The 58,180-nt window shown below is 35.4% G+C and overlaps 1 protein-coding gene and 2 pseudogenes across 1 annotated transcript; 2 read left to right on the forward strand and 1 right to left on the reverse strand.

The window, feature by feature from the left end:
* Positions 1 to 11,737: 11,737 nt before the first annotated feature.
* LOC134239311 (uncharacterized) lies at positions 11,738 to 15,730 on the forward strand. Its single transcript, XM_062721483.1, has one exon. The coding sequence runs from the start codon at positions 11,738 to 11,740 to the stop codon at positions 15,728 to 15,730; it is 3,993 nt and encodes a 1,330-aa protein (XP_062577467.1).
* Positions 15,731 to 16,083: 353 nt separating this feature from the next.
* Positions 16,084 to 17,725, forward strand: LOC134239313 (uncharacterized; annotated as a pseudogene).
* A 20,947-nt stretch (positions 17,726 to 38,672) lies between these two features.
* On the reverse strand, positions 38,673 to 39,512 carry LOC134239312 (piggyBac transposable element-derived protein 4-like; annotated as a pseudogene).
* Between the last annotated feature and the right edge of the window lie 18,668 nt (positions 39,513 to 58,180).

The raw sequence follows: 58,180 nt of genomic DNA on the forward strand, positions 1-58,180 counted from the left end.
AACTAGATACAATCAGTCTTCAGCAAAACCTATGAAACTGCTTCATGTGCTCTAGTCAGTTATTGTTCTTATTCAGTTTTTGCCGTTTGTTTAATACCATCATTACTGGATCCATGTGTTATTTTAACATTCGTTAGTTCTAGAAAAAGTCCTCCAGTTGGTCTACATCATCAATTAGGTGGTCTTTGGAACATATTTTGAAACATTTTTCTGCTCAACTTTAACGGTAAGAGCTTCATTACAGCCGTAAAGTAGTTGAAAACAGAATTTATAGTTAATATTTTCAGTATAATATCACGAATTATATATTTAAATAGCATTTCACACAAAAATAAAATAAAAATCCTATTTCATTTAAAAGTTATTAAAACTCAGGTGACCTATAAGGCCCATGGGCCTCTAATTGTTTGATGTTGACGATTAACCAGGTGCGTTCAATAGCCAAAGTCTTTTCACCAACAACTGCACGGACTGACAATATATCGTGTGTTTATTTTGCTTTCGAACATGTCTACTCTTAATTTTTTGGAGTATAGTATTAATATTTTTTCATTAATACACAACAAGATTGTCACTTTTTTCTTCAAATTTAAAATAAAGATAACATTTGAAAGTGCAAAGATGTATCAATCACACCCCCCCCCCCAAAAAAAAATGTAAAGTTTTAATAACTTTTAAATGAAAAAAAATTAATAAATAAATGCTATTAAAATATACACAAGTCGTTATATAATAGAAAAAAATTCAAAATATGGTCATTTTTATTGCTTTTACGTGTCGTTTAACATAGTATTATATAAGGAAAATTGAGAATACCTTTTTTATTTGTGTATTTAAAAAAAATTAAAAACATAAGAAACTTTTTGAAATTTAAACAAAATCATCATTTAATATTCATCTTTAAAAAAAAAAAAACAAAAAAAATTGCATGGGAGTAATGGGCAAAATTTTCTTTTCATTCACAAAAAACTTTTACTGATTTTTCTGTTGTATTGATTTATAAGAAAATGCAAGTGTTGTATGAATTTAAAATAAAACTGCAGCATGAGTACCCATCAATTCTTCCATTTAATTGTCTTTAGTTTAAATCACCTATGTCATCACAATCATTTATGTTCAAGGTTATATTTATGAGGTCAAGGTTATGAAATAAAATAAACTAGAACTGTCCGAATAGGACTTATACCCCCTCTACTTTTTTAGTGATGGTGCTAATTTATATATTAATACTAGTATTCCTCAGTTTCTTGTTTTTACTGGTAATTGGTCATTCTAAATTCTTGAAACAAAGGTGTAGGCTAATTAAATATCAATACGAACAACGTCGACCAGAGAGAAATTATGAACATTTTCTGTCAGTGACCTTGGTTGAACTTGCAAAAATGACCTTTATCAAAGTCCTAGCATTTTAAATCTCACAGTAGAAGAAAATGAGGAAAATATATTTGAGAAAATTCCACATCTCATTTAGCAGCATTTTCGAGTTGAAACCTCATTTGAAAACATTCATAGAAAAAGGCTAAAAATTCGAGGGAAATCTCGAATTATTTCTGACAGATTTTCTAAATTTACTGATAAGGATTAAAATTCTCCAATGCAGCGACAACAGATAAAAAGAACGAGAAGAGTCTGTCCAGACCGCAAACCAAGGTGAATCCCCCCCAGTTTCCCACATTATAAATTTTTCCAAGTTCTGATGATATTGCTATCTGCTCATCACTATAGAAGAAAAAATTGGTGGGGAGTGAGTGTGTTTATGTGTCTTTTTTTCTTCATTTACGCTTACTGGTTGCCTTACAAAAGGGCGACCGTATGTAGCGACGACAGTTTTGCACGATGCGAAGGTAAATGTTCCTGCATTTTTAGATAGACATGGTGCTGTCCGAGGACACGATACATATTGAATTCGTTATTGGAACACATTAAATAGTATATAACAGTTCTAAACTGCGAATTGTGGACAAGGGGAATGACCACCCAGAAGAGGTGAGAGTCTTTCCCTCTCTTGTTTCAATATTATCTTGTTGTTTTTTTTTTTTGCTTCCACGACTAGTTATGCAACATGTAAACTTTTAAGTTTAAAAAAAAATTATTTTTTCTTTCTATAGTTTGTATTCCATTACTTCTACTGATTTCGTGACTTTTCTTTCTACGGATTCACCGCCATCATCTTCTACTGGTTATATTCCTGATTTTCTTACTACTACGGATTCCAGAAAATCTCTTTCTTTTATTTACTTTCTATCATCAACATAAAAAGAGCAGCATAATAATCTTTCATTTTTTCTTTTTAAATTAAGACCCCTCCCTGATCAAAGGCCCTAAGTGCCGAACATTGGCCTAAATTTGCAGCCCTTCACCGGCAATGGTGACGTCTCCATATCAGTGAAATATTCTGGAGGGAAGTTAAACAGAATATAAATAGTAGATAAGATAAAACAATAGGTAAACAGTATATATCAATCAATGAACTATTTTCATTCGTGTCCATTTTTGTAGTGGACCAATCACGCTCTACTGATTCCCCTCAGGATGATATGACTCGTTTAGCATTTTCATGTGCTGCATTACTTTTTTAAAAAATCCATAAATAGCCATATTTTTTTCATGACAGTTACACAGCAGAGATCACTTCCGTGAAGAGTTTTTAAAAAATTTACATTGCTTCTCATTCTTCCATATGTTTATCTATCTGTCACTTATATATAGTTCCTTTATTATTATTATTTATTAATTTTTTTTATTACATATGTAGTAATTCATTACCGGAAAATTATTTGACAGCTCCTAAAATCGCAGGGAGCAGAGTATTTGCCGATTTTAACTCTTTTAAACTTCTTACCTAAAGAGGACACCAAATACTCTTCATTTAGAGTAGCTATTGCTATTAAATCATGCGCTTTCATCTCTATTAAACTATATACTATTGACATGATATTTGATAAGTCCGAGCATATAACAAACAAAACAATACATTGAGTAAAAAATAATTTATTCTGTATTACGTGAAAAAATATGATATATGTCAGAGATCTGCCAATGCTGTAACATCAATAGCTCCCCACTGCAATGCAAGCCAGTAACGAATGATGTGTAAAACAAAACTTGTACGGGTGTGGTCAATTTCAAAGAGTCTGAAGATGGTTATAAACATGTTATTACTACTACAGATTTCTTTTCCGAATGGGTTGGGGCTGAAGATGTGCAAGACAAAACTGCCAACACCAGAGCTGCCTTCCTGATCAAGACACATTTTTACAACGCAATATCATCCCCAAGCCAATAGCCTTCATGAGAGGACCAACCAGATGCTGAAGCAGAGTCTGCGGAAAGAAGTCCATAACAATGAATACGACTGGCCGAACTACCTTGCCCACGTGGTTTCAGCAATCAACATGACAAGGCAGTCTTCCATCGGCTACCCTCCAATTTACCTAAGGAAGCTACGAACGGGGCTTCAAAACCAACTTGAACCCTATACAAACGTAAGCTCTAATGAGATTACTGAAAATCAAATTGAACAATCAATTGACTCCCAAAAAGAATTTTTCAGGAAACCGAGGACAACATTTCCTGTGCCCAGAAGCAGGAAACAAACTATGACAGACGCCACAACATAGTAAGGCACGATTTTCAGGTCACCGGCCAAGTTCTCCTTCAAAACCTGAAGCAGACGACAAAAAGAGAGACAAAGATAACGAGAAGTGGCTGGGTCCATCTCTAACAAAAAAAAACTATAGTAAACTTTGCAACTTTGATTTTCTATGGTTAAAACTTACCAACTTTCATTTGCTATAGTTATAAAATTTTTTGAACTTTGATTTACTTTAATGAAAAATTTGGAACATTGATCTAGTTAAAATAGTTAAAACTTTGGAAGTTTGATTTACTACAGTGAAAACTTTGGAACTTTAAATTACTATAGTGAAATCTTTGTAACTTTGATGTAATATGGTGAAAACATTGGAACTTTCATTTACTACGGTGAAAACTTTTGAACTCTGATAAAGTACTATAAACCTGTGGAATTATAGTTTTGCTTCTCATTCTGTTCATTGTATGAAATGTCATGAATAAGATTTATTAAAGCTTAAGGTCGGACGAGACGTTCCAAACAATCTATTTTGTATATATTGCCTATCATACAGCAATGGCGAAATTCACGAGGTCGATGGTCACCGCTAGTATCATGTGTTTGGGGGCAATTGGATGAGAGGAGGCATGTTCACTTGGAAGATGTAATTGGATTAGAGGGGGTATATAGTGGTTACATTGATTCTGCGTTTATATTCTTCAACTATTTCAATGACAGCGGTGTTCTCGGTCTTCCAACAACAGCTGTACGTATTGTGGAGATCGAGAACATCCCCACCACTGCGAAGATTTAGCTGCAATTATATTAAGATCTTGGTGATTCAGAGGCAAAATGTGTATGAAATGCATCATTTGGTTGATGACATTTCATCAATTGATTTTTATGCTCCATGTACCAAATTATGTTCTATGTGTCATTTTCTGAATAAACAAGATAGATCCATGGCAGTAAGCAACCCTCCCAAATTAAGTTCACAATAACAGATATTGCCTGATTTCATAATGCATTATATAACATCTATTCATTATAAGATATTATCATTATGATGTGAGCAGCATCATAAAGTAACTGGACAAAAACAGCAGCGAGTTCGAGAAGTTGAATACCAAATTTTCAACTTACCTTAGTACCCTGAGAACATCAAACAGTATACAAGATAATTCTAAGTGGAAAGCAGTTCTGGACTGTACAAAGACCAACGTGTGTGGTGTTATAAAGGGTTTAAAAGTTGTGAACAAGCCTTCATCTATCACGATGTCGGGCGTCTCGGACAGCGTTTAATGTTATCGTCCTTTCTCTCTCAGGAGGCACAGATCAGCTAGGGGAAGCTGTACTGAAACACTCTGAACCCCTCTCTGCAGCTAATGCTCTCCTCAAGTTTAGACCTTTTCTAGAAAAAGCCGCTCTCCTCAAACAGAAAGCACAACTTAATGCTTACAAGATCATTCTATGTACAAACATGAAGTTGAAAAAGCGAAATCCAACCTCGAGGCATGTCCGATCTGGGAGAGATCTATGAACAAGTCTAAAGAATCGTCAAGTGAAATGTTCCATACATTAGAAAACAAAATCAAAACACTTACAGATGAGAGGACCCATCTAGAAGCCCAGATTCAACTTGAAAAAAGTAACCCGACACTCAGAGAAAAGCAGCTAGAAACATTACTGGCAACAGAAAAAAAACTATTTTTCCAGGCAACGAGGGAACAACTTACAGTATCTATCTCAAATGAATGTGAAGAGCAGGAAGTGTTTTCAAGTCAATAAAAGTAAAAATAAGGAAATCTCCAGGCTAAATAACAGTGTTGATGCATTGACCATAAATTCAGAAAAAATCTGTACGAGCTACATGTAAGAAGACTCGATCGTTTCACATTGGTGAAAGAGAGACGATATGTGATTACCGTGGGGGAAAAGTGTCGTGGATCGACCGGTTAATTTCATGGAAACTAGGATCTGTCACATACCTAGCTGCAGATCTGTAGCTATCCGGAAAAATATATATTGATAGACCGGATAGCTACAGTGCCTCCCATTGAAAAAACTATATTTATTGCGCACAAAAAGTGCGCTCGGTTCTTGATTATATTTTCCTAATTCTTACCTCAATTGCAAGCAGAGAGGGAAGATTTTAAAAGTTTCTATTTCCTTTATCAACTAGAAAACTGACCAGTCAGCAAGGGCCCCGCCATGGGGTAGAATTAATAGGTCGCAGCTTACGGAATGATTAAAAAATTTACGAAGAATAAGCAACAAAAAATGTATTCTTAAAATTTCAAGATAATTCTTGAATATTAAAAAACCTGAAAATAATATCCTTGTATTTACATTAGACAGTAAAGAACAACTTAACATTGAATGCATATTTAAACAATTATGAGGCTTGTGTTATATAAAATGCCAGCCTTCAATGAATGCAGATATCATGAAGGCTTGACCTTATCTTCAAACAAACAGCAGTTGCAGACAAAGGTTTTCATTTATCTAAGACAGATAAAGAATAGCCTGTTAAATTTTCTGCAGCAGGCTAGATAATTAATCCCAAGGGATTAATTGACTACCTCTCTCATCATTTTTCTTCTAAAGTTACAATAAGAACTTTTTCAGTATTAATGACAGAATTGGTTTTTTATACAACTATCCTAAAAATTAATAATATTCTTAATAAACATAAAGTGAAAAAAGCAAATTAAAAAAAAATCTTCTTAAATCTATTTCTTGTTATTAGAATTCAATGAAATCATAAAGTTCTATTAAACAAAAATAAATTATAAAGATTTAAATCCACATTTCAGAGTGTTCATAGCATTCCAAATTGACTAAATTCAAAACAAACTTATTTGTAGACAGAGGTGGTAATTCATCTCAATTTGACAGATAAAGATAATGTTCTGGATTTTCTTCAGGAGGAAAGCTAATTAATCCCAAAGGACTCATAGCAGCTAGTATTCAATTTACAATGGGAACATCTTCAGCAGTTATCTCTCTTTGCCAATGCTTTGGTATATAAAATTAAGGAATCTACCCTACCACCCCAGCTCCAATCCAGGGGACATAGAGAACCAAACTAAGCATCAATATATGTATTTCTGCCTACTGAACTACCATACCAAATTTGTACTTGATTGGACAACAATAAAAAAAGTTGTCCATTCATTCTTATGCATAGTTAAGGAATCTACCCCACCACCCCAGCTCCAAACCAGAGGACATAGAGAACCAAACTAAGCATCAAAATATGTATTTCTGCCTACTGAACCACCATACCAAATTTGAACATGATTGGGCAACCATAAAAAAAGATATTAGAAAAAAACAGAAAATTTGTGGACGGAAGAGTGACAGACGAACAGACAGACAGACAGACAGACGGACGGACGGACGGACAGACAGAGTGATTACTATAGGGCACCCGCAAATTCTTGCGGGGCCCTAATTACATTCGTAGTTGACATCTGAACGAAGCATTTTGGACCGAATTATCTTTGAAACCAAAATGGCAGTATAAATAATCGAAACATTCGATGATTACACTATCAGGGTCAGGAGGACCATTAAAAATAATTATGATGAATGTTTTATTGTGGAAAGAAGCGAAGAATATGTTAGGAACACACGGTTAGTAATATTATGAGATTTCAGTTTTAGGATTTTGGAGAAATAAATCGAAAACCGGTCTATCAATATATATTTTTCCGGATAGCTACAGATCTGCAGCTATCACATACCGTGTGAATGTCAGAGGTATGCAGTGGAAACGACATCTCGACCAAATTCGTGAATTGAATGTTCAGTGCGCGTTAAACAACTCCGAACCATTGAAACGGAATTCGTTTGAGCCTGTTAGTGTATCATCTGACAATCGAGTTGAACCGTCAGAAAAACTGTCAACCGACTTCTAGGGATTCTGTGTCAAAGCCTCATGAACCAGAAATAATCTGCAATTCTACATCTCCTGTTGTCGCTGAGGATACAAATCACATTATACCGCGATATCCACGACGAGAACATCAAAGGCCACAGAGACTGATCAAACAGTGTTTAACAGGTCCAGTCCAAAGACTATTTCTACCTAAGTAGCTATTATTAGCTACCTAGGTATTTAAAGCTACCAAAAGTAGCTATTTTTACCTACTTTATATAATTTCTGCATTTTGCGACCAAAATACCAAACGGCGCAACATGGTGAATACCATATTTTTCGAGGTGACGTAAGTCACCCTCGGTAAGTCAGTGTCTAGAGTAATGGCGGACACCTCTAATCACCATCATTTACAAAATCATTTAGCTTTTCAGTGTAAGAAATGTTTCTCCTGATATGCTAATACATCGTAAAAGCTATCGCGATTTGCTTTGAAAATGATGTAGGATTCATATCTGTACATAATAAAGTTAGGAAGTTTATAGAGCGTTTATAAAATCTTAACTCTTAACCTTTCGATATAAAGCATAGTCCATAACTTTAAAGGAATTACAGACTGTTGTTTGGGTTCGTAAAGAATTTTACAACTATTTCTTATTCATTAATATATCACCCCAATATCTTTAAAAGAACAGAAATGGTCTTTCAGAAGAAAGTCACTGGTGTTGTATTCATTCGCAAGTTAATTACTTCAAAGACGAGCCAGGGGACCAGACGTGGGGGGGAAATCATCATCGAGGGGAATTATGGGAAGGCTCTGCCTTCGCTGTCTGAAAATTATGCTAATTAGGCGATTTACTAATTATCAAAAAATAGTTCATTTTTTTCTTCTATTAACCGCGCTTAAAACAGGTATATCTTTAAGCAATTTTGCATGACATATAATGACATGCCTAGTATGGGAAAAATAATATTTCTCAAGGAACAGTATCTGTGTATTTATAATTTTGACACTGAAGAGCGCACTATTTCTCTGTATTCATACGCGCCACGCTATCTTGTTTGTCAACACGGAGAAGATTGTCGAAGAACATTGTGCCTGAAACAGCTGATATAATCTGTCAACAAATCACTTCAAGGTAATTATTCACGATCTAATGCGTTCATTTTACACATTCGTTCTTAAGTATTCCTTTTTAGTGCAGTGATTTATGTATAAATAACGTAAGTGTATGTAAACAACAAGCCCATCGAATGGGTTGAGCGCCATATTGACAGATTAAAATAGTTATGTAAACATGCAGCAAGAAAATACTATGTAATGTATTTGTAAATGTTTAATTAAATCTAGCATATTCAAGAGGAAAACATACTTTTTGTGCAATTTGCAAATCAAGAATCCATTGTTTTAAAGCCAAACGTAAATTAACTCGAAAATATTGACATCTGAGCGAGGATTTCAAGACTGGAACTCGATTCATTAATATTTGGGAAAAAATATTTTTGGATATGAATAAGATTTCATTGCTTTGACACATGAATAATCTCAAGCGTGTGCATTCCAGAGTTAATATATTTAAAGGAAATTATGCATTTGTTTATTTGTTACTCTGTTCCTATAACTCAAGAGTAGAACTCTGTTGATATTTGGAATATTATTAATAAGATTCCATTGCTTTTATATATTTGAACTATGTCAAGAGTTGACATTCAAGAGTTGATATATTTTTTCAGAAATTTTTGAACAAGTATTTCTTAATATGTTACTATAAATCAAGAGTGGAACTCAATTGATATTTGGAAATCTCATTTTTTGATATCACGATTTTATTGCTGTGGCACAAGAACTATCTCAAGAGTTGACATTCAAGAGTAGATATATTTCAAGTGTGGAAATATTCTTGGAATGGTTTATCTTTGACGTGGAACATAAATCTTTTTTCCTGCTTGTTTTTTCAGCAAAATATTTATTTTGTAGTCTTATCTAAACTTACTTCAGTAATTAATTGAAAACATATTTTCTTTTAATTCATAAGTTAGAATATATTTTCATGAAAGGGGAACTTTGTAATGATCAGAAAATTGCAAAGAATTGCCATTATGATGGTCTCAAAATTAATTTAGGAATCAGAGATAAGAATTTAAATTTGAAATAAGATTAGAGGGGAAATGTAAGTATTTAATACATATAACAAACACTTTTTTGAAATGCTGTAATACTGTTTTCATGAGACATGAAGGGTAGCAAGAAAAGAAAATTACAAGATTCTGATAGTTATCAAACAGATAGGTTGAAATCTGTACAAAAAAGACAGAGACACAATGCAAGAAAATATCCTGTAATATTGAAATGTGTATCTGCTACTTTTCATCAGGGATCAGATTTCTTCTCAGAATATAGCAGAGGTAAACAATGTACTGCTAATTCTCTTGTTTGCATTGCTTATAATGCAATTAATGAAGAAAAATTTGAAAATTGGGATGCAAATAATGTTCAAGTTGTACTCAAGATAGGTGACATTTTGTACAAACATGCAAGAAAAACATGTCAACATGAATATCTTAACCCAGAGGACATACCAAAAAATGTTTGCATTCAAAATGAATTAGTTCATGTAACTGTTTCACCAGTTTATTCAGGGGAAATACAAGTCACTTTTAAAGATAATGGTCCCTTTCTCTCACTTGCTACTGCATTGAATTTGTGCTTTGCAAATACCAAAGATGGAGGTATACTTATATGCAGAGGCAGTTCTGTTGCTGTATTCTCCTCAGGCAGTTGTTTTCAGGTTTTTGACCCACATGCACGTGATGCTAATGGAAATGTTGATGCTGATGGTAACTCTGTAGTGTTGACAGTGAATGGTTTTTCAAATTTACAAGCTCTTTTGAGAAAGCTCTCTGGGTGTGAGGAAGGCGCATATGAATTGTATACAGTTTCTATTGCAAAAGTAGAAATGATGCCACTTTTACAAAGATATATCCACAGACAAGCAGAGGATAGATGTTGCTTAACAATGAACAATATTGAACCATTAAGTGTGTGTCAAACATGTTGTACAGAAATGTCTCAATCTCAGAACAGTATTTCTTCATCTCACAAACATGATGAAGTGATAAAGAAATTTCACTCATCTGTTAATACAGGTCCATCTTTTGTGTGTAAAAGTTGTTCTCAGATTTGGTTTAAACATTCGGTCAGGAAAGCAACAGGTATAAATGAATATTTCTTGCATCAGCATGGCATCGAAAAGCAAGATATTATATGTAACACCTGTCACACTTATTTGAAAGCAGAGAAAATTCCACCATGTTCTTTTATGAATGGTTTAAAATTTCCTGCCAAACCACCAGAGTTGGACATTACTCCTCTTGAAGAAAGGCTCATTGCACCAAGAATTCCATTTATACAGTTGAGGGAAAAGCCTCGGGGTGGCCAAATGAGCATTACAGGAAATGTTGTAAATGTTCCTGCTGACGTAACCTCAACAGTTAAAAAATTGCCTCGTCCTTTGAGTGAAAATGAGACTATACCTTTGAAATTCAAGCGAAGTTTGAGTTTTAAGCATTCTATGGCTTTTGAAAGAATACGCCCAAAGAAAGTCCTTGCAGCTACACAATGGTTGATACAAAATAGTACTTTATTCAAAGCAGAAGGTATAGAATTGAATGAATCCTGGGATTGCCAAGATACTGATTCAGATGGGGAAAATGATTTAAATGCAACACTGAACACAAATTCAGGAGAAAAAACCATCACAGACGCTTGGATAGAAGAAGGTAGTGTGGATGATAGGCCGACAGGCAATACGGACACTCTAATGCAAAGTATTGACTTCCGTGAATTTAATCAGGTTTTGAGTGTTGCCCCTGGTGAAAACTTTAGCCCCCTTAGTATATTTCAAGATAAAAATGCAGAATTCTTATCATTTCCAACCATCTATTGTGGTGAAGCACGACCAGACAACAAATCAAGAACAGTACCTCTGCATTACAGTACTATTTGCAAATGGGAGTTACGAAATGTAGATAGGAGATGTGCACAGTGTATACCAAATCTATTTTACAAGTTGAAAAGAATTCAAATCAAGCAAATCCAGGACAAGGTCATGTTGGCTATTCGAAAGTGCAAACTACAGGGTAAAAAATACACTGTCGCACAAATACTTGACTCACAGACAGCAGATTCTATTGTTCGTTTGAATGAAGGCTTTCATGTTCTTCGAAATCTGTGAGGATCACCTCCTTACTGGGAAAAAGCAAAAAAGGACATTTTCGCTATGATCAGGCAGCTGGGTTTACCCACTTGGTTCTGTTCATTTTCTGCAGCGGAAACAAAATGGACACCCTTACTTAAAACACTAGGAGAGCTTATTGATAATGTGACCTACACGGAAGAGGAAATCAAAGAAATGAGCTGGGAACACAAAAGTAAACTCATAAAGTCTGACCCAGTAACATGTACAAGATATTTTGACTTCAGATTCAACAAATTCTTTGCAGAAGTATTGAGTCACAAAACAAACCCTGTAGGCTTTATTGAAGACTTCTTCTACAGGATTGAGTTCCAGCAGAGAGGCTCTCCTCATGTGCATATGCTTCTGTGGATTAAAGATGCTCCATCTGTTCAAACCCACTCGTACAAAGAAGTAGCTCAATTCATTGACAAGTACGCAACTTGTGAAAAGCATGGGGCAGATGACTTCCTGATAAATTACCAGACACATCGTCATGCAAGGACTTGTATGAAAAAGAATAAACCAATATGTAGATTTCAGTTCCCCATACCCCCAATGTCTCAAACTGTTGTACTGACACCACTAGATGATGATGATGAACATTTCTCAACAGCTGCAATGTCTTACCAGAAAATTGTAGATTACCTCAATTCATCAAAGTTTAGAGAGTCTGAAATTGAAATGACTTTTCAAGACTTTTTATTAGAATTGCAAATGAATGAAGAGTGCTACATCAGGGCAGTCAGATCAACTTTGAAACAAGAAAAAGTTTTTTTGAAGCGAAAACCCAATGAAGTGAGAATTAATGCTTACAATACTGTTCTTCTTCAGAGCTGGCAAGCAAATATGGACATTCAGTTCATTTTAGATGCATATGCGTGTGCTACTTACATAGTGTCCTACATTTCTAAAGGTCAGAGAGGAATGTCCAACCTGCTGCGACATGCCTGTGAAGAAGCAAGACAGAATGACTCTGATATTCGCCAACAAGTGAGGCGTATAGGAAACAAGTTTCTTTCTCACGTTGAGATAGGTGCTCAAGAAGCAGTATATCTAGTACTTCAAATGCCATTGCGCCATACATCAAGGTCTGTGACTTTTATTAGTACTGCTCCGATAGATGAACGTGTTGTGTTATTGAAACCTAGACATGTTTTAGAAGAGCTGAAAGAGGGCAGTACAGATATTGAAGCTGGCAATATCACAAAACTGTATCAACAACGCCCAAAAGCTCTTGAAGGAATCTGTCTTGCTGATTTTGTCTCTTGGTTTCATGTAAAGTATCACAAGGAGAAAATCAAACAGAACACTTCAGAAGAATTGCCTGAAAATGAGCCAGATGAAGAGACTTCTGATGATGCAATATCTGTCACAATAGATTCATGTGTATTTGCTCAGAGTTACATGTTCAGAAATGGTACAGAAATTGTCAAAAGAAAAAAAACCATGGTTTTAAGATGGGTAAATTTTGATGTTGAAACAGACAGCGAGAAACATTATCGTGAACTTCTAATGTTATTTACTCCATGGAGAAATGAAGAAAAAGATTTGATCAGTAAATACGAGTCTTTTGAAGCAAGATACAGAGCTTGTGAAATTCAAATTCAACAGAAGCTTTCTGAGTATCAGCAAGGGGGAAAGGCTTTGAATGATATAGAAAAGGTGCTTTTAAATGTAGATGCAGAGGATTTGTGTACAGATTTTATTGCACCAGCAAAAGAACATGAGGAAGAAATGGATAGAGAAGAAGGATCAACACTTTCAAGTAAATGGGGTTGTTTTGATCCTGGAAAACATGCACCAGATTATGACATAGGCCTAGAGCTTGGAATTCAACGGAAAAATCTGGATGAGGAAATTTCCCAAATGGGGGAAATGGAGGACATACCATACAGGGAAATGTTAAGAAACCTTAATCAACAGCAAAGGGAATTCTTTTATCATGTGTTACACTGGCTGAAAACCAAGAAAGAGCCTTTGTACGCTTTTTTGTCTGGTGGAGCAGGAGTTGGAAAGAGCGTTCTAACACGAGCCCTTTATCAAGCCTTGCTAAAATTTTATTCTCACCAAGTTCATGAAAATCCAGACAATTTGCATGTTCTTCTCTGTGCACCAACTGGAAAGGCAGCTCATAACATAAATGGGTCTACAATTCATGCAGCATTCTGCATTCCAGTCGGTAGAGGATTTGCTTACAAACCATTAGACATGCAACAATTGAATACTATGCGTACTCGATACATGAACCTAAAGGTAATCTTCATAGATGAAATTTCCATGGTTGGTCATGGCATGTTTAACTTTGTAAACCTTAGACTGCAAGAAATTAAAGGATGCACATTGCCCTTTGGAGGACTAAGTGTTGTTGCAGTAGGCGACCTGTTTCAGCTGAAACCTGTCATGGATGGTTGGATTTTTTCTCAGCCTAATAAAGAGTATGGTCCATTGGCAGCAAATTTGTGGAGAGACAATTTCAAACTGTTTGAATTAACCATAATTATGCGCCAAAGGGATGACAGGATATTTGCTGAATTACTGAATAGATTGCGAGAAGGAAATCAAACAGAACAAGACATTACTGTACTATATCAATGTGTGAAGTCTGAGACTGCAGATACACAAAATATACCCCATTTGTTTACCACAAGAAATGAAGTACAGTCATACAATAACAAAATATATGACATGGCAGATGATTTGCAGAAAATCAGTGTAAATGCTATAGACTGGGTTATTGGAGCATCTGAAGAAGCTGTAAAATCCAAAGTGTTAGCAAGAGTTCCTGATGATTCTGCCAGAACACTGGGGTTATCATCTGTATTGTGTTTGGTTATTGGAGTTCCAGCTGAAATAACCAATAATGTTAATGTTCAAGATGGAATCACAAATGGTGCATCATGTACAGTTAAACTCTTTGATTATCGCGTGCAAGGATCAACAAGGTGTAGCATCGTTTGGGTGCAATTTGATGATGAAAACATTGGGAAGGAGTTGCGCAAGGAATATGCAAGACTATTCAAAGGTGAAATTGAAAAAACTTGGACACCGATATTAGAAATAACAAGGCAATTTCAAATTCAGATGAATGGTACATATCATGTTAAACGAAGACAGTTTCCTCTAAGGTTAGGGGCTGCCAAAACTATTCACAAAGCACAAGGCTCAACTATGAAGTCTGCAGTTATAAATTTTGGAACAAGAAAAAATGACCATATGCATTATGTGGGACTCAGTAGGGTTACACATATTGAGAACCTACACATCACAAATTTGAATGAAAAAAAGATTTCACTGTCACCAGCTGTGTTAGAAGAGATGAACAGGCTTAGATGTGAGGGAAAGATGGAAATGTGTATTGATAATTTGGGTAGAAAGGACCCTCAATCTACAGTTTTAACATCATTCAACATAAGATCACTTCATAAGCACAAGGATGATTTGGAGAAGGATTTCAACCTTATGAGTTCAGACGTATTAGCAATTTCTGAAACAAGACTTATCGAAACTGATGATGCTGACACACTTTCTTTGCCAGGATATACAATGTATAGGTTTGATTCTCCACAACATAGCAACCAACGACCATCATATGGTCTTGCTTTTTATGTGAAGGAATCATTAACTGTTCAAAAAATCACCAAAAGAGGAGAACAGAATATTCAAATCTTTTCCTTGCTTATTGAAATTCGCAGCGGAAAGTTATTGTTATTTATGTTTTTGTATATCCCACCAAAGGCCAATCTGAAAACTGTGAAAAACATGCTTCAAAATATGTTTCAAGACTGTTTGAAAGATTCCAACCATGTTGTATTGACTGGAGACTTCAATGCTGACAATCTTTCATCACAAGCAGGAAACATCATTGAATTCATGTCCCACTTCAATTTAAGATACCTACCTACAGGTTCCACAACTGACTATGAATCTGCACTTGATCACATATACACAAACATTCCTGAAACTCAAATTCAAAGTTGGGGGACACTTGAGGCTTACTTTTCAGATCATAAGCCCCTGTATATTGCACTGACATAAATTCACTCAGTTCTTAAATTCTAATCCTGGTCCTTAAAAAGAGGGACACTCGACTGACCCTAATTAGAATGAATAAACATAAATAATGTAGCAATACAAATGTATTATTGTGTATTTCACCTTCAACATCATACTGCCTGTATGATATACAAACTGTACCTAATAATTCACTTTTCTTGCTACTATTTCACACCCATCCAAATTTAAAGTGATTTGACAGCATTATTTAGGGTACTTATTTTTCTTAATTAATTGAATATTTGAAATTTTCATTTAAAAATAAAGAAATAATAATAAGCTGATAATTTCCTGTAACATAAAAAACAAATCATGTTTTTTTTCTTTTATTACAGATGCTAACAGTTGCTAAACTGAGAGAGAGAGCAAGGGAAATAAACCCTACTCGCAACCCCTTAAAGTGAAAGTGTGTGGAGTTGGTACTATTCAAAGGTATCAAACAGACAATGGAGAAAAAAAGGAATGTGCCACAGTTGGACTAGCTGATTCAACAGATGCCATGAAGGGCACTGTATATGACACCACGAAACTCAAATCCCTGACTGCAGACAACACCGTGATTCTGATGAATTACATCTACAAGAATGAAAATGAACCGACAGTCATTATTACCAAAAACACAAAAGTCATGAAAACAGGAGCCATGGAGGTTCCACATGCAACTATGGAGAAAGGTGCGAGGATTGCAAATCCACCACCTGCTATGACTCGTCCCATTAAGGACATCAAGACATCACCAGTAAAGTCCCTGGTCTCTGTCAAGGGCAGAATTGTGTCTGTAAGTACCCGTATTAACTTAAATAACTCTAATTTCATATGTACTACTCTTACAGATTTTAACATATAGTCAGTCATTTTAGCTTAATTCCTATGCAGAATAACTGTGAAATATTGGATACACATCCTTAATTAAACAAATTGTTTTATTATATTGTCAACTACCCTGCTTTTTAAATTAGCATATTCTTATGTCCTAATCTGATTTTTCTCATTTAAGGAGGATATGACCAAAACTGTGAAGGTGAAGGGAGTGGATGTCTCTGTAAAGAGTGTCTCTCTCAAAGACGACACTGACAGCATTAAAGTTTCCCTGTGGAGGGACTTGAGTGACTCATCCATTGTTGGGAAATACTTGTCTATAACCAATGTTGTTGTGACCAGCTTCAATGAAGAGATCTCTGTGTCAACGACTTCTAAGAGTGTTCTTGAAGTAAGATTGTACTCCCAATTTTAATTCATAAACTTGTTTCAAAGGCATTTATGTAATAAATCATATGATACAAAATGGTATCTATTTACAGTAAAACCATATTATTATAGCAAACGCGCCTATAATATTTAAGTCTTCCAGCTAAGTTATTTTCATTCCTATCATTTTAAAGAGGGGGTTGGGGGGTTAAATGAGCTAAATTGTTCCATCACTGGCACTTTGTGTCTTTATTTTATCCCTGTTTAATGTATTGCAACAATAAAAATACACTCTTTCTATTAATATACTATTATTCTATTATATAATGTACTGCTTTCAAAAATTACAAGCAATTCTTAAATAAAATAATGCTCATTGAGTCTATTAAATAAAATAATGCTCATTGAGTCTATTATTTTAAAGTATTCTTCTCTGTTCCAGGAATGTGAGCCGCCAGTAGTAAAGGTTCAGGGATCCGTCATCGGATTTCATAAAGCAGAACTACACATCTCCCTCCTCATGAATGTAAAGGATGACTACCTAACTTATGATGTACCTCTTGAAATGATGTCCAAAGCATTGGATTGCACTCTCGAAAACTTGGAGAGCGAGATGGAAAAGAAACTTCCACTCCAGTGCTCTTTTGTATTCAAAGACTCGACAGTGGAAAAGATCATCTCCGTCGGCAAATCCAAATAAATGTGCTCTCTGTCCTGTCAATATAGATCTTCCTTTCCAAAACCCTGTGAAGTTTCCTGACATTTCTGTATTCTTCCTTTTCATTTGTAACTTGTACTGCAGTTAACAAGGAAGTTCATTTGATTAGAATTGGGGTGGAGGTATTTACTAGACACATAACTTTCTTCAAAACAGTTTCCAGCCGAAGAATTGCTTTCAAGTGTAATTCATTTAGTTTTATAATGAAGTTGTTTACCCCATTATTCCCCTTGTATTTTTAACTGTTTTTATTTTACAACAGATTTATTAGTGATTTTTAAACTTGAGAAGAATTGGGATTTTTCATTGAACAATTCAAAATGCATGATGTACATGTATATAGACTGTTCACATTACAACCTAACTTGTATTAAATTATGCTTCTCTCAACATATCTGATTTGTAAATACCATTGATGTGTTCTTGTGTGGTTGTGTATTTGTTACCTTTTTATCTCGATATGCCATTTTAAGCAAATCAAACTGTTCTATATTGCCATCATTTAATTTATCCATCAACAATGTTTATTGCTAACTTTTCACAAAAGTACAAATTCTTCAGCCTTTATGTACCATATATTCATTGTTAAAATATTTCGTACAACAGATTTCTTGTATCTCCTATATGTCACTGACATCATGTGCTACAAACAGTACGCTAGGTCTTCCTTAAATGTTAAAACAACATTTCTTGATAAATAAACTTGTATGTTCTTATTTCCTGTGAAAAAATAAATAACAGGTATACCGTATTGTACATTACTTAAGTTTCATACTATATATAATCTTTGACATTTTCCATTTTAAATCCATTCATACAAGATTAGTACACTGTTTTTTGTTCCTATTCCTTTAACCACAGTTGTAACCTTCTTGCTGAATTAATGTGACAAGTCCATTGAGAAGATGTATATATTTAATGTATATAGAGCATTGTATCATCATGACTTGTTTACCTACTCAGGGTTTTTTTTTTACCTCAGTTTACATACATGTGATCTTAGCATTTTCCTTAGAGATGTTAGCCTGCATGCATACCGACTTGTTCATATCCTCTTCTTTATGTAATTTTGTTATTTTTTCACATGATGATACTCAAGGATATTTGTTGTTTTGTTTAGCTATGAAGTTTAACCATTATGGTTACTTAGTTTAGCTATTATTCAGCATAATGTATATATTTCCACCACATTCTATATGTTCAGTGTTCCTTTCCTTTTTTTAGATGTTAAATATATTACAACAACATTGATATAAAGGGATTCTAGTGCTTATGATAAGTACTGCTACTAATCAGGGACCATTTTACTCATTCATTTGTGATAACAATATCAGTTGTATACCCATGTTTCATTATTATTATTATTTTGTATTACTTGTATATTTCTGTACACTTGGACATGTTTGGATGATACTGATAAACATGTACATAGCTGTTTCAAATGTGGTTAATTTTATTTTGTGTACAGGTTACCTACTGTGTTCACCATCCAATCACTTTACACATTTGTTAAGTTAATGATAACATTGGAATGTATGTACAAATATTGCTATTTGTATAAGTTTCTCTTTACAATCTTCAGTACTAGTATATCTTTGCTTTGTGCTTGTAAACATAGGTTTGTTTAAATTCAAACTCTGGCATCTCAATCAAATGCATTGCAGCTTTTGAGAAACATTTTATAAATACATTGTTCTAAACACTCTGTTAACTTGTATGTAATTTTTATTGTTTTCTTTTTTTTTTCTAATTTTGTCAGTACATTTAGACATTTTTAGTGTAGATATGTAGAACTTAGAATTGTATTTGTTTTATATTATTATGCATTTTGTGCCAATTTTCAAACATCCTGCCAATCAGAGACATGTTCTCACTTACATAAAAGCCAATGGTGTTACTTCTTTGTAAGTACTAATAATGTGCTGTGCCATTTATGTGTTACATTCTACAACATTTATGTTCAATTGCCTTGCCCATACACTATTACTATAGTGCTATTGATAATGTTTTACTGAATACCGTAAATCTGGATATTTCTGCTATTGATACATTTTAGCAATTATGTGAGTTCATTACACTCACTATAATATAATTTGCTTCAAATCATTAAACAGTAAGAAAATGTAAACAAAGGAGTGATCATTGGCAAAATATTGGAACTCAAAAATTAAAAACAACATATTGCCCCACATTCACAAAACAAAATTGACATAAAAATATCCAGATCATAACGGTATAATTTTAAAAAATATATTTTTGCTGATTCTTTGATACAGAACTGACAATGTTTTCTGCTACATTATTTTATATACCTTTTATGTTTTTTAAAGATATATATATGTATTTACATGTTAATACTGGTAATCCCTTTTTTGAAAAACTTCTGTTGCACATGCTAGCAATTATGTTTACTGCCAACAAATTTTTCTAGTCCATGTTATACATAGTTATCTTTAAGTACAGTCAATAAACATTGGAATGAATTGAATTATGACTTCATTTTCTTACAAAGTATCACAAGTTTAAATGATATGTTTTTCTGCAACACCACCTTTCAAATTAAGAAACAAAAAAAGAAAGTTGCCTTGTCAGTCCTTGTTATCTTTTTTTTAGAGTGAACCTCTGTAATGGATAATCATGATTTCAAGCTTTCAGTTTGATCAGAAAATGCTTTCTCTCTGCCAGATTTAAGTATAACAATTTACAAAATTTCTCTCCATTGGAACAAACTTTTGTTTGTGTGTCCTGAACCTAACTTCTGGTAACAAAAAATTAATGGTACAAAGAAATGAAAGAATAAGATGTGTATGTGAAACATTATGCGACCAGCGACAACAAAATTCGGGAAAAGAGATATTTAGCATAAAGGTCACAATCATGGTCACAAGGTGATTGACCTTGGTGTCATTTGAAAAAGTTTGATCAGTGGAGTCTGCACACCAAATATGAAAACTTAATCTCTCAAGGTTCAAAAGTTAAAGTGAAAGTTAAAAAAAAAAACAATTTAAAGCTATGAATCACTGTTAAGGTCACAAATTCCTTGACATCATTTGAAAGGGCTTAATTTGTGGAGTATGCATACCTTATGTGGAGTCTATATCTTCCACTGTTCAAGAGTTTAAATGCTTTTAACTTTTACATAAATTCAATACACCAATCTCCTTTCATTACTTTCAATCTGTCATTTCAACCCCATGCGTCACCTCGATTCAGTACTTTCAGTACTTTGATTTGATACAGTCACACTAATGACGAATACAAAATTTTGGCCAAAAAAATAATTACTTCCTGAATTGGCAATTTTACATTAGTTTCTATGCAAAATTGATAATATACGAAGTTTTCATTTTTGGCCAAGACCCATGACTATCACTTTAAGTGCCGAGCGCTTGGAGAAGAAACAGTCCCTATGTTCACGTCTTAGATATGACGCAGCGATGTGAACGAAAATCGAAGCCGGGCTTTCCGGTCACGAAGCGAACGGTCTTCCAACCGTGACCGGCTGTGAAATGCAAAATCGATTTGTTTAAAAGAACCGGGTTAGTGTTGAGAGGTGATCGTGATTGTGGCGGGTGTGAGAAGGGCGAGTCAGAAACCTTATTATTGGTCAGTGAATGTCGACTGTGATGGGGCTGTAGAAGAAAAAGGGACACCGAGACTGATGTATTAGACTGATACGTGTCATGAATTTCTAAAAACAGACGGACGAACACTTTGGTCCATAAGCTCTTCTGGCCTCTAACCAATACAGATATAAACAAACCCACAAGTATTTTTGCGTTTAACTAAATATATGATTGTCTGACGTCACGGCGTCAGACAGTACTAGATTTAACCAGGGCTTATTTATGCAGTTGTTCATGAATTTGTTTAGATAGCTTGATGGTGGACAATTCGATACATGCATAATCTCCAAAGACGCATGTAGCTGGTCCCAGGAGAAATGAGCTTTTATTTACATTACTGAATGTTCTTGTGTTTAGTATAATCCTTGTTTTCATCTTTGAACATGTCCGCTTCACTTCTTTATACAAAATGCCTTATTTTATAAATCTCACTGTTTTGTGTTGTGTATCAAAGATTAATAATTAAGTCATTTTGTATGTTATGGTTAAATAATTGAATGCTTGTTTCAGTAAAATTATACCTTGACATTGAAATACTTGTACTTAAACATCAGGCACGTGGTCAAATATTTTCTCCTAATTGCCCTGTTCCATGTTTTGTAAAAACTGATAATACGGTGCCTGAGAAAAATGCAGCACTTTTAATTCTTTATTGTGTAGTAGGAAAGGAGAAATGCACGAAGAAAACATATGGCTGGACCGGGAATCGAACCCGGGACCCCTGTATTACTAGTCAGGTGCTCTAACCACTGAGCTATCCAGGCCGATATCCACGGTCCGTAAAGCCCCAACTTCTACATTCAACCCTACTTAAACAGTCTTCGACCTCGAAGACACAAGTTCTAGGGCCCTGCCAGGAATTACTAATTTACACATACACTGTAACCTGAACAAGGCCCCCCACACTGGCCACCAAATGTAGTAGGAAAGGAGAAATGCACAAAGAAAACATATGGCTGGACCGGGAATCGAACCCGGGACCCCTGTATTACTAGTCAGGTGCTCTAACCACTGAGCTATCCAGGCCGATATCCACGGTCCGTAAAGCCCCAACTTCTACAATTGTGTAAAATATATTTGTTTGTTGCTGAGGTGTTATACTTCACTCCTATCCAACGATTATATTTTGGACGATATTAAATTGTAAATTAGTTTGCATCTTCTTGTTTCTTTTCCATTATGCTTCAGTTCAGAATTTCATCAATCAATTACGTGTTAAAGAGAATCATTGTACATCAAATGGTTTGAAAAACAATAAAAGCTTTCAGGAACAGCAGGGGAATGGTCAGCATGTGTAATGCTATGCCAAGATTGTTATCGCCAGGGTTAAGGTTAGGGTTATACGAGTCCATAACTGATCAAATTTCATCATTTACAACCTTCATTTTAGATCTGTTTGTTTAATAAAAATCAGTTAGGTCATTTAAAATATAAAACATAACTTGAAAAATGCTGACCCCGGGATCAAGTAACATCTTTTGCCTAAGTAGATCAAAATCTCTATTTTATAATAAAATGTTGTAAAAGTCAAGCAGACCAGAAGGGTTAGGGTTAGGGATATTTTTAACATTGTTTTACAGAGATGTTATGTGCGAATGAAGAAAAAAATTCCATAATTAATAAATATTTTATCCGCGATTAAAAATTTCACATAAGTCTTATTTTGTTTCATAATCCTGGAGCCAGGAGATTCAATTTAAAGTTCTTTGTACATTGATTATCATATATAATATTGATTACGCATGCATGGTCTCTTGAAGATATATTATCGAACGAAAGAAATTATATAACATAATATATAAGTTCTTCCTGCATTGTGAATTTAAGCAAACCACGTCAGACAAGCTTTTTTAGGAAAGCCAATACTTGTTATAATTTTAGTACAATCGAATCATATCTTTCCAAACATACACTAGTTAAGTCGTTCTTAAACTTAAACAGATCTCGTTTGTTCACCGATGGTTTTACTCACCCTAATACTTGTTCGCACAGAATCCGTTTGCCTTTATGTAATGTAGGATAAAATCTAATGAATTCCTCTTTTTTAATTCTTATTAACAATAATATCAATGGTGGTGATGATGATTATGATTTTGTCATTCTTCATACAAAGGCAAAGGATTTGTATACTGCATCGGTCGCGCTTCAGAAAGCATCTGGGGCGACATGAGTAAAAAAGGACAAACTTCAATAAGGTATAGACTGTATAAATAATCATTCAGTTTCAGTAAATCTGGAAAAAGTTTGAATTAAGTTGGGTGAATATAAATCGATAATATAATAAAAAAAAACATACAAAAACTTTTTAAATTTTATCTATCTATCTATCTCTCGATACTACTCGCCCTCAAGTTTTGAGTACTCTGAGTAGGGTGCGCAGCTAATTAAAAAATGTTTAAAAAAATATAGAAAAGTAAATTTCAAAGCGGTGAAAAGGGAACAGTATTAAATTTTTAGTGAAGATAAAAAGTTAAGAAAAACAGTATTCACAATTAAAAGATGTAAAAACACTATAAAATGATTAAGGTCTGGGGTGATTCAGTTTGCTCACTTCCAGTTTGAAATGTTCAACATCTGGAAGCGAGACAACAATGCTCGGCAGTCTGTTCCACTGAACTATAGTAAGAGGGAAAAGGAATATTTATACACATTTTTTGTAGTTTGTATTTGGCGAAAGGTGAGGGAATGAGATGATCAGGTAGTCCTACTTTGGGGGATGAATTGAACTGAGGGGATGGCTACTAGTCCATGCACGATCTTGTACATAAGTACAAGCCTTGCATCCGCCCTCCTTTGTTGCAAGCTTCGCCAACATAGGGTTTGTAGCATATCTGTGACACTTGATGTTCTTCTAAAATCCGACATCACCCACCTTGCAGCTCTGCGCTGAACAGCATCAACTTGGTTAATAAGTGTAACCAAGTGAGGGTCCCAAACGCTGGCAGCATACTCAAGCTGTGGACGTACCGCTGCTTTGTATGCTGCTGACCGGAGCTGCTGGTTCCTGGTCGGTATATTTCTGCGTAGGAAGCTGAGGGAGCTGTTGGCTTTATTTGTGATCCGGCTTATGTGCTGGCTCTCACTCAAAATTGAAACCAATTTTTAATATTTTGATACGAGGTTTTGAAGACCATATAGATAAAGATTATTTTATACTATGTGTGACATTTTGCACGATTATGCATCAAATATTTTTTTCTGTGCAACAAGTCCGCGTAATTTTTGAACGGTCCTCGTATTAATCAACCATTTTATGACTAAATTCCGGAATATGTGGCCCCAGGTTCAGGGGAGTCTCTTTTTGTAACTCGGATCTGCCCCTAACAAAAAATACTGTAGCAAACTATAATAGTTTACCATAGTTAACTATAATACCAAGTTAAAACTTTGGAACATGTATTTACTATAGTGAAAACTTTTGATCTTTGATTTAATGTAGTGAAAACTTTGGAACTTTGATTGACTTTAGTAAAAAAATTTGGAACTTTGAATTACTACGATAAAAACGTTAAAACTTTGATTTAATATAGTAAACTATAGCTTTTTTTTTTGTTAAGGGCCTCTGGGTATTAAGTTAGTAGAGTAAGCATGCTAAGTTTATAATTATGATAAGCAATGGTGCCTCTTTCAAAATTGTGAATGTCTTAGATAAGAGGTCCGCGGGCCTCATAGGTCATTTGAGTAAAGTATAACAACTTTCAAATAATTTAAATTGGTTCGCGTTTTATCCCAGAAGCCATGACATTCACAATTTTGAAAGAGGCTTCTTCTCTGAAACCACTGAACCAATCTCAACCAAATTTGGCATAAAGCATCTATGGGTGAAGGGGAACATAAATTGTGAATTTCGTGATCCCCCCCTGGGGGATGGGTCAAAAACCACTAAAATAGTGCAATTTTTAAAAATATTTTTTACTCCTGGACATCAAGCAGTCAAACTGTTGGTATGATTGTAATCAGGATTGAGTCCTCTACCAAAATTGTGAAATTCATTGCCCTAGGGTCAGGGGTTCTGGTGTTAGGGCGGGGCTCTATTGATTATATAGTGAAAATGAAGTAAGTCTTTAAAAATCTTCTGCTCTGCTCCTGGGTATTAAATAAACAAATTAAGTTCATAGTTATGATGAGCAAGAGTGTCTCTTCATAAATTATGAATTTTAAGGCCCCAGGGTCAGGGGTTCTGGTGTTAGGGCGGGGATTATATTAATTATATAATGAAAATGCTTTTAATCTTTGAAAAATCTTCTTCTCTGCTCCTAGGTATTAAATACACTAATTCAGTAAATAATTATGATGAGCAAGAGTGCCTCTACCAAAATTGTGAAATTCATGGCCCGAGGGTCAGGGGTTCTGGTGTCAGGGCGGGGCTCTATTGATTATATAGTGGAAATGCAGTAAGTCTTTAAAAATCTTCTGCTCTGCTCCTGGGTATTAAATAAACAAATTAAGTTCATAGTTATGATGAGCAAGAGTGGCTCTATCAAGTTTTTATATTTTATGGCCCCAGGGTCAGGGGTCCTAGTGTTAGGGCGGGGCTCTTTTGATTATATAGTGAAAATGCATTAAATCTTTGAAAATCTTCTTCTCTGCTCCTGGGTATTAAAAAAACATATTAAGTTCATAGTTATGATTGATTGAATATTGTTTAACGTCCCTCTCGAGAATTTTTCACTTATATGGAGACGTCACCGTATGCCGGTGAAGGGCTTCAAATTTTGACCTTTACTCGGCACTAAGGGCCATTGAGCAGTGAGGGATCTTTATCGTGCCAGCGCCTGCCGCTGACACGGGGCCTCGTTTTTTAAGGTCTCATCCGAAGGACCCGCAACTTTCACTTCAAAGTGCATGGCGAAGGAACAGTTGCTACCTATTCTAACGACTAGGTCGTTCGCGGCCGAGATGCGAACTCACGACCTCCCGATCACGGAGCGAGCGCTCTACCGACTGAGCTACCGTGAACGGTCATGATGAGCAAGAGTGTCTCTTCATAAATTGTGAATGTTATGGCCCCAGGGTCAGGGGTTCTGGTGTTAGGGCGGGGATCTATATTAATTATATAATGAAAAAGCATTTAATCTTTGAAAAATCTTCTTCTCTGCTCCTAGGTATTAAATACACTAATTCAGTAAATAATTATGATTAGCAAGAGTCCCTCTACCAAAATATCAACTGTTCCTTTGCCATGCGCTCGGCACTTTGAAGTGAAAGTTGCGGGTCCTTCGGATGAGACCTTCAAAACCGAGGCCCCGTGTCAGAGGCAGACGTTGGCACGATAAAGATCCCTCGCTGCTCAATGGCCTTGAGTGCCGAGTAAAGATCAAAATTTGAAGCCCTTCAACGGCATACGGTGACGTCTCCATATGAGTGAAAAATTCTCGAGAGGGACGTTAAACAATTTACAATCAATCTTAATACAGCCTGACTGATTTCTGCTACATTTCATTGCCTGTTTGATTGTCTGTACAAAACGCTCAGCTACCTGTTGCTAGATCGGTGGTATGGGGTAATTTTGAAATGTTGGATTCCATTAGCACTTAAGTACTGATCCACGTAAGAATCAGGCAGAAAGTACTAATAAGCCGGTACAGTGAAAATCATTTCATTCATTAAATCTGATTTTAATATATTCATTTTGGTCTAAAATAAATGATAAGTAATGATTTTGCTGTAATTCTTCATTCATCACCCAGCTGGGGATAAATTTGTAAAGGGGGGTGTTCTGTATACATCGTATGTATATAGTGTATATTTCATGAAATAATTTCCTTAAAACCCAACAGGATTTGGAAAATCAAAATACATGAATACAATAATGATGGAAAGTAGAAATCAAATATAATTTAATAATTTTGTGCAAATGAATAATTGCAAAGTTTTAGGGTAATCAAATAATGCAATTTGCTACAATTCTTTGTAAAAATTATCTCCCTTGGGCAGTTTTCATAGGTGGCGCTAGTAAAATAAAAAAATGGCAGCCTCCATGGCAGATCGCTTCGCAAAATTGTATTGGAGAAATGTGCATTATTTATTGCAAAGTCCTGAGTTAACTGACATAAATTGCATAAAAGGAATTCACAAGAACAGAACTATGGATGCAAGCACGTGTATACGAAGTGAAAAATCTGATGAAAAATAAGGTGTAAAAGGCGACTAAATGGGGCGGTCCATCGGATGAGACCGTATAAACCGAGGCCCCGTGTCACAGCAGGTGTGGCAAGATAAAGATCCCTCCCTGCTCAAAGGCCGTAAGTGCCGAGCATAGGCCTAAATTTGCAGCCCTTCACCGGCAATGGTGACGTCTCCATATCAGTGAAATATTCTGGTCTGGAGAGGGACGTTAAACAGCATACAATCAATCAATCTAAGGAATTACTACACTCGTATTGATCAAGGTGATGACAATTATTTCATACTGCCGATATCAGTATGAACAATGTCAGAAGTTCAACTACAAGGCCCTCCAGCTGAATGCAAAAGTAAGCCCATGGAAAGAACGTCCACACCGCGTAGGCACTTACTGAACTTGGAAGGTGAGAGCAATGTAGTTTTGAAAGAGGTTAGATTAATTTTTAGACAAAATTGACTTTTCTTAAAAATTATCATTGATTACAATTTAAACAGTAATTTAAAAGTAATCTGTTGACGGTGCGATCGTTAGAGTGAGCGCAAACTCTTCAATTGTTTTAATATAGATCGGGCTCGTCAAACCGCACGTAACATTTGGTGCATCTAGACTCTGACGTTACATGACGTTGTATGTAAGTTACAAATACCAAGAAACTACTGAACAGTGCTGAAACATTTGCCGTGATTCTCGCAAGAATGTAACTTTGCTAAGTGATGCATTGTGGGTTAAAATTACTGTAGCAAAAAATTCTTAAGAATACATGTGCAGTCGTTAGAGCTTACAGTTACGAGCGTCGCTTTGGGACGCTTGCTGCGCTCGCTATTATTGGGGGTGGGGGCTGAGCTGACCAGTTCATATGGAATTGAAACATAAGGATAGTACATTTATACATTCGCCCTTGATGCCGTTCGCTCTTATTGTGGTTCGCCTTGAGTCTGCTCCCTCTAAAAAAAATTAACACTTGGTCCATTGCTCCGTTGTTGCGTCAGATATTGGATATTTTCAGGTTTTAGCACTTTTGGATTATCTCCCCTTTTCAGTTAAAATAGACAAGTTTATCCGTGGGTTTCCGACGATGAAAAGCTGACATGAATTGTGACGACTAAAAGAAAATAATTATTTACAAATATGGTAAAATCTGAAGTAATAGATATGGAGTTAAGGATAAAATTTATTATCACTGCATGCCTTTTCAATTTCATTTACTGATCAGTCAATTTGGTTTCAAACAAATCTTGAATCTTCGAAGGAGTTTTTTTGTCATTAATGTAATTACTTTATGTACTAATGTACTCATTACATTTATATTACATCAAGAAGATGCTTGAGTTTCTGATTGACAATATATATGTGGTTTTTGGAGACCAGGTATTCCAACAAGACCAGGTATTCCAACAATCTATTGGAATTCCCATGGGTACAAATTGCGCTCTGTTGTAAGCAAACTTATTTTTATGCCCCGCTATGAATATGGCCGGGGCATATAATAGTGTTTGTCATGTCCGTCTTCCGTCCTTCTGTCCTTCCGTCACACTTTGCATTTAGCTCTGTTCAAAGCTAAGTTTCAAAGAAACTATCCAAGATATTTTCATCAAACTTCATATGCTGATAGATATTGATGAGAGCTATGGTTCATCTAGGGAGGAACACTACCAGACTTGCTTCGGATGCTGGATCTGACTGACATTTTCAAGACGAGTGATCAGGTAAGTTTTAGGAAAAGGTACATTCCTAAGGAACAATAAGCCCTACTTGGACCAAACTTGCATGGATGATGCATCTAGGGATGGACACTACCAGACTTGGTTCGGATGCTGGATCTGACCTATATTTTCATTCCCAAGTAACTATAAGCCCTACCTGAACCAAACTTACATGGGTGATGCATCTTTGGATGGACACTATCAGACTTGCTTCGGATGCTGGATCTGACCTATATTTTCATTTCCAAGTAACTATAAGCCCTACCTGAACCAAACTTGCATGGATGATGCATCTAGGGATGGACACTACCAGACTTGCTTCAGATGCTGGATCTGACCTATATTTTTATTCACAAGTAACTAGTTGCAATAGAATACATTGTTATTTATGAAAAATATTTCAGGATGTCTTTCCTATAGAGCCACGTTATGTAAGCACTGTTAGTCAAACATAACATCGTACCGTAGTCATTTAATTGATGTAAATAAATTGCCGAAAATTTTGAAATTTCAGCATGTTCAAGGAACTCTTTAAAATATTTTAATATTTTTAAGTTCCTTTTTTGTAATGCGGTAACTCAATCAAGAGGCCTGATAATTAAACACGGCAAATCTACTTTCAAAAATTTCCCAAGTAGTTCGACTATCGGTCAGAATTTCCTCTGCTTTTCAGAACATATTTTCCCTTTTACCAATATGTACGACCATAGCATTTGTTTAACGAATAAGCAATTTTTAAATATGTGTGTGTTTGTGATTCAGTTGGGAATTTGTTCGCGAAAATACTGCGAAATATTAGTACTTCGCGTAAACTCTGCAACACAGTAAAATCTCAAATAATGGAGAACCCTGCCAAAAGCATGCTTTACGTATGAACAATTTCTTAAACGAGGTAAATTATTGAAAAGCAAGTTGATGAAACAAGAATATCAACAGTCTCGTTTAAAGTTATTATTTCGTAAATTCTATGGCCGATACAATGACCCTTAGCAAATACAATTTATCATTCAATGAAATGCTGACTGACGTTTTTCATACCGATTGTTTGTCAATTATTTATACACTGAATTGACCACGGATTTTTTCCGTTATTTCCTGATTATGACAACGAGCACACGGCGAGTGTGACCGGTCGGCAGGGGAAGCTCACTCCTCCATGGCACCTGATCCCACCTCTGATGTTTCGGGAGTCCGTGTTTGCTCTACTCTTATTAGCTCTTCTGAGCCAAAGGCTCAAAGAGCTTATGCTATGGCCATTTGTGCGGTGTGCGTTAACTTTTAAGAATATGGGCCATAGCTCAAGAACCCCTTGGCCAATCAGTGTCAACTTTGTCACAGGGTATCCTTGGCCCAAGGGCTACCATTTATACTTTAATAAGGGTTGGGACCCTGAATCAAGGGGAGATAATCAGGAGAACAAAACAAAAAGCACTGGTTGCTATAAAAAATCTTCTCCAGAACCACCAAGAAGATTTTCACCAAACTTACATACAAGGATAAGGATATGTTGAAGATTAAAAATTGTTCAAGGCATGACCCTGGGGCAAAGGGCGTGGTCTCAAGTTCACTTTAAAGTTGACCTAAATTTACAATTAATAAAAATGTTCATATTTTGCTTACTATAAAGGCTAGGATCATCAAATCTTGTAAGTTGATGCATCTTAGGACTTCACATCATGTTAACTCAAAAGTAGGTCCATGGCACCTGATCCCACCTCTGATGTTTCGGTGGTCCGTGTTTGCTCTGCTCTTATTTTGTATATTTGTTTAATGGACTTTGAGATTGAATACTGTTCGTTATTTCCATATCCTTCTTTCATTTTATTAATTTAAAATCATAATTAAATGATAAGAAATGAATGTAATACGCGCACTGATGAAGTTTTCCGTCCAAATTTTACATCGATCAAAGAAAAAATTATTACATTCATTTCTTAAGTGAAAATTCTCGGAATAAAAGAATTGCCTGAGGAATATGTTACACAACTCGCACAATCTAATTAAAATTAGATGTTAAATCCGCTCGAATACTATCTACACAAACATCTTACAACATCCAATTAGGGGTCACGTCAGAGTTCAAATTCTATAAAAAAAATATTGAACAATCATAGCAAACTGGATGTTTTCTTGTAAACCAATCAGATACGTCGTTGAAAACTGCGATCAGTAGCCTAAAACTGCGATCGGTAGTCTATGTAAAATGGCGGCGTAAGAGAAAATCAACAAGGCGATCGAAAACGTATTAGAAAGATTTCATATTTCAAGTCTGAAAGAAGAACCGAGAAAGATTTTGTCTACTGGACAGGATGGACTGTGTAGCGGTCCTCCCGACTGGATTTGGGAAATTCCTTCACTTTCAGATGCTAATTCCAGTACGGAGAGAAATTGGAATTGAGGTTTCCAAAATTTTATTGTGCTGTCCATTGATTTTGCTTATGCAGGACCAAGTAGCTCACTTGCAGAAAGTTTCAAAGAAACACGCACGCTAGCTCTCGATTCCCGCCTACATTTTGGAACCATTTAATTCAATATGAATAGATATTTGGCCATAAAATCTTTGTTTCATGCAAAAAAACAGTTCAATGGGAATTGATAAATCGTCTTAATACCATCGTTTAACAGTAATTTATCTACAATTCCAGCTCTTGAAAAAGGGGAGTAGACGATATTTTCAATTGAAATAGGAGTTTCAAGCTTCACCGCATTTTGAAATATTCTTGGATATCTTTAAATGTTCCTTTTATCTTTTTTTATGTTTTACGAAAATAAATAAAACATAAATATTTCCAAAAAATTTTATGTTCCAGTTGTATATCGCTTTGAGAATGGTGGAAAATAGGCATATTTATGGTTTTTGTTCAATAAACATATGCCCCCCCCCCCCCGTGTTAAACAAAAAGCTTTGGTATGAGTTTGTAAAATACCATTCCTTATAACCTGTAAAAAGGAATTTTTGTGACACGGGGGGAAAGATGTTTTAAAGATATTTTCCGTTTTCCATTGATTTCTGTAGGAAAAAAACACAAGTTTTACCAAACTTTTAGAGTTATCTCTCTTTGTTTTCCCAAATAAGTAATGTTTTATGAAAAATCATAGAATTATCTATTAGAACTCGAAAACTGACCAGTCAGCAAGGGCCCCGCCATGGGGTAGAATTAAAAGGGTGCAGCTTACAGAATGATTAATAAATGTACAAAGAAAAAGCAACAGCAACTGTATTCTTAAAATTTCAAGATAATTCCTGAATATTCAAAAACCTGAAAATAATATCCTTGTATTTAGGCAGTAAAGAACAACTGAACATTGAATGTATATTTAATGTTCAGTTGATTGAATTATAAAATTATGATGATGATTATTCTAAATGTTATAACACCCCCCCACCCCCCTTGATGAAAAGTTAAGTCCCTAAACTAGCAACATATTTTATTGCATCTGCACATTTCAAGTCTCTATTTCACCACCTTTTCTAATTCTTCAAGTCCATTAAATTTAAACTCCACCATGATAGCTGCTAGGGCACTTCTCTCATCTGGTAGTACTCTGACGTCTATTTGTCCATAGTTTCTAAGATAATTTAAAATTATTCCAAAGTGTTTTGGATCTCTGTCAACAAAGTATGACAGCACATTTCCTGATGTTTTCATGCTGATCAGTTTGGAAAGCTTTGAAGGTATTTGGTTTACTGTCCCTCTAGTTGTTTTGAACTTGTAACCCCCAATATCCAGTTGAATAATGTCTGACTTTGCGGCCCATGGGTCTCTGAATTGGTTTGCAATGATGCTCATGTACCATTCTTTTTCCATACATCACAGCAGTTATGTAAATGGTAAATGTCCTCCTTGTTGCAAAAGTATGAATTACACAGTACTTTGCGTTGACACTGAGTGTCTTTTGCCAGCTGGACAAGTTCTAAATCCACTTTTTTAAACATCCCTTTGCGGAGTTTGAAAAGTATCACTTCATGGGACAGTTCTCCGGTTCGCCCTGCTCTACCCATCTGTTGCACGAAGGTATCAATTTCATGTGGCAATCCATAATAAATTATGTTTTCTAACTAGGAGATCTCCTGTAGGAGAGTAGGTTTTCTCCCAGCACAGGACACTAAGATATATTGTGTTCAGGACGTTTTTCCTGGAAGAAGTCAAAGAGTGTAGACGTTGCCAGGGTCTGGTTACTTTGATCATCTATTATGGCATACACAGTCCGAGCTACTTACTATTGGTGTATCTTCTACTTTACAAGTATACACGCACTTGGAGTATCTTAGCACACGATCTGTTCGTAGGACGAATTGTTCCACAGACTTGTTTGCAGGCAGCTGTCACTTCCTTATCGTTTTGGTCAGGGTGAAGCGCCGTGGGGTGTTCATTAGATTTGCATATGCCACATGGTGCATTTGAATGCAGTCCAGCTGAGGCTGCTTTAGCAAGGGATATAACAGGCCGTTTCAGGAATGCAATCTTGATGGGTTTTTTTCCAAAGGAGAAAGGGTAAAGCTTGTCTCCATGATCTATAATAAAAATTATATCTGAGATTAAACACACCGACACCCATCACATACGGAGAAATACGAAATACATGTATATGTACATGAAAAAAATTAATAATCGGAGAAGTAAATTAGTAAACTATATGAAAAATAATTGCATACTATGGAATCATTTTTAATTTCTACCCCATACATTGGGTTTTCTGTAACTATAAGGAGTTTGATTTTTGCATTCTCTTTAAAGTTTTTGGCTATGTTCCTTTTAGAACGCAGAAACAACTTTCACTTTTCCCTCATTGGTAGCTTGCAAAAAGTATTTCACTGTTTTCCCTGTCGCTGAGAACTTTGATTTGATGGTACGTGCTTCAGCTGTTTCTAAGATATAGGCCTTTAGGTTCTGAAAATAGAAAGATGTTTCAGATGGGATGGGGATTGCCATTGAACTAGAAATAGTAGTTGTGGAAGTAGGTAGAGAAAATGATGAAGAAGGTTCGGATATTACATAGCAGCATAAGAGGCTTGGATCCGCCGAAATGTGTACATATGCAAAGACTTCGATCTTGCACTTTATTAATATACATTAATACTTGAGAGAGGCAAGCTTTATTTTTTATGTATTTTACAGGGCCTAGGGACTCTAACTAACGTCCTTGGTTCTTTATAACTATGGTTCTTCCTACCAACGTACTAAACTCTTAAACAGGGTCCAAGGTAATTTTCATTCCTCGCCTACTTTACTCTTGACTTGTAATTAAATAATTAAACCTCCCTGACCACACTCTAAAGATTCATGCGTCTAAACGAGAATCAAACAGGTAAATAAGATTTGGAGTTTTTGAGCACTATATATACATGTACATATCTATATATTTCAGAGGCCCACTTCGTTTTACGATTGGTTGAAAAATGTAACCCCCCCCAAAAGTTCGATTTTAATAGGTTTCTTCCTGGTGAATAATAAAAGTACATGGTGTTGTGGATTTACAATGCCTCATCACAACTAAAAAAAAAAAAACAATTAAATGCGTATGTCACAGGATGAATAAATTAATATTAAAATAAATACTACATAATTTATTTAATAGTAATTTGTCACCTAATATACTTATCATTTCATTTCCATCATCATCATTTTCATCTATTATACTGCATAGTGAATTACAGGACTCTGGAATTTACTATGTGTTCTGTTCATTCACGAAGTCGCTCATTCATATTCATGGGGTTGAATGCTCATTGGCTGGTTTGGGACGGTGAAAAGTCAAAGGTGATTGTGTCAGAATGGGTGAGGTTTGAAGGTGTGTGATTGGTTGATATTTCAGTCTGAGTAGTGTGTGAGTGGTTTTACTAGTTTGGTACCAAATACGCATGCTTGGCGCCAAACACTCCTAATAACTCACTCCACCCTAAGACAGTCAGGAGGAAGGATGAGTTTATCCCCTCTCCATACATCAAGTCTTTTATTTATAATAAAGACAACTGTATACCTGTCTATTCGGTAAGAATAAATTACCATCGTTGCTCTGAACATATAAAATACCTTATCAATTAATTATCTATTTAAGGATAATTGAATCGGAACAGTTAAAGTATTCTAAAATAATTAAATGTGTGAGTGTTAGAGTATGAGTGTATTCATTTATTTTACAGGTCACCTTGTTAATTGTAATTATTATATCATCAATTAAGTAGTTGAAATATAAAGAAAAGAACGGACAACCCACAACAGCTGTTTTGTTATATATAATGGAGTATTATGCGGTTGTGACAATGGCGCCCAATATTACAGGTGGTGAAAAATCAAGTCTCAACCGGGACTCGAACCCAGGGTCTCTGGCGTACCCTGCCAGCCCTCTAACCAACTGTGCTATTGAGACCCGATATATTGATTGACCTTCACGCACCTGTGAACCCAGTGACATATTCCTCCTCTTTGTAGAAATTCGTCCCCGAATTTTACGAGTCAAGGAAATGCTGTGAGGCAGGTTCCACCCTGATCAGTTTGGAAAGCTTTGATGGTATTTGGTTTACTGTCCCTCTAGTTGTTTTGAACTTGTAACCCCCAATATCCAGTTGAATAATGCCTGACTTTGCGGCCCATGGGCCTCTGGTTTGGTTTGCAATGATGCTCATGTACCATTCTTTTTCCATACATCACAGCAGTTATGTAAATGGTTAATGCCCTCCTTGTTGCAAAGGTATGAATTACACAGTACTTTGTGTTGACACTGAGTGTCTTTTGCCAGCTGGACAAGATCTGAATCCACTTTTTTAAACATCCCTTTGCGGAGTTTGAAAAGTATCAGTTCATGGGACAGTTCTCCGGTTCGTCCTGTTCTACCCATCTGTTGCACGAAGGTATCCATTTCATGTGGCAATCCATAATAAATTATGTTGTCTAACTAGGAGATCTGCAGTTGGAGAGTAGGTTTTCTCCCAGCACAGGACACTAAGATATATTGTGTTCCGGACGTTTTTCCTGGAAGAAAAAAAAACAATTAAATGCGTATGTGAGGGGTGTCTCTGTATCCACAAGCCGCTCCAGATAATGCTGACTCTAAAGCCTGGGTATGGTCAAATGGTCGACCAGCACGGACAAAAAATCCAAGGCGCTCAGGTAGTCCCGCTATGAATCTATACATTATGCCACGATCTGCTTGATGTAAACGGGTTCCTAATGTCAACACGGTCGAGTAGAAGTTCTCAATGCGTTGGGCATGTTTGAGGGAAAGAGAGTGAAATTTCTCGATATCTGAACTTTATGTTCTCTCTAGGTCATTGTATCTCCGAAGAAAAGCATTCCGGTATGCTTGCCAGTTAAACTTGACATTGTCTTCAAGGCGTTGATACCAAGACAGCGCTGGTCCGCTCAAATGGAGGTGTAAAGCTGCACATCTGCGGTCGGTGGAAGTCAGCTTTATGCCATGTAGAATCAGATAAGTGTCGGGTTCGTCTAAAAATTTATTTGGGTCCTCTTGCGAGTGCCCGGAAAATTTCGTGATGTGGGCGGCCTTTGAAAGATTGGCATCCATGTCAAATTTGCACGTGCAAAATCTATCACAGTAAAAGGAGGGAAATGAAGAAAATGTCACTCACAACGTTATGTTCTTTATAGGTTTTGATTCTCCACCATGTTCCGGATTTGCGATGGCACGAATATGATGAGGATTGTGGCCGTTGAAGGACCAAAGAATGTAAATCTTTACATCAAGAAAAACCACGCTTCTTCCATTTTATCCGGAAACTTTTATTATTAACATAAAAGAGAAAACCAATCCGGTCAAACATTCAATATCCGGAAATCTGGTTTGATAGAAAAAGACTGTCGTACAGTACAATATGCAACTGCATCAACAGATTTTGACCCTGACCTTTTTTTTTACCTTGACTTCACTCTTCTTAAATAAGTGTTTAGCTCAGATTTGAACATACCATTCAAGATGGTGTTATCAAACTTGTTTCAAAGAAAGTGACTCTCATCAACCACGTAGTGCATCTGGCACCCGCTCACCTTCACCCATGCCATCTGGATGGTCATAAAAAGCGGAAAATTGTTTACTGGATTTTTTTGAAGAGGTCAGCAAGCAACCAGTCAAAAATAAATGGCTCAAAATTGCAGGAAAAATTAAAGACATTGGATTTGATTATTCTTCTGAGCAGTGCCGTCTAAAAATCAAATCACTGAAAGAAAGACTTGCCAGACTTTCGAAAAAGAGGTGTATATCAGGGGAGGGTGGAGTAGAGGACGTCTTGGAAGATAAGATGGCAGAGACGTTCTCTACTCCAGACTGCAAGCTCGTACATATCTCTGAATCTGGTAGGTAAAACTATAGAAACCTTTTTATAAAAATCTCTCATTCTGTCCATATCGAATAATAGCCAGTATTTCAAAATTTCATTTTTTGCCTGCCATCAAACTTGACACATGGTCTAACAAGACATGGGCAACATTTAATTAAATAGCTAGTGTACATATCATAAAACCCTGAAGTACCTTAGATTTGACAAGAATAATACCAATTGCTTAAGCATAAAGGTATATATGTGGTGAGTAAACTCACAAGGTCAAAACAAATGTTTTTAAAATGTTACTCGTGAGAATTTACTAAGGTAGACCAATACAAAAATTCTTTGTTACTTTATAATTTATTGACTTTTGATGAGTTCTACTCCTGACTATACAGACTTGGTCAGGTATTGGTTGACGAAGGCCGAGGTCAAAAAGCTGTAACCAAATCTATGGTTGGTCAAGAGAGAAAACTTGAGGTAATCTCCCATAATGTCATTTGAGGTGAACTATTTCTGAGGTACATTTCAGGAAAAGGTGTCTTGACCAATCAAAGAGCACCAATATTCCTGATCATCTAATAAATATTATTAACAATTCTATAATATTTTACTAGGTTTGATAACTTTATCTGCAAAGATTTTTTCAAGAACAATTTGCACACGCTTATTCAAAATTATGATGTCATAGCACTGGCCTAAACCACATGCACTTTTTTGAAAGTAATTTCTTAACCCTCAGTATTATTATACTATGGTTCAAAAAAATTATTTCCAAAACAATTGCATGGGCCTAAACACATTCTTTTTAAAACAATTACAAAGAAACACTTAGAAATATACACTTGTGCATATAATACTGTATTTTGTGAAACAATTTTGCAGGAATGGATATCTTCAACTAAAACATTAATTCGAAAACAAAACCACATTATGGTATAATACTGTGAGTAAATAAAACAAAGAAAATAAAATAAATTGATATGATGGAAATTTTCAATGATTGCGAATCTACTGTATTTAAATTTTTATATACCTGCAACAAGTCTTGAAGTTTCACAATAATTAAATTCTGTCAAAGCCTTTATTCAAGGACAGTTTGGACCTTCAAAATAAATTCTTTTTCATGTGCAGATCACATGATATATATAAAATCATGTACATATATAAAGTACATTGTATCACTAAAATCTTTAACAAAAATTAATGTTGCATACAATAAAGATACAGATTATAGCAACAGTGAATAAAGATTCACACTATGATAATGACAGTCATTCATTACAAAATTGGAAGCTGATTATGCACATGGTATGCCTGAAAACAAGCACTCTGACAAAGATGAACCATACACTTGTCACAGCAATAAGAAGAAGGATATCTTTCCTCTTGCCTTCTTTTGCACACCATTTACACAATCCACGGGGTCTATCCAACTTTATGCCCCGATGCTGACTTGAACCTGCTGCTGTAATTAGCTGCACTCCAGAATATCTTGGCTGCTTCCTGTTAGAAAAATCTGCAATAAGACTCATGGCAATATCAATATGAAGATCACCGAGAAAATAATGTTGTCTTGGTTTCACCACCCCAGGGATCATCTTCCAAAGTAGGAACATGTTGACCAGGGCCACCTCCAGTATGAAATTCATGACATACTTCCAGTACTTTCTTGACTGTCGACCAATTGGACACTTTGAACGGTTCTTCATGGCACGATTAACTCCATAGTAATTTTCCTGGTAAGCTGCAATAGCTGGTGGTCGTTGTATTAGGATGACCTCCCCTCCAGGTACTCGACGATGTGTTGGTCCATCCCCAAGTGGATTAGATGTGGTTGAAACAATATGAACCTATAAAATACATATATGATTTATCAAATGGATGGATATACTTCTCAGTAAAATACGTCAACAAACATTCACTTACTGGTTTGGCTTCTTTCCATGCTGTTGCAACCAAATTGTCATGTTGCAGTTGTTCTGCATCACCAAGACCACTAAAAGTTGGGTTCCTTAGTTCATCTGGAAAGCCTTTACGATTTGTGTTGATAGTACCACAGGCATAAATACCATTAACCTTAAGGTTCTGAAGTAATGGAATTGATGTAAAGTACAGCATCCTTCAGAGGTTGATTTCTAGTTTTATTGCTAGTATATTTATTTTTTTTAATAGTTAACCTAAAATTTTATACTCAGTTTCTTTTGAAGGTGTAAATTTAAAATTAATCTATCTCTAAGCTTGTAAGTCTTTTAATTGTACAGAAATAATAGTCACAGAATTGTTTGTAAACATTTAATTAATATTTTAATAAAAAAGAATTCAAGGGCGATGGAACGATGACTCTCGTTTATGGTTGCATTTTATTTACATAAAAATAATGAAGTGCTAAAAAATTATTATATTATCTTTGAAAAATATATATGTTAGCTTGAAACTGAGATTAATTAAAACTTGAAAAGAAAAAATTGAACATTCTCAACATATTCCATACAGTAGACAAATGCTTACGTGTGTAGTATTTTGTCTTAATTAAATTAAGTTTATTTCTGAATGTCTTTTTGTGATATAATTTATTTTTCATAGTATTTTTATTACATAAAAGAATATTTTAGATACGAAAGTTAGAAGACAGTCTTATTTTATGAAGAATTTGAAAACATTTTTAAGGATAATTTTTTAACATGTTTACCCCTGCAGCTCTCTTGAGACACATGAGTAAACAAGTAAATTTCTAATATTGAATGTAGATTGTATATATATAAAGTATTAATGAAGTCTTTCAAAGTGAATCCTTCTAGCTTTTCTTTGTTTGTGAGCTTTTCTTTGTTTGTGGACAGACAAAGAGGTCTTGTGATTGTCCATCATCGGAATTTACAGCTGATTCACTTTGAGAGTCGTCATCATGACGATTATCAGAAATAAAAGTATTTATGATTTGTTGTTAGCTATTTAGTTGCTCTTCAATTTTCAATCTTTTCAATTTGAATTTCTTTTAGTTGTTTCTCTAAATCTCTTTTATTTTTGTTTTCCTCTTTTAGTTATTTTGTTTTCTTCTTTCAGATTATTGATTTCTTTTTCTACCAAATCTATCTTGAAATTGGTCAATTTGGATGCAGCTTTGCATTTTCTACCAACTTTTTTGATATCTACTATCCTTTCTTTCTTATTCCCATGCTCAATTTTGTGTAGCCCCCAAGTATTTGCAGCTCTATAGTTTTAAGGTAGTTTAGTGATTTCTTTTAAATTTCATCCATAATAACTGTAAAAAAGAAATAAAAATTAAGAAAGCTCATCCACACTTTTCAAGAGTTATGTTCCTTTTTACACTTCTGAAGAAAAAAACAATAAATATTAATTATAAATGCTCTTAAACTCATTTTGATGTCTTATTCCCTGTAAGCTTCATAAAAAAAAGACTATATTGGTCCTTGAACACATTAAACACATGCACATGGCCATGCATGTGCAACGATCAAGTCAACTTTTCTACACATTGCACACATGCACAAATATAGGTTTAACTTTAATTATAGAAGTAGGTTACAAGATCAAGTACCCAGGAAGAAAAATATATTATTCAATAATAAGAAGAAACAGAGTAAAAACAATGTGAATATCATTATAATTAATATTTAAACAGACAATATATGTACAAATGATACTGGTTTAATCGGGATTTTTTAAAAAAAATATTTCCAAAAACGTTTCGGTTCTGTGTCAGATTCATCCGAGTCTTGTAATGTAGAATTTAATGTGATAGCTTTTTGAAATCGTTGTCGAATTTGTGAATTTAGATCATTTGTTGGATGGAGTCCATCAGCTAATTTTGAATAATAAAAACGTTTCCTGGTTCCTGCTCTTTTAATTGGGACGTTAACTTCTAAAGTTGCATGGATATATGGAGTAGAATAATTTGAAGTAGAATTCTTATCATGACCCCCGGGGGTAGGGCGGGGCCAAAATGGCCGACCAAAGTTTTACATAGAAATATATAGGAAAATTCTTTAAAAATCTTCTTCTCAAGAATGACAAAGCCATAGTTCATCATATTTATATGGAAGCATCCTCAGGTAGTGTAGATTCAAATTTGTTCAAATCATGACCCCGGGGGATAGGGCGGGGCCACAATGGCTGACCAAAGGTGCTCAGGTGAGCGATGTTGCCCATGTGCCTCTTGTTTTTCTTGCTGTAGTCCGAACAGCATTGCATTTGTCGGTTTCATTTTGTTATATAAAAAATATCTTGGAAGTTTTGATGGATCTGTTGTATTTCTGCGCACAAACACTCTTTATACTTGGAGGCAACTCAAAGTCTGTAAAATGTTCAACATTAGACGCTATTTCTTTGGTGAGTAGAGAAGACTCGGTAACGTTGGAAATCGTCATCGTCAGAGAACCAAACAAACGCAGATTTTGCGTAGGGATTTGACAGACGCCGTTTTGTCCTACTGGCACTTTCCTTTTCTTGGAAAATTGGTGGATGGCAGACCTTGTCGGTTCTCATTCTCCTCTTTCCTGAAAAGAGAATAAGAGGTGAAGTGTCATTGATTTGTATTAAAATTTAGAATAACATTAATTCAAACACATCAGTTGTAATATCCTGTAAGTGCATGGTTATTTTAAAAATTAATAAAAATACAACCGTTTTTTAAGGTTATGTTATAATATTACCTTTTTTGTCTTTCTAAAATTCCAATGATATTTCTTTGCTTACATTAATTTACAGTATCTTTATAACAACAAATACTTTCTTTTTCAATACTTTTCTCAAATAAGGTTCCGTATTCTGAGTCGGAGGAATGGCATCCTGACTGGATGGAATCTCCTGACTTTCCTCAGCGATTTCAAAAGGCTCACTTTAAGAGGACAAGTCTAGCTGCATCCTTTCTATCTTCTTTTTCAAGCACTCATTTTCTTTTTTCACGAAGTCATAGTTCTTCTTCATTTGATATTTCGCCTTACAGAGGTCAGCACCTCATCTCCCGAGAACTCTTCTTTTTCCATGGCCTCTGTCAGGCGTTCAATCTCCTACTGAGAACTGATTTTTCTTTCTCCATGGCCTCTGGCCAGGCGTTCAATCTCCTGAGAACTTTTTTTTCCATGGCCTCTGCCAGGCGTTCAATCTCCTGAGAACTTTTTTTTCCATGACCTCTGCCACGGATTTAGTTTCTTAGTTATCTGAAGTGAACCTGTCAGGACTGCTTCTTTGCTGTGATTCCCAACACCTGCTTGAAGTCTTGCTTATATGCCCCTTATTTTAAGCGTAGATGACCTTATACTTTTATCATCCATATTGTCTCCTGAGAAAAGAAATTTAGAACTATTATATGGTCCATGTAGCCAACAACAAGTAAAATCTAAGTCTTTCATGCAAAATTATATAATCATAAGTCGAACATAAAGTTTTTGGACCAGAAATTAACTCCCAAAAATCCGACTTATAGGCGAGTATATACGGTATTACTCCATTGATTACTTAGATCATTCTTTATATACATCTTTACGTCAGTCAAAATACAATTTACAATCATTAAATTCCTGGAAATTTTTATTTGTCAAATCCCTTAGCTTTCATTTATTTTGGCTCTGTTTGATTTTCATAAATCACTCAAACACAAATTATAATTGAAAATGGTCATTTATTAATTAAATGACGTAATATTGGAACAAAACACTAACTACAAAAATTTGAAATAAAATAACCCGGATGTATATTAAAAACATATATTATTACATCCGGGTCAGAAACATCTCTGCCTTGTAAAAATCATTTTGCCAACATGAACAAAGAGTATTACATAATATATTCATCGTTAGGTCCTTGAAAATCAAAGGTGGGGGACCAAAAATTGCCCCAACACACATTATGACAAGTCAAAAATAAAAACACAGAAAAATATAAAATGATTGACTAGAATAAATTTTCAAAATAAACAAATATTACAACTGATGCCTAAACAATATTATGAATACGAGCTGTAATTAAAACAAAAATAAATAAAAAATACTAGTTTACACTTGCGTTAAGGAGGGTGGTGGGCTGTAAAACACTTTCCAGCTACCAACAGGGTGACACTTGATCTTTTGATTTTGTTTGCAATGCCCCCTAGCAGTGAGCAAGATTGGATCACTCTTTCCAATTCATTTTTAAGTAGGAAATAACTCTTTTTTAACAATGATTGCCAAAAACACATTTATGTTCATAAATGTTATTTTTTGTCAAATCCCTTAGCTCTCATTTATTTTGGCTCTGTTTGATTTTTATAAATCACTCAATCACAAATTAGAATTGAAAATGGTCAATTATTAATTAAATGACGTAATATTGGAACAATCACTAACTACAAAAATTTGAAATGAAATAACCCGGATGTATATTTAAAAACATATATTATTACATCCGGGTCAAAAACATCTCTGCCTTGTAAAAATCATTATGCCAACATGAACAAAGAGTATTACATAATATATTCATCGTTAGGTCCTTGAAAATCAAAGGTGGGGGACCAAAAATTGCCACAGTATTACTTGAAAGGCGTATTGAAAAGTAATACCCCCACCCCAAAATGAATGAGAAACACAATTGTATGGCATAAGTACCTTACATATGTCAATGGCAAGAGATTGAAATGAAATTAACTACATGACTAGATTTCTACCCTGCAATATAACTATAAAATTTCTTCAAAAATACATAATTTCATAAAGATACATTAACATTCCATTCCAACAGAGGTCCAAAGCCCCATGCCAGAAAAATACTGCAGTAATTATTTTCAAACTAACATTACCGTATATGCAAAAAAAACTTAGTGTCCATACTCTACAAGTAACTTTAGAGGACAGAGGCCCCTGACCCCATGTCCTGTTTACAAATTCAATAAAGGAATTCGAATGTATTTCCTATACGCATTAGATTTCCAACGTCCTAACAGTTGAATTTGGTCATCGGAAACTCCTTTTGATTTTGCCCATGTTGTTGCACCAATTCTGAAAGAATGTCCTTTGTAACTTTTTGTGTCATAGTTCAAAAAGGTTAAAGAGATTTTCGATTGTTGATTGAAATATTGCCTAGATATTGGGGATTTCCCTTGGAACATAAACAGTGGACCTGCATTCTGTCCTCTCAATTTCATATAGTCCCATATAGCTAAAACAGGGCATAACTGCTTGTTTTCCTTGTTTGCTGATAATTGTAAAGTAACGGGTGGTTTCCAATATGGTGCTTGAAGTTGACCATGGTTACACACAAACTTTCGGGGGACCCATCATGTTGTTTCCCAAATGATACTGCTGAAAGTGGTAGTGGATCTCCCAGAGAAGAGTATGTTATTTCACCTATCCTTAGGAAAGCATGAAAAGAAGGATATGAAAATAACGAACAGTATTCAATCTCAACGTCCATTAAACAAATATACAAAATGAGAGCAGGGCAAACACGGACATCCGAAACATCAGAGGTGGGATCAGGTGCCATGGAGGACTGAGCATCCCCTGCCGACCGGTCACACACGCCGTGCTAAAAAGGAACATAGCCTTTGTAGCGTGAAACCTAATTATATAATAACAAATAGAAGAGGCGGCTGAATCCCCTCAGTTAACTTTCTGAGGACCTGGCAGGTTCAATTAATACAAATAGATGATTAAGCAATATATACAAATAAATGTTAGACTACTTGTCTTAAATCAATTATATACAGAAAATCAGTGATGCTGGCTCATAAGCGATCGGCTCAAGCGGCTCCTAAAGTTTCTTTTCTTTGATACTGGCTCTTACAGCGCAGTTCCAACAGTGCGGCTCTTTCTGGCTCCTGTATAGTACAGCTCTTGCTAGCTCCCACTGTCGCTTTTAATAACAAACAATACCAAAAGCCAGGAAAGACTTATTCAGTCACGTCTGAAAGCTTCAAGTATATATTTATTATAATTAAATAAAAATACCTTTCTTCACAAGTTGTCTGCTGGTCTTAACTCATCAGCATCCAGTTCGCAATTTAATTAATTTGCCGCTTCACCTGTATTTATAGTCTCTAAGCTGAAATAACGCCATCTAGCGGAAGATGGCTAAAACAAGACTTGTACCGGAATATCTTTTCCCGGTTTGTCTCATTACCTACGCCTCAAAATCCATGCGACCTCGCATGCTTGTTTTTGTTGTTTTTATCATTTTTCTTTTTTTTTTAAATTTTATATTATAATATAATTCAGCTATTTGCTTTATGAATTGTTTCAAAAGTACGAAAAATCAGGTGAAAATACCTTCAGTAATCAAAAAAAACATACTCACAACTCTTTCTTGCAAACACATAGTAAAGGAGTTATATATCCAGAACATAATCGGAGAGATATCCTGGTCTTCGTCTCTCCCTGCGGTTTTCGGGTTCAATGTTTCTATTGCTCTCTGACGTCAAAGTTTCCTCCTCTTGAATGTCATCATAGCCAATTTCTTGAGTATCAGAAGTTGTTCCTTGTCCTCCCCTCAACACTTGGGTATTCTTTGGCCTCATACGATTGACATGTATGACCTGAGATTTTCCGTTTGCACCACAATTAACTTTGTAGGTGACATCAGAAAACCTCTCCTGAACTATGAATGGACCTCGCCAAAACTGTGTAAGCTTCGGAGATTTCCCAACAGCGTATCGTGGAAAATACACATAAACCTCATTTCCTTTTTCAAATGTCTGCCAGCTTAACTTCGTGTCATGTAGACTCTTTTGTCTGAGCATGGAACCTATTGAACTGTTCCTCACGAAAGAATGTGCTAACTCCATTTTTTCTTTGAGCTCCCAAACCCACTTCTGAACAGGAATCTCTTTCAAATTAGATGACATCTCAAAAAGAATATCAAGAGGTGTACCAACCTCTCTTCCCAACATTAAATAATTGGGGCTATACCCAGTGGTCTCATTTTCCACTGATCTGTATGCCATCAAGACATAAGGTAACAGATCATCCCAGTTTGACTGATTCTCATCCACAAGAGTTCTCAACATCGTGAGCAAGGTTTTATTAAACCTTTCAACAAGTCCATCACATTCCGGGTGATAAGGGCTCGTACGCGTTTTCTTTATATCCAATATTTTACACATTTCAGTGAAAATTTTCCCTTCAAACTGCTTCCCTTGGTCTGAATGCACAGACCCTGGCACTCCAAATCGTGATATCACCTGCTCAACCAACAGTTTGGCGATTGTGATCATTTCCATATTTGGCATCGCAAATGCCTCGACCCACTTTGTGAAATAGTCACAGATTACAACAATGTATCTGTTGCCTCCCTCCGTTCGAGGCAATTCTCCCACGATATCAATATCAATCCTTTCCATTGGCATACCAGCTCCCAATGTTTACATTGGAGCTCTTTTCGTTTTTGTAGGACCTTTAGATCTGGTGCATATTTCACATCCTTTCACATAATGTCTCACGTCTCTTTGCAAACCAGGCCAATAAAATCGTTGTCTAACTCTACTTAGTGTCTTCCTCACTCCTAAGTGTCCTGCCGTTTTGTGATTATGACAGTATTCCAGAACTTTGCGTCTGTCCTGAAATGGAATGATCGCCTGCAAGGTGGTTCCTTTGTCATCTGTCCATTTCCTATACAGCAAGTCTCTTTTATCTCCAGCATATTTCTTTGCGCCCAAAAATACTTTGACATGACTCCGCTATAACTTGTATCAGATTGACTTGGTTTGTCGTTGCTCATGAGCCAATGTTTCACTAGGCCGATTTCCTTGTCCTTACTCTGCAGATCAACTAGAGAAAATTCATTATCTTCATTGTCATTAGTTGCACCATCTTTGTCTCCACTGCAGATACAAAGGACTTTATTAGGCTCCGTTTCTGTTCTAACCTTAAGATGAGCCTCCCAGTCTGGATCATATTTGCATTTCCCACATGGACGTCGACTGAGTGCATCAGCATTCTTATGTTGAGCACCTTGGCGATGTTCGACAGTCTTCTCATACATGCCCAAAATTTCAATCCAACGCGCTAGTTGGCCTTCTGGTTGTTTGAAATTGAGGAGCCAACGTAGTGAGCCATGGTCAGTACGAACAACAAATTTCCGCCCATACAGATAGTGTCTAAAATATTTTACGAAAGAGACGACAGCTAATAGCTTTTTCTTGGTGACACAGTATTTTCGCTCTGCCTTGCTGAGTGTTCGACTAGCATACCCTATGACTCTCTCTGACCCGTTCTGGCTTTGTGATAAAACAGCTCCTATGGCAATGTCGCTCGCATCTGTGTCGAGAATGAAAGGTTTACTGAAGTCAGGGAAAGCTAGTATAGGTGCATTGACTAAGAAACTTTTCAATTGATCAAATGCACGCTGACATTCCTCAGTCCACTTAAATTTGACATCCTTGTTTGTAAGCTGGTGCAAAGGCTTAGAAATTTTCCCGAAATCTTTCACAAACAGCCGATAGTAGCTGCATAACCCGATGAAAGATCTAACTTCTTTAACAGTTGTCAGTTCTGCCCAGTGTTTGATAATTTTTACCTTTTTAGGATCTGTTGCTACTCCGGTCTTGGAAATAATATGCCCTAGGTATTCAACTTGCTCTCCGAAAAGAGTTCATTTCTTGGCTTTCAATTTGAGTCCAGCTGAATGCAATCTGTCAAAGACCTTCTGCAACCTCTCTGTCATTTCCTCAAAGGTTTTACTAAACACAATAATGTCGTCAAGATATATGAGACATATATCCCTTTGGAGACCACACAGGACTGTCTCCATGAGTCGTTCGAAGGTCGCTGGGGCATTGCACCGTCCGAACGGCATTACCTTGAACTGATATAAACCCTTCTTTGTAATAAACGCTGTCTTTGGTCTATCGACGGGATCTACTTCAAACTGCCAATATCCCGATGAGAGATCAAGGGTTGAAAACCAAAAGGATCCTGAAAGATGATCCAAGGACTCATCTATCCTCGGAAGAGGATAGGCGTCCTTGATAGTAGCGTCGTTCAATTTTCTATAATCTACGCAAAATCGTAGGCTCCCATCTTTCTTTCTTACAAGAACTACTCCTGCAGCCCAAGGACTTGTTGATTTTTCTATGACATCTGACTTGAGCATCTCTTCAATCTGTTTGTCTTTACTGTCCTTCCAGTGAACAGGGGTTCTTCTCAGAGGTTGTCGTATTGGTACTCTTGATCCTGTATTAATGGAGTGTTTAACAATATCTGTCCTTCCAAAATCCCTGTCATCTTTGGAAAACAAATTCATATTCCGCAACAGTATTGACCTCAGTTTATCGGTTTGTTGTAGATTCAATCCCTTGCTTGATTTATCAAGCAATTCTCTGAGAGCTTTGGGTAATTCTTTTAACTGCTTTGTTGGCGCTTTGTGCGATTCCTCTACAATGCCATCAACTGGTGTCAAATTTGCAACAACAGTTCCGTTACGAATCACTTGTACATCCGGACTAGGATTCATCAGTCGACAAGGAACCGAGTTTTGGTTCGTGACAAGTACCTTGCCAATTATCCCTCTCTCGGATATTAAAAAGTCTGCATCGCCTTCTAGTATCCCTAAACCTTTTGGTTATGGCTCCTCGTCAGGTATACACACGTTACACCTTGTGATTATTTCAGACCTAGGTGGTATATAAATGGTTTCTGCCACAGAAACACGGTAACATCCAATATGGCCCGCTTTATTCAAAGGTGATGGTCTCCCATTGACTTCTAAAGTCTGCGTTGTTAAGTCGACAACACATCTGTTTCTGATCACAGGAGTCTGAAGTTTTTATCGTCCAAAAAAAAAAAAAAAAAAATCCGGAAAAAAATTTTCCTACCCTTAACTAAAAAAACCCCAGGATGGCAACGCCTTTTGGGGGGACCCACCTAAACAAATAGATCTGGGCTTGGTCGGAAAAATCTCGCAACTTATTCAGTATCCGGAGTGTTTGTGCTATTTATTCAAGTTAAGAAATCAAATCTGCTTGACGACTACGGGCTGTTCGTGGCCTTTTTTCCAGTTTGACAGCTCATCCTGGACTCCATGCCACTAAACCGGAAGTGAACTCCGAGGTGAATATATGACGTAATTGAAGAAAAGAACCAAAAAAATGCATGTAAAACTTCATGTACTATTTTATGTTACCATACGTGAGAAATAAAAAGATATATTTTTCAAACAAAATAATGCTTTTTAAGGGCGCTTAGTCTAACTGTTTGGCTCTTTGTCGACATGGCTTTTCAGTGATTTAAATTTGGCGCTTGTAAAATCTGAATTATCTGTCCCTGGTACACATCGTCGTACAAGTAACTTTTTAAAGTTCTCTTAAATATATTTAAAATAACTGAATAAAATTACGTTGAACAATTATTTATTTTATTTCATTTGAACAAGTTTTTATAAACGTCAAATATACACTGCGAGATGCTCTTCCGGTTTAGTGGCATGGAGTCCAGGATGAGCTGTCAAAGTGGAAAAAGGGCTAGGAACGGCCCGTAGTCGTCTAGCAGATTTGATTTCTTAACTTGAAAAATAGCACAAACACTCCGGATACTGAATAAGTTGCGAGATTTTTCCGACCAAGCCCAGATCTATTTGTTTAGGTGGGTCCCCCCAAAACACGTTGCCATCCTGGGGTTTTTTTAGTTAAGGGTAGGAAAAATTTTTTCCGGATTTTTTTTTTTTTTTTTTTTTTTTTTTTTGACGATTAAAACTTCAGACTCCTGTGTTCTGATCAAAAAGTCTAATCCCAAATTGCATCAACAGTCAATTCTGTAACAACAACTTCGGTGCTGTACAAAATATTACTTATTTGGACTGGAACATTCAGTTTCCCATATATCGTAAGAGGATCATTCTTTGCTGATAGTACTGGCTGGCTGACTTTCACTAAAGTCTCAAATGACCTATTGCTTTCGAGAAGTTTCCCATATATCGTAAGAGGATCATTCTTTGCTGATAGTACTGGCTGGCTGACTTTCTCTAAAGTCTCAAATGACCTATTGCTTTCGAGAAGTCTATCGTATACATGTTTAGCCAAAAGAGACAACGTAGCTCCTGTGTCAACCAACATGTTTACATCAAAACCATCAACAGATGCATTAACAAAAATACCAGCATCCCCAGTAATCCCTACTTTTTCAGAGGACCCTGCTTTGACTGGCTCTTTTGATTGTTTTGTTCCTCTCTGCACTGGATGAAATGCGTTAGTACTATTCTGAGGATTTTGTTTTGAGCGGCATTCCTTTTTGAGATGCCCTCTCTTGCCACAATTAAAACAAGTAGCGGTTTCCTTCCATTCGGGTTTCTTTGTCCATTTGTCTTTCTGTAGATCACCATGTTTTTGTTTAAGCTCTTTCAGCTCCTCAACGATGGACGACATCGACTTTTGAAGATTCAATATGGTACTGTTAACATCTTTTAATTCTAGTGCCAATTCATTCCTAGATGTTTCCTGACCAACAGCTCTCAAAGATGAATTCACGCCTCCTTATCGTTGTTCAGTCTTCAGGAATGCCTCTAGTTCAATAGCATTTCTTACAGCCTCATTTAAATTCTTTGGTCTGGCATGTCTAATTCTCAGCCGAATATCAGATATGGCTAATGCATCAATAAAATGATCTTTAGCTACACCTTAACCATTCAGCTTATTTTTGCTTCTCTTGCATTTCTTTAATGTAAATATAATCTTCGTTAATTTGTAAAACACATGTTTTAAATAAAGTGACGAAGGTATAATGAACTCATTGTTATTAAACCTACATTATCTGACATTTTTGAGTTTCTCTGTAGGCACAGTTTCTTGTCATCACAAGGATCAGAATTCAAGTAACAGAATTGTCCTAAACTCCTTTATCATCCTGATTTTTCAAAGAACATGCAAGTATTTTATTATTTTTTGGACACTTTTTAGCTCACCTGAGCAAAAGGCTCAATAACAGAAAAGCTATGTTTAGTCATATTGACATGTTAACAAGCATCCTCATGTATTGAACATGTAAATTTGTTCAAATCATGACTCCCTTTGATGAAGGGAGGGAAATGATGGGAGTCAAATTCCCTCTCCACCCCACCACCACAACCTTTCAGTAAACTTTCAATTCTGATCTGATTTCTGAATTTCCCTAGCCGATGTGCTCAGGTTATTTGTTTTTACACCTATTGATGCACTAGATCTTCAAAATTATATCCTAGGTCAAAGTTTAGTGATATTTTTGTTGTTGTTGTAAAAGTGGATCAAACCCAAATATCAAGGTCAAGAGGTCAAATTTTATAGTACATTATGTACCCCAAAAAAGTTCTTGTCACAAGAAATACACCTGTGGAATATGAAGCCCTAGCTCCACCCACTCATAAGTAATTGATAAGGTTAAAAGTTTTGCAGACAAATACTGGTAGACGAAAAGATGGATATACAGTGCAAAAAAATAAACCTAAGAATCTTTGATAATGGAAACAAAATTAATGCATAATTATTTTTTCATGACCGTTTAAATAATTACAAAGATTCCAACTTAGTAATATTACTTTACTTTAAAAAGTTGATCGTGTTATTTGATTTAATAATAAAAAAATAAAATGAGATATAAATTAAATTCATGACCATTATAATATTTTTACATTTATTTCTGTTCTTTGCTTTACAGTGAGCTTTTGCTGATGGACACAAATTGTTCAGAAAAAATCCCGCAACCACATTAATCACAGCCTGATAGATTTCTGGCGTGACTTCAGAAGAAACATAGATGCAATGGTTGGTAAATTTTGCCTTTAAATTCCCTCGCAACACATACAAATTGCATCATCAGTTCTAGGTCAATGAAAAAGAGACAATATTTTCTCAAGGTTTGTTTAAAACCTGACACAAGATTATACACATGTACTGTTTAAAGTCATTTGCAGGAAAATGTTTTCATTTTTAGCTCAACTGAGCCGAAGACTCATCGAGCTTTTCTGATCACATTTCGTCTGGTGACTGTCTGTCTGTCTGTTTCATATTTCCAAACCTCTTCTCAAGAACTGCTGAGCCAATTTCAACCAAACTTACCACAAAGCCTCCTTAGGTGAAGGGGATTCAAGTTTGTTCAAATCATGACCCCCGGGAGTAGGGCGGGACCACAATGGCTGACCAAAGTTTTATATAGAAATATATAGAAAAATTCTTTAAAAATCTTCTTAAGAACAGCAAAGCAATAATTGGTCATATTTATATGGAAGCATCCCCAGGTAGTGTAGATTCAAGTTTGTTCAAATCATGATCCCCTGGGGTAGGGTGGGGCCCAAACTTTTGGATTTAAACTTTTAAAAACTATTTTTCAATAATTTTATACCTAAGAAACATTGATGTATGATTTTGAATTAAATTCAAATTTATGATGTATGATTTTGAATTTTTTAAAGATCATTTACAGTGAAAGCAATATGAGTTCAACCTTATACTTCGATGATACGAGTTTGCTATATCTACGTTTGTTCACATTTTATGTTATCTTGATAAATATGCTATCGAAATATCGACTCTGAAAATGCATTTGTAAAATTCATGACTGTATTTCATTTACCGGTACCAAGTAGTCATTACAATTATTTTCTCTTGCAGATGAAACATTATCTCCAGACATATGGGTGGCCCTTGAGCAGAGAATTGTCAAAAATTGAAGCATTCAATAAAGAAGATTAAGAAACAGAATATGTCCAGTTGTTTGTTCATCAAAAGAATAACTTGGATAATCCAAGTGGTGCTTCTTCAAATTCTGCATGTGTTCAAATTCAGATTAAGATAAAGCTCATTAAGTCATTTGCTGGATCAGATTTTGAAATTGTACTTATTGCATCTTTTTGAATATCAGTAACTGTGAAACCTTGATGATTAGTCGTACAAGTTCATATACAGATCTAAGTATTAGAATTTCCTAATAATTTTCATCAAATGGATTAAAATAATTGGAAGTCCTATAAACTGTGTACATCACATGGATTTGATATGAATATCACATAAAATTTACATGAAATTCATATGAAAATCTGTAAAGAAAGTAGCAAAAATATTCATATGAATTTCGTGCGATTTTTTTTTTGCATGATATTCATGCGAGTTTCATGTAAAAATCACATGATATTTTTATGCGAATATCATGCAACTTGTTTTTCGTCTCCTTTTCATGCGAAGAATTCGCATGATATTCGTGCTAATTTCATATGAAAATCATGCGGGCCACTTTTCCCTGTGTAATATATCCTCGGCGGAGCATTCATGTCCTATGGACATATTTCCAGTTTAACTTTACAGTTTAATGGAGAAAGAACTAGGCACTGTAGAATTTTGGTGGAATTATTATATTTTAATTTGGTAGATCAGCTACAATACAATATCTCTAATTAAAGTTGCCCATTTGATGATTTTTTATATTTGACATTCTATAAAATTAATTAAAGCTGCTATGAACCACATTGGAGGAATATCAGATGGGTTCAAACAGAGCCCCTCAATGAAGCCTTGGATAACAAAAATTCGAAGAAGGGAATTGAGGAGAGAGCAAAACTTTTTGGAAAGGTATCATTTGTTCATATGTATCAAAAGAAATTATCAGATTTTAATACAACTAACTATCCTAAAATGAAAAAGCAAGCATTTAGTATTATCAGTAATAGTGAATAGTGAAATAAAATATGTATGTGCTTTTATATATTGATAAAATAATAATTTCAAACCAAATATTTTATTCCATCTACAGGGTTTACCAGAATTGAAAGCTTTGATTTTGGGAGGGTTTGGGGTGTTCAGGCCTAAATCAATTAAGTTCATTTTTTTCATGCATTTTTCCCCGATAGTAAATTTTCGCCACTATTGCTTTCTATCTGTTTTGTAAGAATTTAAGAATTACATTGAAATAGTTTTACACATGTATAAATATTCAATTTTTAAAACTATTATTCAGAATCAGCAAGAGGACCAGTCCTTTGTAGCGGACACCTGCTCCTGTTAACGAGGATTCCATCATAGAAGAAGTCATTGGTGACATTCCAGACGAGGAAGAGGCAGCGGTTTCCGAGTATGAAGTGGTTGACACAGGAACCAAACGAGGCAAGAGGAAACTGGTAGACAATCATGGATTCCAGTTTACTATTAAGGTAAAAAGAAATATTAAACTAAAAAGGAAACATTTTTGAAAATAAAAATTTATGCAATAAACAATGTAAAAAATTATAATTAATTCAAAAATAATGAAGACGTTGTTTTATACATTCTAAAAATCCCAACTTTAAACATTTATAAGAATCAGGGAGGAGATGGCTCTATTTACTGGAGATGCAGCAGACATGGGAAGGAGCAGCACTATCCAGCCACAGTGATTCAAAAAAGGCGACACGTTACAAGAAGGCCTTAAATCATGTTCACCCTGCAGAGCAAGGAGTCCATTTATCCATCAAAATGAAAGCTGTGGTAACTTTCCCTCTTCTTATTATGATGGTAAACAATACATATGTATGGTAAAATAAAATTAAGCTTATAAAAATACGAGTTAATACTTTTTCTAAACACCATGGAAAAGATTTTGCAGTTTACACATTGTAAACTGTCGGCAAAATATATAATAGTAGCATTTCAATTCCGTTAAATTTTTTCTTATTATGTGTAACGTTTTACACTATCACTGAAGAAAAGGCGATGGATGAAATATTTCCAGAGTCTGCACCCTGCGTTGAAGAAAGTGAAATGAATCAGAATGTAGTTTCAGATGCTGATGCTCCCCTTGCCAGTTGTCCAAAACCTGCCAAAATGACAAGGATTGTCGAAAGGGTTAAGCAAAAGCTGCGGCCACAAAATCGACAGGATTGAGATTTTGCGGTGATTTCAATATTACAATATCATACCTAGCAAAGAATTATCTATTAACATGCACTTTCTGACGTTAAACATATCCAGAAATTCTGCATTTAAAGAAGTTGAGATCAATGCATTAATATAAGAAATATAAATTAAGAATAAATTATACACTCCTGTATTCTGTATCCTGTATTCTATAGAAACTGACTTGTTTTGAAAATGTTGTAGCTTGACATGGAGATCATGGAGCAGCAGATGCCAGACTTCACACATGTTGATGTCTTTGTTTCTGGTCGTCAACATCTTTGAAACTGGAGTATGTTCATGATATAGAGGGATGGCACACCATACTCAAAAGCAAAGATACGGGAAGAGGTCTTCTTCCCTTCTACTTGTTGGTGGAATTGCAGATAAAGACAAAAGCAGATCCCCGTTCAAGCAAATTTGATATCGATAGGGAAGATGGTGCGTATCCATAAGAAAAGGACCATACATATAAATGGAAAGCTGTTTGCAGCATGGGAGCATTATTTGGAGGAAGAAATGATTACCAGTCAGCTCTTGTGGCGTTGTGCCAATGTGTACGGACCCGGTGACTAGACTATGATCCTTCCTGATATCAATTTATATTTGTATATTTATATACCATCTGTATGAAAAAGCGCCAGGTCAAAAACAACGTACATGTAATAGTGTCATTTATTTAAATATGAATATAAATGTATGTTTTATCACTGCCTTATGTAAATACACGGATATTATTTACAGGGTCTGCTTTTTTTGGTATTTACCTTCAAATGTTAGGAATACAATTGTTGTTGCTTTTTCACTATTCTCCTATAGTTGGATTATCAGGGTGATAATCATAGGTAATCAGAGATTACAGAGCTCACCTCAACGAATGTTGTCTTAAGTAAGGCAAAGTCACACAATTAACCAACAAAAAGTGTACATTCCAGAAATGAAAATATTTAAGCAATTTTTATCGAATACATTGAAATAGACCTACGTAAAAAAAGTGGGCGCTTTAGATAGCGATTCGGCAGGAATCAGATAACATAGGGAGAGAGAAAAAATATTGTTAAATAATGTTTTTTTTTTTCAAATCTAGAACATTGATTATGTTCTAAGTAAATGTAAAACAGGCAAATATATCCTTATATTTACTTGGTTTTATAAGAATAAGCATATGAATATGGTCATACGGCTAATTTGGTCCAAAAATCGGCCTTTTTAGAGCCATTTTTAAATATTTTTGCTGTTTCTGGTTCTTTTCTCCACAAATTTGAAATGCGTTATGAATGTATTTTTCATCGTATAATTGACTACATATTTTGAAAAAATGGAGAGACGACCCAGAGATAACAAAAAATACACTTTTTCAAAATATTTTTTAACTTGAAAATAGACTTCAAGCGTATATGACTGTCGCTTTAAATGATAATTACAAATAGAGATATACTGTGTCTCGGATAGCTACATTGGTTTGCCTATGGACTCGTAACCTATAAATGAAAAGTTTTTGGTTCGAATACGAGCAGATTAACAAATATTTTTTCTATGTTTCAGTATTAAATACATTTGATTCAGACATATAAAAATTCTAAATGGATTTCATATGTTTTTTGTTGTTGTTTTTTTTTTTTTTGAAAAAAAGGACTATATACAATTATGGACTGTTTAGAAGGGAGACATCACCAGTTATCAGGTCCGAGTAGGGTTGTCACACGAGGGCGCTTGCGCCCGAGGCCGACAACCCTACTCAGACCTGACAACTGGTGATGTCTCCCTTCTAAACAGTCCATAATAGTTTTATTATCCTGGAGAATATATACAATTATTAATTAGCTAGAGTAGAAAAATAGTAATCAAACCTCTAAATTTCTTCTACTCTGCTCCGATTCCATACTTTCAAAATATGTCAACAGACAACTTTGACGTCATCTTTAGAATTTATTGTTTACCGATCCCGCATATTTAGCCATGATTGTACTTATAAATAGGAGTTATCTCGCTTAAACCACTGTAGTTGTATTCAAAGGGCGACAACACAGTTTTAACCCTGCATGATCGCTTACGCTATTTCATTGTCATCTGAAGGGAAATAACAGTTGTCTCCCTGCGCGTGAGGGAGACATCACGAGTTGTCTCCCTGCACGTGACCTGCTCTGAACCAATCAGATTGACTGTATATTTCTGAAGGATAATAATTTACATTATATAACGCGTTGACATGTGAACATAAACATGGTGTCACCCGAGAAGTACGGGTGTTGCGTTTGTATTATATCAAAGTTTATTGGAATTTTATTGAATTCTTAACTACCTTCTATAACATTAGTTGTAGTCCCGCAATATGTGATGATTTAAAATTTATGATGCAGATTGAACATTACATTCTAGCTTACTGTTCATCATAACTAGACATCATGAATTCCTTATTACCAAATAATGAGATATTGCACTGTTTCTTTACAGACCCCAGTGTGTCTGCACCGACAACTGGGACCCATGCAGTATCCTAGGAAACATCACCACTAACCAGGATCCCGAATCGGGTATCCAATCCCTCTGTTAAGGGTCAGTATTTAATTAATAATGATATTAAAAGTATATATATGCAGTTTAATTCGCCATTGCAAATAAAAAAAACAAACAAAAAAAACAAATATATTTATTACCAGACTTTGCAATGTGAATTTTCTTTACAGAACCCAGTGTGTCTGCAACAACAACTGGGACCCATGCAATATCCGCAGTAACATCTCCACAAACCAGGATCTTGAATCAGGTTTCCAATCTCTCTGTTAAGGGTCAGTATTTATTGTAAAGATTTGTACTTTAGTAGGTATATTTATTTCCATCAAAGATGCAATTTAAAAAATATGTTTGTAAATTTAAGTAGAAAATAATTGTTACATAGAAAACATTGAAATATTTAGTTAAAACTACTGTAGTATTTTTTAATGATTTTTTAAGAAGCTGGTCCACAGTC

This window comes from Saccostrea cucullata, unplaced genomic scaffold, assembly GCF_032062105.1.
Source record: "Saccostrea cucullata isolate Sc308-1 unplaced genomic scaffold, CSIRO_AGI_Scuc_v1 ctg14187, whole genome shotgun sequence".
Classification (NCBI taxonomy): Eukaryota; Metazoa; Mollusca; class Bivalvia; order Ostreida; family Ostreidae; genus Saccostrea; species Saccostrea cuccullata.

Coding starts and splice junctions, on each gene's coding strand:
- LOC134239311 (XM_062721483.1), top strand. CDS start 11,738: ATGATCAGGCAGCTGGGTTTACCCACTTGGTTCTGTTCATTTTCTGCA.